The 60,948-nt window shown below is 28.9% G+C and overlaps 2 protein-coding genes across 3 annotated transcripts; one reads left to right on the top strand and one right to left on the bottom strand.

The window, feature by feature from the left end:
* Positions 1-1,201: 1,201 nt before the first annotated feature.
* On the bottom strand, positions 1,202-2,506 carry LOC107450260 (glutamate receptor-like). The gene has a single exon (XM_016066018.4). It carries the CDS (start codon positions 2,504-2,506, stop codon positions 1,202-1,204), a length of 1,305 nt encoding a protein of 434 aa, XP_015921504.3.
* A 20,004-nt stretch (positions 2,507-22,510) lies between these two features.
* On the top strand, positions 22,511-36,907 carry LOC107450261 (methionine-R-sulfoxide reductase B1-A-like). Of its 2 annotated transcripts, XM_071180157.2 has the most exons (5): positions 22,529-22,691; positions 24,483-24,634; positions 26,873-26,987; positions 30,372-30,518; positions 36,291-36,907. In XM_071180157.2, the coding sequence occupies exons 1-5, from the start codon at positions 22,637-22,639 to the stop codon at positions 36,299-36,301; spliced, it is 480 nt and encodes a 159-aa protein (XP_071036258.2). In that variant the 5' UTR covers positions 22,529-22,636; the 3' UTR covers positions 36,302-36,907. The 2 variants fall into 2 exon arrangements, with proteins under 2 accessions (XP_071036257.2, XP_071036258.2); XM_071180156.2 differs by lacking the exon at positions 36,291-36,907 and having other exon boundaries at positions 22,511-22,691; positions 30,372-32,867.
* Positions 36,908-60,948: the final 24,041 nt, after the last annotated feature.

The raw sequence follows: 60,948 nt of genomic DNA, 5'->3' as shown, positions 1-60,948 counted from the left end.
TTCTTTATCATTTATTTTAGTGTTGGCAGCATTTTCTTTCTGTGGAAACTAAGTAATAAAATTAATAATATGAAATACCTTTTTTTAATGCTTACTTTTTCAGTATCTTTTAATGGATGTTAATATATATTTTAGTGGTTTGGGAAATACAAGGCATAGCAATAGAGTGGAAAATACATGAAACAATAAATGCTAATAACATCAATACATTTTTACGGAGCATATTTAGTTTTATTGTAACATTCATAATATTTTAAAGCACCATATAGTTTACTACTAAGTGATGTTAGCTCTGTAGTTAATCATAAATATTATCGAATAAAATATTATTCAAATTCTTTTTCGATTTATAATAACAAGTAAATTACAAATGATACAAGTCTTAAAATAAAAATGAAATATTAAAAACGTTTAAAAAAGAGAGAAATGAGTCTTATATATTTTATTACTTCATATACAATTAGATTATTGATTACGTAATTTTTATTTCCTTCAATTTACCATACAATGTTTTTGCCAATCCAAAAACTTAGTTACTTCAATAACAACCTTCAATAATGCCAAAATGGTAGTAAAATAAAAGTTTTATAAATAAAATAAAATTTAAAACAAAGTTTTGTTTTTATAACAAAACTATTCTTAAGCCATGGAAGAAATATTTTGATCAATGTAAAACAAAAGACTTCAAATTGTAAAAGAAACTATTTTACAGGGTGTTCTGCAATGCCAACCCTTAACTTATATTTTGAGAATCCTGATTAGAAATAAAATAAAAGTATACATACTGGGGGACGAAAATTAGTAGTTATATTAGAAAGAAAAAAAAACAGAAATTGCATCGAAATAATACGAATTACAATTAATGAAGGCAAAATATCAAAACCTGTTTTGATTACTTACAGAAACTTGAAAAATATTTCAAAAATCGTGTTTCAAGTCTTTTCTGTTTACTCACGCAATGAAGCAAATCTTAATATTTTGTAAACCCGCCCTCATTTACTGTGATTTGTAAAATTTCGTTAAATTTCTTTTTTTTCTTGATTAAATATTAATTTGAATTAAGACCTAATGAGTCGTCGTTTTTATAAGGATTTTAAACATGTATAGGCTTTAAAAATATGCAGGAAGGTTTTTAGAGAAAAACCTATATTCAACAGTATTTAATTACTAGAAAATTCAAAGCATTTACTTACATTAATTTCTAACTGCCAATATTTAACATTTTCCTTAATAGCCGCATATACCTCAAACGATGTTTTAAAGAACGACCTCTTAGGAATATTTTGCTTCGTATAAATATTACAATATTATGAGTCACAATTTCAAAAATGAGACAAATTAATGATAAGGTTAAACCAATAAATAACAAGACAAAAACACTGCGTACATCATCCCAATTGAGCGCTTCACTTGCCTCATTTTCTTTTAAATTTGAATAATAGAGAATATCGGAATGAATTAGTTGATCAATTATAATTTTTTGATAAAGTCCTGCTCCATCTGATCTCAGTACAAATTTGTTCAAAATACTTTTACAGCAGAAATTCTTCCTCAGAGCAATGCCCACGTTCCATGAACCAAAGGAATCTTCAGAGATGTCTTTATTTTTGAATAAAACACCATTGAATCGCAGCCTTGGGCCAATTAAGACTGTTCCATCGGCAAAGTACTTAGTTATATTCTCTCGAACATCATAATACCATCTCTTTTCCTTAATAGCTTCTCCCAACTCTCTCATATGTTCTTGATCGCTATGCAACATCTGTTGGAGTAAGGCAGAACCCATAGGCACCAACGCCTTATAGGAACCGCTTTGAACAGCTTTATTTAATGCATCCGTAGTTCGAATGCCTTTGGCCTTCAGAGGAATCGTCAGAAATGACAATAAAACTGAACTGTAGCTTAGGGTCATAAACGTCACAAATATCCACCAAGAAATATAACTAATTCTATAATAAAAGTTATTATTTGTGACATAAAATGACTGTCGCAACAAACTCCCAAACATGACAGTCAACATATCAATTAACTTTCGACTTTTGAAATCCAGATAACGAAGTAGAAATGTCATTGAAAGGAAACACACTGAAATAGTAATCCAGACGCTGCCTTCAAATGGATAAGTGTACGTAGCCATTTGTGGAGAACGCAAAGATATGCTTGTAATAAAAACTTGTTTCTGGACAGTATAAGGATAGCTGAAGTCAACCGCTGTTTGTCTTTGTTGTGTTTGGGCCAAATAAGCAATAGCCATGTCAGCTTCCTGTCTGGAAAGCATTCCAATAATTCCGGTCCAATTGCCATTTTTTTCCTGAAAGCCAAATGCGCCATCAGGAGGAACCATAGGCACATATTTAAAATCTAGATGTTTAGAAATTAAATTTAAATATTCTAACTCTATTGCGGGAATGCTAATAATACCACTAAGAGCCTTATTAGTACCAGAAAGATGCTTTATAGGAGGTAGAACGACTCTAAGTTCTTTTGGAAATTGTTTCCTGTTCATTTGTATTGTTCATTTGGTTGTACGCTTTATCTAATTTTGAAAAAATGTTGGATATAATACGTTCAAAAATAGGGAAAGGATAACCAGATAAACGGAACACGGGTTAATTGCTTAATTTTTTTTCCTCCCTAAACAAAAATCTTGAAAATAAAATTAATTAGCCTTGAAAACAAACATGAGGGGGCGGGGGGCAATTCGAAATATTATTTCTACTTAAACATTTATATTTTTCCATGTAGAATATTTTCATACGCTAATTTAAACAAATTTCCATACGTTCAATTCAGACAAAATTGCGTTTTTCATTATCAGGACAAAAATATCATTTCTCTATTTATTTGTCTGTTATCAATAGCAGTACTTATAAAGATTAAATAATTCAAAAGTTAAAGTTAATGTATGAATAGTTAACTTTCATGCACGTTATTTTAAACTATCGAGTTTTCCGAAAGATAGAATAATTTATTGGTTATACCTTAAAGAATCCTTAAAAAGCTAAAATTTCTTTCAAACGATATAACGCACATCGCAACAACAATTTGGAATTAAACAGCCGATACTTTCAAATAACACTCACTGTTTTCAGACCTTGAACGTTCAAATAACTTAACGGTTTTCCGCACGAAGCACAAATATTTGATGTGAAACATTCTTTTCATTTAAATACATTCAATGAATAGTTAAACTATTTCACCACCAAAGTTTCATACACTCTAACTATGCTATAACATATAATATAAACACAACTCTCATAACCAACGTTAGTCAAGGTTCAGCCTGAATAACCACTATGTTTTCAGTGTTTATTTATATGTAACTTTTCTGCAATACTGTTATCAATATTTCAACGAAAATAAGTAGCGCATGTTGACGTTCGAAAACACCCTTCTGTCCAATAAGAGTATTAATATATTAATTATTTTATTGACAATCAGAAATGACGTTTTATGACAAGTATTAGAAAATATTCCGAATAATCATCAGTTTCATAGATGAATCGAATAACAATATGTCAATGTTGTGTATAAAAAACAATAAACATCACAATACAAAAATGGATTTTCTGTCATTCATTCTCAGTTGTAAATATTTTTCACGTTTGTTAAATGGACTTATATCACTTTCATCAATATCGTATATAAAAGTATTATTTTTTCAGAGGAATTGTATCAAATTTATATCTAATAATGTGTAATCCAATGCAATCCATTATGTTTTTGTATTTTTTTAGGTATGATAATATATATATGTATATATATATTTAATAAGGCTCGTAAGGAGTAAAAATTCTTCACAACTATGGCCCAAAGCAAAAACATAAATAAATAAATAAAAATAAATAAAAAAATCAAGCATAAAAGAAGTCTGATGTCTTATATTGTGACATTAGGTCACAGCCTAATTTATAAATATCCTTTTTTTTAATCAATAATACTAATTCTTTTAATTTTGTAATACATTCTTTTATTTCATCATCTTTCTTTAGCCCCTTAAGCGGTAGCGCATTTTGGACATTCTCCCCCTAAAATTCCTTACCAGCTCCTTAAAAGAGCCCCTTTATTTCGAGAAGTTTCCACCCTTTTTTTTCTGAGAATTCCACTGGTCGTCGGCACCTTTTCATCTCCGCGTGTTTGTTGTGTTTCTCAACCGTAACTTTTAACGCATAATCATTTTTTCATCTCAACTCGTGATTTTTAGGTAATTTAACTTTAACTTTTACAACATGCACTACAACTTCAATTTTAAGTTTTTGTATCTTATAAAAAGGATGAGCGCGAAAGACGATTAGCTTTCGATAATTTGATGTCATACAATTTGCTGCCCTCCGCTTAACGGAGTTTTTAACATTTTTGCTCCCACCCCCCTAAGGTGGAGAAGCGTTTTTTTTTTTCGAAGGATGGCCTCTCTGCGCCATCTTCTTTTGTGGGGCTTTGTTCACTGAAAATAACTCCCCGATCGCCATGATGTCCTTTTTCATTACCTCTGATGAATTGCTTACTAAAGAATTTTCCTTTTCCTGACAAATTGGATTAATGTTTCATAAAGAATTTTCCTGACAAATTGGATTAATGTTTCATAAAGAATTTTCCTGACAAATTGGATTAATGTTTCATAAAGAATTTTTCTGACAAATTGGATTAATGCTTCATAAAGAATTTTCCCGATAAATCGGTTTTTAGTGCCTACTAAAGAACTCTCCAGATAAAATCTCCAGTTTTTTTAAAGGATGATCCGCTGACCAACTACCGTCAGGGATGGAAATCCCCCGCAGTCATTTTGAACTCCTGTTCCAGTCATCACTAGTTCCACATCCTTGGCATGAGCCATTCCTAAAATGATGTAGTGCCTCAACGTAATGATTCGTCTAGTTTGTTTTTCCTCCAATAAAACAATAGTGATTTTTTTTCAAAAAAAGAACTGGACTGATTTTCTTTTTCCCTAGCCAAAAGTCTTTTGTTTGTTTCATCATAAACTCATCTCCGATCCAGGACTGGATATCTTTGTATGGATAAAAAAAGGTACGTGTTTTAAATATACTTGGTAGCTTCTAGAACTGTTTTTGAAGAAGAGGAATTGCTATTCGTCTGGGTTAGCCAAACTTCGTAAAATGTACAACTAACTATGTTTCACCCGGCCATTATTTTTTGGTTTTTTTTTCTCTTTTTCTAAATTGTTATTTTTTTGCAACTTTTTCATTCTTTCTATACCCAACCTTAATAGGGCATCTGGTGCCGTTCCGCTTTTCGGTTGGTGTATATAGTTTTTCATTATATTTATTTTGACCAGGGAATGTGTATTATTTCAAATTAAATTTTTTTACTATGAGTAAAGTAAGATATTATTATTCAATGTTTAATACATTTAATTTCAATAAATTTCTTTAAGTTTGGAGTAGGAAATGAATTGTTTATTTCAATAGTTTTTGATATTAGCCAAATAAACAATAATAAATTATGCAATGTAATCAAAATTTTTTTAATACACTTCATGTTTTGATTAGTTCATTAATATCTTGTTTTGGTTATTTACTAATTTGTTTCATACAATAACCAAATAGATAATTTTAAGTTGAGATAATAATAATTATTTGTCATAATTTCTGTAATTGAATATTACAATTGTTTTATAATAGTGATTAAAAATAACGATTTTGATTAGGATGATTAATATAAATATTTTTGATTAAATAATAAGTAGTAATTGGATAAGATTTGGTAAATAATTTTTCATATAACAATTTAAAAATAAGAATCCTTTTAATTTATAAAATTGATGTTTACATAAATTATTTGAAAAATAAAATTTTTTCACAGCAATTGGTTAAAATAATAATCATTACTTAATATTGGTAAATTCTATGTGTACTAAAAATTTTGCTTATTATGCTTTTGAATCAGGTCATGTTTAATAATTTAATTGATTATTTTGTTGAAAGGTTATTGAATTGATTTTTAATATGTATTGCCAATGTCTTACTCTCCTATATTGCTAAATTATTAGTGTTCTAATATATTATACTACAATTGATTGGTTTTTGAAAATGTTTGGGTATTTATTTGCACTTTGAAATAATTAATTACAATATTGTTTTTGTTCTAATGGTTGATATTTCTTGTTTATGCAAGCATATCGTTTTTGATTAACTGAAATTTGAAGGGTTACCTAATTTTTTTAATTGTGTTTTTCTTGATATTTAAATTTATTATATTTTAATGTGTACTTTATTTTCATGAGGTTACCAAATGGTTACAATTAGTAATAATACTTGTTTAATTGATACTATCATTTACTTTATATTTTTCATTAGATGACCCCAATTCAAACCCGTAATAGAACTTATTCTAATCCAATAATTATGCCTGACAACGTAAATAACATAGAGGCCAATAGGCAAACCCCTAAATTCAATTTCAATAGTCCAGAATTTTCTGGAAATTCTCAGAATGTAGAGTGGTTCCTGAACCAAATTAAAGATCTAGTAAAATTAAATCAATTTGTTAATTCGGCTGCTTTATACTTATTAAAATCAAAATTGTCTGGGGCTGCTCTCATTTTTTTTCAGAATTCACCTGAATGTAGGGTGGTCACAAAGTTCGAGGATGCATGTCAGCTGCTTCAAAATTTTTTCAAACAAGAAGATTCTTCCTCGGCTGACTTGGCAAAATTTCAGGCAATCAGCCTTTTGCCCTCTGAAACTATCAAAAATTTAGAATATAGGATAGATTCTCTTGCCCATAAGGCATATAACTTTATAAATGACCAAACTGCTTTGTCTCGGATAAAAGCCATGCAGTTCTTATCTGCAATCCCTTTGCACCTTAAGGAGACTATTCTCATTGAGGGAATACAAGATTACCGCGAGATGGTCAAAAGGGCCAATCATATTGTGACAATTCAACAATCATTAGCTGGATCGGCTACTCCTTTAGTCGCAGCTCATGCGGTGACTCAGTGTGCTTCTGCTGCACCTGATCAGCTCACCTTAATTTCAAAACAACTTGAAATGTTGACAACAAAAATTGAGACTATGCAGTCTAATTGTAATATATGTTCGAAACCCCACAGCACTAAATTATGTCCCCTTTTACTTCACCCTGTACAGAACCAGGATCGGGTTGAACATGAACAACCTCGCCCAACTCCAAACCTTCACTGTGTTTTCTGTAATAGGTCTGGGCATATCATGAGTGTGTGTCGAACGTATCTCAGACATTTAAGACAAAATTCATTCGGGCCATTGGCGATGCATTCTTTTCCGCCACAGTTCCCCATGGTTTCTCCCAGGTTCACTGCACCGCAGTATCCACCACCACCGATTCCTAGTCAAAATGAACAATTTAGACCGAGGGTTAATAATAATACTAATCATAGAGGTAACAATCCTTTAAACTCTCGCAGGAGGCAGTAGGGGATGGCCCTGTCTTCTCATCCACCAAACCATCCAAAATCTTTGATATAAATGAGTTTATGTCAAAATCGATGCATAATTCAAATGTTACTATTAGGGAATTTTTGACTAACTGTAACTATAAAGAAAACATTGAACACATAAATATTGTTTCACATGAAATTAATCTTCCTACAATTGCTTCTAACTTTAAAAATGTTAATGTAAATTTTCTACTCGATAGTGGGTCGTCAGTCTCATTATTGACATTAGATACTTTCAATGCAATCAGGGCTCATAATAAAGTAAAATTCTTATCAAGAAAAGTCCAAATAAGAACAGTTAATTCTCAGCTTCAATTTTCGGCGTGTGCGGAAATTTCCTTTAAAATCCATAATAATTTTTTTCGACATCAATTTTTTATTGCAGATATTAAGAGTGATACTTTTCAGGGAATTCTAAGTTTTGATTTTCTAAGAACACATAATGTTATTATTAAATTCCAAGACGAGTTGGTGCAATTTAGTAATTTTTGTATTCCTTTAAATAATTTTGATAAGTTAGCTTCTAATCATACCAATAATGAACAGATTGATGTAGTTTTAAAAAATAAACTCACAATTGAGCCAGGCGAGACTGCCATTGCCCATTTAAGGATTAATTCTTTTGCTAATCAGACAAATAAAGAAGTGTATTTCACACCTACTTATAATTCAAAAATTAATATTCATCCTTCTCTTAATGTTGTTGACAATAATGTGTTTAATACAATAATCCAAAATAATTCTGATAACACTGTTCATTTAAATAAAGGCTTGAATATAGGTTATATTATTGGTAATTTTGTTGTCCAAAATAGTAATGATGGTAATAATGTAGATTTAAATGATTGTACTAATCTAGAACAGTGTAATTTAATTACTGCTTCTCAGGATATTTTAAATTTAAGAAAAGATGAACTAAAATCTACTGATTTTGATTTAGCACATTTAGACACTGATCAAAAATTAATTCTTCAGAACATTTTATTGGAAAATTTTGCTGCATTTTCTAAAACCATAAAAACTTTAGGATGTACTGATCGTGTGGTTCCCTCTTTAACATTGAAAAATGACAATGCAATAAAAACCTTACCATTTGAAATTCCATATGCTTTAAGGGATGACATTAAACAAGAATTAGATGAATTAGTGGAAGCCGGGATTATTCATAGGCATGTTAGCCATTGGGCTGCTCCACTAGTCCTTGTCAAAAAGAAAAACTCAGAAAATAGTCAGGGAAAACCTAAGTATCGTTTAGCTTTGGACTTAAGATTACTTAATGCAGTGGTAGAAAGCTCCACTTACCCTTTGCCTAAAATAAGCACTATAATTAATGAAATTTCTTCATATAAATTTTTCACAAAGTGTGATATTCGAGAAGCCTATAGGCAGGTTATGCTTCCTGAACACCTACAGGACATACTAACTTTCACTACTCCTTTTGGATCCTTCGCTAATAGACGACTCGTTTTTGGCCTCAAAACGGCAGCGAGTACTTTCCAGGCTTTAGTAGACCTAATTATTGAGGAATTAAACACTGAGGGTATTAAAGGTATCCACGCTTATCAAGACGATTTCTTAATCGGAGCAAATTCCTTTGAGGAAATGACTAATAGAATATCAGCGTTACTTAAAATTTTAACTAAATACAACTTAACTTTAGCTCCTAATAAATGTTCTTTCTTTAAAGATTCTGTTGAATATCTTGGTTTTGTAATTTCCCATAAGTGTATAACCCCTACTTCATCCAATATAGCCAAAATTACTTCATTTGCTACCCCTCGTAATGCCAAACAGGTTAAAAAGTTTATAGGTGTGTGTGGCTTTTATCGCCATTTAATTCCAAATTTCGCCCAATTAATTGCTGTGTTGACTAAAGTTGCTACAAAGCAATCTAAATTTAAATGGAGTGACGAACAACAGCGGGCATTTGATGCATTACAGAATGCATTTTTTTCGAAACCTTTTGTTCAGTTACCCGATTTCAGTAAACCGTTTTTCCTAAATACTGATGCGAGCAAATTAGGCATTTCAGCAGTTTTGATGCAGGAGCATGAAGGATCTCTTCGCCCTGTCTCTTTTTTTAGTAAGGCTTTGTCCAAGTCTGAGAAAAACTATCCCGCCATCAAATTGGAGCTATATGCAATTTTTAAGGGTGTTACCGCATTTAAATCTTACCTCTATAATAGAAATTTTACAATTCTGAGTGATAGTAAACCCCTAAAACATTATCGCAAGGTTACATCACCTGCTGATATTATCACACGTTGGTTGCTTGCTTTGAGTGAATATACCTTTGAGTTTATACATATACCTGGTCATGAGAATGTGTTAGCCGACTGGTTTAGTCGTTCTCCTGATCCTAATTTTTGTCAACCTGCTTTAAATAGTAATGATTCTGAACTAATTTTACCTTTCACTGATATAAATGAAGACCATGTAATTCATGCTTTAACTAATAATGACTCCCCTCTTGAAATTTCTTTAGACACATTTAAATCGGAACAATATAAAGATCAAAATATTCAGGAAATTATTTCTTTTTTAAACAATCCCACGTTAATTAATCAATCTAAGACTGAACATTTCTTTTTAAATGATGGTATATTAATGTATGCCACTGAGGTTTTTCCTCATAAACACAGAATTGTAGTTCCAAATTCATTAAAATCTAAAGTGTTAAATATTTGTCATGTTTCCCATTCTGGTATTCAAAAGACGTATGAGCTTGTGTCTAAAAGATATTTTTGGAAAAGTTGTTACAGTGATACCTGTAATTATGTTAAGTCTTGTGAATTATGTATTAAACATAAACAGTCTGCGAGCAAGCCTGCTCCGTTAAAATCAATGTGGCTACCTCAGAGGCCTGGACAATTTGTCTCAATGGACATTGTAGGACCCATTAAGAATTGTGGATATATTTTAACTTTCATAGATCATTTCTCTAGACATTTAATTTTAAACCAACTAGTCAATTTAACCACTGAGACTGTTTCTAAACATTTAATGAATTATATTACTCATTATGGTAGAATGCTATACCTATTAACAGATCTAGGCACTCAGTTTAAAGCTGAGGTTTTTGAATTAATCAATAAGAAGTTAGGCATAAAATTAGCCCATAGCAGTGCTGCTCATCCTCAAAGTAATGGAATGAGTGAACGCATTAATCAAGCTATTAAGTCTTCTGTTTTAACTTTACATGAGAAAGGTGTTTCATTTGCAACCAGCTTATTAATTCACCAAAATATATACAATGGTTCAATTCACTCTTCAACTAAATTCACCCCTAACTTACTTCATTTTGGTCGTAATTTGGCCTTAATTTTTGATTGTTTTGAAACTAGTGTTGAACCAATACATTTGGATAAATCTCACTATTTATTGGAGACCTTAAATGAGCTCAATATTGCATATGAAAATGCTTACCATAATTCTGAACGAGCTCAAGTCAAACAAAATTCGAGACAAGGTGCGAAAGCAAAATTAAGATCACTAAATATTGGTGATATTGTCTACTTAAAACATACTAATGTGTTTAAACCAAAATTTGATGGTCCGTTTACTATTTTGTCAAAATTTAATGATGTGGATTATGTAATCCAACTGTTGGACAATACAAGGGCACCTAAACTAACTGTTCATATAGACCGTTTACGTCTATGTCCTCATAGGAGGCAAAATTTGCTTTTTCATCCCTCTTTGGATACCTCCCCTAGTGTAATTGATAGTGATATGACTCTCCCTAAGGCTTGTCCTTACAATTTAAGAAGTAAATAATTTTTCTAAATAAAATTTGTTTGAATGTAACATTGATATGTGTGATGGGTGTTATTTGGGTATCGGTGTATATGATGCTGGCCGTCATATCCGCGGAACATCGGGATCCTGTAGTACTTGTCAGGCAATACTAGTGATTTTTTTTGGTTAATTTTTTTGATATACAGTTCTTGTAACTAATTTTGTCAATAATTCTAACATTTTTTAATTGAATGAGGTATTCAAATTGTGATATGGTTTCTTATGGTAGATGATGAGCAGTGCCCTCCTTTTTGCGACTCTACAAACTTTATAGGTATGGGTTCGTGTTTGTGGTTGTTCATGTCTAACTGATTGCAATTTTTTTTAACAAATATTTCATGTTAATATTTGTATTTTTTTACATTACGTAAACACATAATTGTAATTAATTAATGACGTCTGATTATCGAATGCCAATTTTTTTGTTTTTCGACCCTGTAGTTCTGTACAGTATTTTTTTTTTCCTTTTCTAGTATGTCATAAGTCACTATTATTACATACAAAATTTTTTTTGGATTTTGCAGAGTGTGAGTTCTCTTTGCATTAGTAATGTATACAAGTACACCTCATTGTACATCTCAGGGTGTCACAACGGTTGTTATGATTTTTTATTGTTTTGTGTTATGTTGTTTTATACAAAATTGTTGATGCTGAGTTTGTTCATTGTATATTGTTCAGCAATTTTTGTTAGGTAATGCTTTTTGTAAGCAATGTGTCAAGGCCTTGTTTTGTGTTTGTTTTGTTTTTAGCAGTTTTTTTGGTCAAAGTTCTGTGAGTCAATTTGTTGTTTTTAAGTGTTAAAATTCCTTGCAGTTTTTGTTAAGTTTAATGTTTTGCCTAGGCTTTTCCTGTTACAACTAGTAAATTTAATTGCAAATTTTTTTAAAATTTTTTTTCAAGTCTAAAATTAATAATGTTAATGCACTTATTCCTCTCACTAATGACTTTGATTTGTTTCAGGTATACATTTTGATGTGTACTAATTTTTTGTCGTTTTAACTCGGATTACCACTTATCAATCTTGTTTGATTGGTTTCAATTTTTTTCTCAAAATTCACTTAATGGATTGATGTACAAAATGTTGTACAAAGTTTTTTTTTTCGTTTAAGCTCGGAATATTGTCAGTCTACAATGGTAGCCTGATTTTTTTTCGTTTGTTTGCAATTTCTCAATTTTTTTGTTCATACTAATTTCCAGCAAACAAATCAATTTCTTTTCAATTCCTTCTTACAAGGAATAATTTGAGTTAATGTCCTTTACCTCAAAACATTTGCTTTTCCACTATTACTAAGTGAGATTTTTTTTTTTTTGAATAATCAATTATCCATTTTACCTCCTTAATGTTATTTGATTTGAGGAAGATTTTCTCAGTCTACTTCATGTAGCCTGAATTTTTATACGGGTGTTATTGCACTTATAGGCATTCACATGCATCAAGGCATATGTTGTTTAAGTTTAATTTATAGTACATGTGTTGACGATTCTGTGTCAAAATGTTTGTTTTCATTTAGCAAACAATTAAGATTGTTTTGTGTTTTTTTTCGTCCATTTATCAAACAATTAACATTGTTTGCCTTTTCACTAATCAAGATGCAGCCATGTAAAGCTGCTTATATGTATGTGTTGTTATGTGTTACTAATTCTTTGTATGTCTTATGTTTGAGGCACAGCTTTTCTCATTTCAGACTCTTACTATCCGAAGTTTTGATATAGATTGTTATGTAAACATCTGACTATTTGTAAGTGGAGTAGTGGTGAACTGGAGTTGCAGGCTGTTAGAACTTAATTTCATTTATAAATTTTTTTGGATTAATATTTTTTTGGCAAAAACAAAAAAAAAAAAAAAAAATTTTCTTCAAAAATTTTTTTTCTGCAGTGGGGGGTATAATGTGACATTAGGTCACAGCCTAATTTATAAATATCCTTTTTTTTAATCAATAATACTAATTCTTTTAATTTTGTAATACATTCTTTTATTTCATCATCTTTCTTTAGCCCCTTAAGCGGTAGCGCATTTTGGACATTCTCCCCCTAAAATTCCTTACCAGCTCCTTAAAAGAGCCCCTTTATTTCGAGAAGTTTCCACCCTTTTTTTTCTGAGAATTCCACTGGTCGTCGGCACCTTTTCATCTCCGCGTGTTTGTTGTGTTTCTCAACCGTAACTTTTAACGCATAATCATTTTTTCATCTCAACTCGTGATTTTTAGGTAATTTAACTTTAACTTTTACAACATGCACTACAACTTCAATTTTAAGTTTTTGTATCTTATAAAAAGGATGAGCGCGAAAGACGATTAGCTTTCGATAATTTGATGTCATACAATTTGCTGCCCTCCGCTTAACGGAGTTTTTAACATTTTTGCTCCCACCCCCCTAAGGTGGAGAAGCGTTTTTTTTTTTCGAAGGATGGCCTCTCTGCGCCATCTTCTTTTGTGGGGCTTTGTTCACTGAAAATAACTCCCCGATCGCCATGATGTCCTTTTTCATTACCTCTGATGAATTGCTTACTAAAGAATTTTCCTTTTCCTGACAAATTGGATTAATGTTTCATAAAGAATTTTCCTGACAAATTGGATTAATGTTTCATAAAGAATTTTCCTGACAAATTGGATTAATGTTTCATAAAGAATTTTTCTGACAAATTGGATTAATGCTTCATAAAGAATTTTCCCGATAAATCGGTTTTTAGTGCCTACTAAAGAACTCTCCAGATAAAATCTCCAGTTTTTTTAAAGGATGATCCGCTGACCAACTACCGTCAGGGATGGAAATCCCCCGCAGTCATTTTGAACTCCTGTTCCAGTCATCACTAGTTCCACATCCTTGGCATGAGCCATTCCTAAAATGATGTAGTGCCTCAACGTAATGATTCGTCTAGTTTGTTTTTCCTCCAATAAAACAATAGTGATTTTTTTTCAAAAAAAGAACTGGACTGATTTTCTTTTTCCCTAGCCAAAAGTCTTTTGTTTGTTTCATCATAAACTCATCTCCGATCCAGGACTGGATATCTTTGTATGGATAAAAAAAGGTACGTGTTTTAAATATACTTGGTAGCTTCTAGAACTGTTTTTGAAGAAGAGGAATTGCTATTCGTCTGGGTTAGCCAAACTTCGTAAAATGTACAACTAACTATGTTTCACCCGGCCATTATTTTTTGGTTTTTTTTTCTCTTTTTCTAAATTGTTATTTTTTTGCAACTTTTTCATTCTTTCTATACCCAACCTTAATAGGGCATATATAATAACCTTCTATAATTGATTTGACTTACAAAATGACGTAAGTCTATTTGTTATTAATTAATCTTACAGTAATTTTTTACAAACAATTAATATTTGTTTTGTTTTTTGTTTGATTGATGATAACATGAATATTGAAAATAAGAATTATTGATTACCATCGTTCCGCACAATTTAGGTCCAAAATGGTGAGTCAATGGTGAAAAAAAAAGAAAAAGAAACTGATATCTAAAACAATAATGACCACTTGCAATTGATTTAACTAAATAAGGAAAAGCCATTTTTTTCTATAATTTCTATGATAATTAATTATAATTTGTTAAAATTTGCTTTGTTACCACGTTTATATCAACTTCCCTTCGTGTATGTCTGTTCAGATGGAATTTTTTAATCGATTTTAAACTAACTTCCCGACTAGTTACAGACTTAAAATTTGGCACATGGTTCAGAATTGCATGACAATGCATGAAAAGGAAGAGAGAAAAGACATAAAGACATACAAAGTAGAATAAAATTAAAGTTAAAGAAAAATTTACATTTTCGCGAACGATTGTCTTTTGTTGTCGATTCGATTATTTCAAATTAGTGTCACATGTCAGTTGAAAACTTTTGCGTACAGTGAGTGAAAAAATTGAGATTTTGGAAGTAAGAACAAAAAAAAAAATATTTAAAAAAATAGTATTTTTAAAAACCACGTTTTTGTAGTGGAGAGTAATAATTAAAAAACAAAAATTTGAAAAACGAAAAACATTGGGAAGCATGAAATATATAACAGTACATATACACATTTTCTTATTCATACACATGCACAACCACATCCACATATACATCCACATGCACATGCATATACACAAGCATATACACAAACATATTCCACATCCACATACAATTACAGATATACATACGCATATTCTCATGAGCACACATACTGTTACTGTTATGCATTTCTTGCGCCCCACGTTTTTCGTTTTTCAAATTTTTGTTTTTTAAATATTGTTCTCCACTAAAAAAACGTGGTTTTAAAAAATATTATTTTTATTTTTATTTTTTTTACGTTTCAAGTATAGAGCCTAGAGGTAAACTATAATGGGCCCGCACACATCACGATAATTTTAGTCATCATAATGAAACCACGTGGCTGTAAAGAGAATCGAGAGAGAGGGTAATGAAACGAATCAAACCTACATTAAAGAATCAGTTCTTTTTTTTATTTTTTAATTTTATAAAAACACATTTATTTGACAACCACACATAAACTAAACAAAATTAAATTAAAATACCCGTAACCGGATAGTAATAATCTTGTTCAAAATAATGAAAAAACCCGAAAAGGTTAGTATGAATCTTAAATTCAAAACGAAAACTATTCTCATCAAAAGTCAGCAATTCTCTGATATTTCATAAATAGTCCCGTTCTTTTATTTTTAATTTTTCTCGTTATATATGGTTTGTTTTTGTTAGTCAGATATTTTTTAAATGTTTTAAGACTTAATAGTATTTTTAACCTTCTGTATCCCCTTGTTGCTTCAATGAAAGAAAACCGATGATGGAATTTTGACTCTTAAAAGACGAAAAATGCGAGATGACCTGGGCTACTTAAGAGGATGCTACACCACGGGAGAAACTTTTCACTGCAAGCTCTTTTTCACCTCCACAAATAATTTCAATTAAGGATTTTAATTTAAATTATGGCTTTTAATTAATGACCTTAAAATAGTATAATAATTGTTAAACATCAAATGTACAGTGCACTAAATAATGGACAACCCTAAATTACTTTTGATCTAATGATCGAATCTTCAAGTTCTAGGACTCAATATAGATGGTTCGAGGAAGTGACCTTAAACATACTAATTACCAAGTACAGACGATATTTTAAGTTGCGAAATCAGGCACAAAAACCTACTTTCTCTGAATAAACATGCCTTCTTTCAAAGGATTCGGATTTCTGATCACCAAAATATAGGAGGTTGCCGTTATCTGAGAAATATGATCCCAATAGTTTGATCAGGAGAGTTTTCCAAAGTTCGGAAACCCCTTAATGTTAATTTCACTTTTTGCGTATTTCGCTACATCTCGAGAACTTTTTAAGAGAATTGAAAACTTTTTGTACACAATTATTAAATTCGTTGATCCAAAATAATTACATGCAAAATATAATTTTTAGTAAATATTTATTATTTTTTTATCTAATAATGTCCAAAAACTCTTGAATGGTAAGTGTCACATTTACACTTAATGTAATGTGACAATTTTATTTCTAATTTTACCTAAGCCTTTAATTTTTTCTTTAAACGTTATTCCTTTTTTTCAATTTAACAATTTTTTTTATTTTTAACTTTCTTGTTGATCTTTCTCATGGTCATTGCGGTCATCGCACTTCCTGTGGGGAAAGTCAACCAACCCCTCTATTCACGCCTTTCTTCTTCTTCTTTTAATTTTAGGGGGGTTAACTAACCAATCTCTTTCCTTTAAATTTCAGACTCTCCGCCTCTTTAAATTTAATTGGTTGTAATTTTTCTGGTCCTATACCAGTTAAGGAATTTTTAAGTCACTTTGAATACATTCTCTTTTTCTCGAGCCTTCTGGCAGGTTACTTTTTTTTAAATTCTCCGCGATGCGGACTTCGGTCCGTATCGAGAGACTTCTTTTTACATTTTTTCTTAGCAATTATTTTAAATTAAATCCATAGCTGTAATAAATTTCTGTAAAATTTAAAATCAACATTTTATACCTTTAATTTTCTTTAACATTAAAAGCCCTCTCAAATTTAAGTTTTCTTTTCATATTTATTTTAACGGTTAAATTACTCGTTCTTTTATATTTAACTTTATGCATGACGCCTTTGGTTTCTTTAAATTCTCTTGTCACCCATTTCCTTTTAAAAGATATTTTTTCTGTGCCACAAAATGTGTTGGAATCATATTGTTTGTTTGTTACGAAATAATCAAAATAAGTAGTTTTACAAAAATAAATGTTTAGTTGAACAGAAAGTTTTGCGTGATTGTTTTTTTAGCTTTACCTTTATAGCTATTAGTTATCACCTTTTTTCCTTCTGTATGTGATGAGTACCTTTTTTTATTGTCATGGGCATTTACTTTCTTTCTTTGGAAACATCACAAAAATTGCATTGAATATATATTTATGTTTGGATATAGCATGACTTTATCTTATTTATCTTTAATTACTTTAGCTTCACCTTTATTCTAAATTCGGTGATACCAATTAATCCAATTTGTTCAAACCTCACATTTTGTGACCCTTTGAACCTCTTGGGTTATTGTTATCCCACATTAGCATTGTACTACCACTCTCCTTAATGATCACATTCCCCTTTATTTAATCTAATTACCCTTTTATATATTTCGGCCTTAATTTTATTTATCACGACATTTCAATAATTTACCTATTTTTAATCATGGCTATATCCAGAGATACATCCAATTATGCAACCCATCCATTTTAGTAATAATACATGAATAACTTTACCTTATACGCACCAAAATAAATATTTCAATTTAACTGTTACAAGTAAGGTATAATTTTTTTTACATCATTTTAATTATATAATTTTACGAGGCAAAATACAAAGTTTGAGCAAAATTGGTTGATTAGTTCTTGAGGAATTGAATTTCAAAAAAGTCTGATATTTAAAATTCGATTTCTGAGGAACTATTTGACCGATTTTGCAGAAATTTTGCATTTTGCCATGTGAAATTATGTTCTTTAAAATGTAGTAAAAATTGCATATCTTATAATTAAAAAATTTTTTTCGGTCATTATTAAATAAAATAATACAAAATAATAAATGTTCGCTAAAAGTTATTTTTGAATGGAATTATCTTTGGCAAAACGAATTCAAAAACTGCTTTCAAAAAATTTTAAATTTTCTTAAGACCATGGGTCAAAAATTAATAATAATATCATTAAGGACTTTGCCAAACTTTGGAGTGCTCTCCTGACCAAACTATGGGTATCATATTTCCCATATCGCGACTATCCCCTATATTTTGTCAGAAATCCAAATCCGTCCGGAAAAAAATATGTTTATTCAGAGAAAGTAGGTTTTTATGTCTGATTTCGTAACTTAAAATATCGTCTGCACTTAGTATATTTGAATCCCGCAGTCCCGATCGTAAAGACATGGTTCCCAGTACAGCATCTAAGTCAAGCGTCACTGGCTGCAGTCAATAAACGGGTGGGTGACTTTGATCAGCCTGCTTGGGGACCGAGAGTGCGCGGCATCGGTCGTACTGTTCTACCGTAAAGTGCTCGTTTCTGCTTGCAGGGTGTCAGGCTACCAAAGAAGGGGAGCCACCCTCTCTGCAGAGGATCAAAATTGCGATGGCATTTCTTCGGATCATATTCTGGGATGTTTCCCAGACCGTCACCATTACCTTAGTGTGCAGCTCTAGTGTGACGTAAATAAAATACCTACCTACCAAGTATATTCGAGGTCACCTTCTTAAACCATGAATAATGAGTTCTAGTTCGTGAAGATCTGATCCTTAGATCAAAAGTTATTCAGGGTGGTCCATTTATATTTTTACACACTGTATATATACCCACAGTGATATTACCAATTATTTTTCTTTCTTTTTTAAATTTCTATGTTACACAATATACAAGTACTGATATAATTTTATTTATTATAAGGGTTCGCCAAAGTGGCAACTTAGGCGAATTCAGGCGGAATTTTTCTGGCGGACCCATGAAACCCATTTTTTTTAAAGGTGTTTTTTTTTCAATCTTTATTGCATTGTCAGTAAGTTTAACTTCAAAAACAAAATAATCGTAGCTTATTGTCCTTAAAACAAGACTTCAAAATAATTGAAGATAATTTAACTTGATTCATAAATTGAAATGAGTTCAACTTGTTTTAAGTTTATATTAATGTGCCTTAAATTATATGAAAAAGTAAAGTAATCTGTTCCTTATAGAAAATTGGGACTCCAAAAATCTTACAAATATTTTTTAATTTAAATGAAATTATTATTGTTTCTACTAATAGAATTTTCATTCAAGTACTTAACTTTAGAAACGATATTGATTTTGCATTTTTTCTTCCTTTCTTTTTTATATCCAGAGTGATTACAGTGATTTAAATTATATTTAAATCAAATTGCTTCTTTAATAAAAATAAACAGTTTGTATGAAATGAAATTATATATATACCTTGAAAATGTTATTGAGTTCTAAGATATATTTTATAAATAAAGTTTATACATCATTATAGACAGAGTTCTCCCAAGGAAAAAAAAAGTGGCAGGGCGCTTTTCTTCTGTAAAGGACACTTAGAGTATTGAAAGGGTGTTCAGTTAACATCGTAAATATTTATCAAAATGTGTAATATTTTGTAATAACTGAATTCTATGCTGAACAATTTTTAAATTATCCTCTCATACTATTTTATGAGTATATTTCTAAAGGTAATTAATTCTCTCTCATTATCAAAATAAGAGAAAATTTAAAGTTTAGAAAAATAATTAAAAGTATGGTAAAAGGCAATCTCTGTGCATATTTTTTTTCCGAACAAATACACTAGCAAAAAAATCATTAATTGAAAAACAACTTGAAAGATTTGTCCTATAATTTAAACTGAAAATTATGATAAAATAAACATTTAAAAATGCATTTTTTTTAAATAAAAGGTAATTATTTAAAAAAATAGTTTTAAATTCATTTAAGAAATTTATTAAACCCCCCTCTCCCTCTAAAAGGAAAAAATTCTTAACACATTTTTACCAGTTGAGAATGATCCTAACAAAGTAAGTAGACACTGATAATTTTACAATTGTGTAACTATTATTTAAAAACAATGAATAAATTTTTTTTAAAAAATGGAATCTGGGTAAAAATGCAGTGTTTTTGAGGGATTGCAGCTTTTTTTTACGAAAAGGGTGCATTTATCGGGATCAAAGGGCAAGTAGGGCGGGCTTCCTTTCAAAAAACGCTGATTGAATTGAATTGCTTTTATATAATTCAACTCTTATACCACTATATAAGCGGCATCACATTTTCATTTACTGTAAAAAAACAATAATAAAAAATAAAAAAACAATAATTTATTGTTGTCATATTTAAAATTGATTTAATTATAATTTTTTTGAAATAAATATTATATTGGTGGGAAGTAAACTTGAAATATTTCCAGATAGTTAAGAGTTTATAACATCTATAAAACTAATTCGTAAGTATATAGAACAAAAAATACAAATTGAAACAATGTAATTTATGAAGAAAACTCTTAATTTTTCCCTTAATAACATTTGTTTGGGTGAAAAAGCATTCCACTAAACGCAATACTGAAATAAATAAATAAGAAAAAACCTATGCTGTAAATATTGAAATTTAGATACATCAAAGCAAAACAAATGGATAAGTTCTACTTGTATTGTCAATAAATTATTTACTGTGAAGGAAAAAATAAGCAATTCTTTCTTTCCGCATGTCTACATGAAAAGCCAATCACATATTTTGACCCAATTGTATTTTGCTTGTTGAACAAACTTCAACTGAGAAAGCAAAATTAGATTCGAATGTTTCTTAAAAGAATTGTTAACAACACCACAGTTGAAGCCATCCCAGGAAGCATGTAACCTTACGGCCACCTTGTGTCGGAAATTTCCTTTTATTGTCACGGAAATGTTTGTGCTAAAAACCTTTTTTTTTTTCAAAAAACAAAAATATTGTAGTTTCAATCCTTTCACCCTAAAAGGATCAAAAATTATTTTTAAAGTTTTTTTAAAAAAGTATTGTGACGTAGGTGCGAAAAAAAAGTGAATGGTAAACCTTGTTATCATAGTTGTCAATGAAAGGTAAACAGATAAGAGAAATACAAACCTTTTTTTAAGGTTTTCACGTAATCACCAATTGAATTTAAAAAGTAAGGAAAATATTTCCTTTCGATGATATTTTTATACTGGATACTGCTCAAATTGCTTGTTTAAGAAAATGGACTCAGTTTTTATGAAAATCGACACATAAAGGGAATGGGAAAAGAAGAGAATTTTCAACGGAACTAAAATCTTAAATCTATAAAAAGTATAATATAAAACTAAAACTAGCAGAAGCGTGTAGAACCATGCGAACCATGAAAAGTGACGTCACGTCCATAATGACGTTTTAGCTGACGCCACACTAGCGATAGGTTCAAATTGCGTTGTTAATTAAAATTTCATGACAAGGTGGATTTTAGCTGAGCATGCAAGACGTTGCGAAAGCAAACCTCATAATTACCTAGATTTAAGATTATTTTCCTGCTTGCAGACAACCTCGATTAAAGGTTTTTATATAGAAGGTTGTTTTCCAAGGCTTTGAATTAGGGTAATGTGCGTAGAATAGAGCAGATTGCCACAGACCTCGTCTTAAGGTTAGAAGGTTTACACGTAAACCACATAAAAACATTTTTAGGTTTACATTCAAAAATGTTTTCTGAGTGAAAATAAACTTTATTTTGTTATCTTCCCAGTGACCTTTTCTTCATGGCTAACCATACAAGCATCTCAGTAGATTATTTTATGTAAACACATACATAACAAAAAACATTTCACTGGACATAATGTAAATAAAAAACACTCATCTTAAAAAAATACAACTTTAAACAAACTTTCAATTTATGTTCAACCCTTTCAGCTATGAGCCATATCAATAAATTGAAAAACAAAGTAAAGTAATTTCAATATTGCAAACTTCAACAATGTAATTTTTTTGGAAGTGCAATATATCAAAACATATGAAAGAATATTCATAAAAAATACAAACAAAAAATTATGATTAAAATATACTTACTTAGTTAAACACAACAGATAGCGTACATCACACGCTCCACACATCCTGCGAAAATTTTCAGTTATCGGCAGTCGGACAAAATTTAGCGTGAGAAGCCTTGGCGCTCCCCAATTTCAGATGTCACTGCGCCACCGATTTGTAGGGTTAATGTAGTAGAATCGCGGCTGCTGAGACAGTTCTTTTTAAGAAAACAATTTGAAATTTTAGAATAGCACTAAACATGTTGCAAACTTGAATGCGACAGAAATAAGCAGCCGGATGTTTAAATTTAAGCTGATCATTTATGACTAATAATAATTACTAATCGCAAATAAAACGTCAGAAAAGATTTGCATTTTTTCTATTCGGAATTTCATATTTAATAGTACAAAATATGGCGTTTTGTTCGTGGACAGCAGAAGAAAAATATCGAGACACATTTGTGCCAGGTAAAAGATTTTAGCATGAATAATTTGTTTTAAAATTGTATAATATTCCGGAAATTTGTTCTCAAATTTAATTATTGTAACTTTAAATAAATCCAAAATTCTAACAGTCTTTATCTAACTTTTATCTTAGTTTTTATCTAACTTTTTTTGGAAAATTTCCAAAATTAATCTTATGGACTTGAGAAAATGACTTTTCTGAAGAAGTTCAATTTTTCCTCTTAGACAAAATATGCAATTAATTATATTAAATAGTATTTTAATTATGTGTTAGAGTAATATTTTTGGGATGTGCGTTTACTTTAATGTTGATTAGTAAATTAATACATACTGTTGCTTCGTATAAATTTTTAGTTGTAAGTAATAATTGTTTTTTTGAGTTTTTTTTTATTTCTTAATAAAAAATTAATTGCTTAGCACAGTAAATATTTAAATACCTAAGTTATAAAAAAAATTAAATTGATTATCTCTTTTTATTAAAAAGATAAGTGGATTAGAGAGTACAGTATTTTGCAGTTTCAGTAATAAATATTGTTTCTAGTTTTTAGTAATTAGTTTAAGTTAAATCTTTTTTGCTTATAAGGGATTAATAAAAAATATTTTAAGCATATTCTCAAATATAAAGATACCATTAGTAGAGAATTACTGGGGATATTTCCGTATCATGATCTGTCGCGCCAACTACAATCGCTAAGGTGCCAAATAGATTTTAAACTTTCAAATTTTAAAGAAACAAAAAACATATAGATGTTTGCTGGGGGTGGCTAGAGTTATACCTTTCGTGTTGGACCCTTTCTATGATGTTTTTTTTTTTTTTTTAAAGTTTCTCCCGGGCCACTACACGGAAGGGTACAATTGGTAGCCACGCTTAGGCAAACCTGTACATGTTTTCTTTTTTTAAAATTTTTTCCATTTAAAAACAATTTGGTGTGGCAGATCACAATACGGAAATATACCCGGAAGTTGCCAAGACTTTGCTATTATTCTGCCACAGATCACAATACGGAAATCTACCCGATTTAATGAATAATAATGTTTGTAATCTTTATGTTTTTAAACTTATTCTCTAAATATATATTATTTTAAGTTGAATAAAAAGTAAGTCAACTACTAAATTGATTTAAATCAATGTTAATATTATTAGGATTATTATTAAATTTTATTGAGTTAATTCACTACCATCTAACAGCTAACAGACAGATCCAACACCCTTTTTTTATAATTTGTTTTATTTAATTACTTATGTCAATTATTAAATAGTATTTTAATGGTTATGTAGGTTGTGTTTAGTTACAAATTTTTGAGTGATTTGAATAAACCATATTTATTTTATACCTTGTATTATAAATTATTTTTTATGTGTTATGTCTATTTTGCTTTCTTTAGCACTAATCAGTTTATTTCAGTTTTTCAAAGAAATTGACGCATTTAGTATTCAAAAAATGTTTAATTAAAAGTTGATGAAATATTAAAAAAAAATAGCTTATCTCTAAAAAAATAGATTTTATAGATAAACACAGAAAATGTTGCTTTTGCCAGGAAGAAAATCGGGATTCATGAATTATTTTGTAAGAAAAAGAATATAAGATTGTGAAGATTCAGATATACTTAATTTCTTAGATTATTGTATTAAATTTAGTGAAGAAAATGTTGTTGACATAGTAACAAATCTAAATACCATTGAATCTAATACAATAATCTAAATACAATTTGTTTATTATGTGTTTTTATTGCAACTAAAATTACTGTAATTTATTTTATTTAGTATTTCTATAAACTTTGTTTTTATTGTAGGTGTATACGCATGTACAAAGTGTGGCTTTGAATTGTTTTCTAGTAGAACAAAATTCCAGCATTTTTCCCCATGGCCATCATTTACAGAAACCATTCATGATAACAGTGTCATTAAAGTGGAAGAAAAATTTAGGCCTTCTCTAACATATAAAGTAATTAATTTAATTTTTAATTTGAGTTATGTTACAAAATGTATATATATTTTTATCATTAAATTATGATCATGAAATTTCTTTTAAATGACCTCATCATTGTTAAAAATTGAAATACTTTAGGGAAGGAAAAAAAAAACCCAGTTGAATTTTATACACTCTGTGGTCTAAACTGTTTCAAATTAAGTACTTTTCAGAAAACTTTTTCACACATTTTCTGACGCAAGCATATTTTTCAAACTTGCACTAGTAATTGTATTTAAAAAATTAAATTTTGTTGGTAAAATTGTTAAAATCAATTTTTTCTTAAATCTTTGCATCATACTATTTATACTTGATCTGAAAAAAAAAAACTTTAATTCTAAGTTTTAGATATAGTGATATCGTTACTTCCAAAGTAAAAAAAAATATACAGATAACAAATATATGAGCGTACACTTTGAAACTTTTACATTCTGATATGGGTCTATAGTTATTTATAGCATATCCATTTTGGATCTTGAGACATTAAAGATTCATTCTCATATGGATAATAGTGATTAACAAAATTTCAAATGAATATTTTTAAACTTTCATTTTGTACATTGCTTGTTATTTTTGCCATCTAATAAAATCACTTTGTTTTACAAATTTAGTATAATGAAGAGTAGCTGATTTTAATTTCAAGTAATTTAAAGCTTTAAAAATATATAAAATTTCTAAGTTTAACTTTATGAATATGAATACACTTATGCATTTGTTGATTGAAGGGATATTGTTTTATTTCTTATTTTACCAGCCATTATTTTTACTTGTTATTTTATTAGAATACGAACTACATATTTAATTTAGGGAAAGGTTTAAAAACAAATTGTTGTATTCTTTAAGTTGTTGAAATTAAAAGTTTAACATTGTCCAAATATTTTATTTGTTATTATTATTATTATTATTATTATTTTTTTTAAGTTTGTTTAACTGTTGCTGCTGCTTTTTTCTTTTGTACAATAAAATTAATGCACTAGGAGATCAATATAATTGAATTTTGTAAACCACATTTCTCTGCAAACTGCTGTAAACAATGATAATTACAGTTAAGAAGTTTCTGTAACTGTAATGAACTGGAAAAATATTTGCAAGCAAAAATTATTTGCTAAGAGGTTATAATCTCTAAGGGAAATTGATAAATATTTTTTGTTCTTTCTTCTAATGCTATTGATAATTGTAATTTTTTGTGAAAATAAGAAATATTTAAGTGCATATTTTTGCTTTATAGGATTTGTATTTATATGTCATTTCAAAGCATTAAGAAAATTGAACTGATTCAGATGCATATTGCCCTATTTAGTAGGAATTGTATTGATATGGGAAATGATTTAACTAAAAATTCTGTGCTTAAAATTCTTATGTTTCATTTTATAAAGGTCTTTAATTGTTACAATATTAATAATGATTTTTGTGTTTTGATTTATCTCTATGTTAGAAGCATTGTATTCTTTTTAATACCAGTAATTTTTAAGCATTTAAATTCCTTGCCATCTTTTGCTTTGTGCTATATTCAGCACTAACAATTTCATCAATCTATCATTTTTTCTTCTTTTGCTCAAATGTATTATCAAGATTCTCTTATCTTTATGCAATATACACAAGACCTAAAAATAGTTAAAATTTTAAAAATAAAGGTGAGTGACTGAACAAAAAAAAAATAGAAAAAAAATGATTATCTTGTTTGTATGACTGTATGTATACTGGAAATTTAATAATTTGGGAAAAATTTTAATAATTTTACTAAAAAAATAGTTTTAACTTAATTTAATATTGCACTAACTAAACTTTTTTTTACAAATATAGTGACTGATTTCTTTGTTTTCCTAGTAATTTATAGTGTTATCACTACATATTAAAATTCTGCAAATACTAATTAGATGAGGTTTAAGGAATTGTTTTTAAACAGTAAAATATTTTTGCTTTATACTTTTAGAATGGTTTTAAGTAATTTTCTTATGAATTATTGCTAATTAGTTTCTAATGTGTTACTAAGCACCATAAAATCTGTTGCTCAATATCAAAATATTGAAAATTTCTGGTTTCAAAAGGGGCACTCCTATTCCTGATTGTTGATTACTTTAAAGTGCTGTTGCTATAATCTAATAATTAATGCTATAATCTGATAATATATAATCAAATATGTCTCTTATGTTTTTAACAAATAATTTAAAGTGCTATAATCAAGGCATTGAACATTTTATTTTGAATTTTTAGATTTCTTGTGGAAAATGTGGAAATGGCCTTGGTCATGAATTTGTAGGAGATGGGCCTGGTGGGAAGTCCAGGTTCTGAATATTCTCGGAGTCCCTCAAATTTGTTCATAAGAATGGTAATGATTTTTTTCATTGAATTAATTTATGAGCTTTAAATTAAATATAGGGTGACCCGGGGTAATTCACGATCACTCTGTTTCTGGGGTAAATAATGATCACCTAAGTTTTATTTTTAAAAAATTATTTTTTTTTTTAATTTGAGACATGGACAAGAAATCTTGAACACTTTACTAAAGTATAACTACATTTACTTAATAATAGTTTTTTGTTTAATCTAACAAAATAAGTATCTTTTAAACTGCTTTCTGTATTTTCCATTTCAAAGATGGGTTTCAAAATGTGCACATTTCTGCAAAGATCCCCTTCCTTCTCTTAATAATATATATTTTGAGTTATTTTCTTTTTCTTTGATATAAAAGTAGAATTAGCTTTTGTTTAATTGTTTCATATCTACTGTAAACATTATAATTGATTATAGGAAACAATATCAAATGTTGCCCCCTACAGATGGGGTAATTCCTGATCATTGTCATTTCTTCTTATAAATAGTGTATAAAATAGCTAATAAGTAGCTAATTGTATTTTCTTAAATAACAGTTCATATTTATTAAGTGGAACAACTATGAAATATATTTTAACTGTCATCACAAAATTTGTTTTTAACTGTATACAAGACTGTATTCTGATTTGCACCATCTCTGGTTTGTTTTACCATGCTTCGATCTTAATTTTATGTTCGTACATTGTTAGAATAATTTTTAAGTTTATAAATTAGCCTAGTATAAATATGGTGAGAAATTATTGACTTGAAAAGGATACTAAGCTAGAAAGCAAAATTAGTGAATTTCTTTTAATGATTGAAAAGGAAAATTTCAGTGTGAAAGCTGCTGCCAGAGCTGTTGAGTTGACATACCTTACTTAACTTTACACTTTCACTTAATGAAGTTAAAAAATCCAGCAAAAGTAACCCATGTGGGAACTCTCTTATATTTCAGCAGAACATGAGAATGAGTTGGCTGATTGCCTACAATGTATGGCATGATGCAAAGATTTTTAGGAAAATTTAAAGTGTTTATCTTGTAAAGTGTTTATCTTGCTTGCTTTTAAATAAATTGTTTTATTAGCTGCTTAAACATATCTTTTTTGTTTATTTGTTTGATCTTGATGTCTTATTTGTTAATTACCATTATATAATTATTTTTAAACAGCCCCTTTACAATAAAAACTGGTGATCAGTAATTACCCCAGAAGTGATCAGTAATTACCCCAGAAATGATCAAGACCAGGGGTAATTCCTGATCACTAAAAACTTAAAATCTTTTAAATTCTAATTAGATTTTCAAACAAAAGAAGGTGGCATAGGACTCATCTCATATAGCCTCAAACTTCCAATAAATATTAAAATTTTATCTTGAATAGTTTTTTCACAAAATAGATGTTTGCATTTTTTGATCAGGAATTACCCCAGGTAACCCTATGTTTTGTTTAATTGCAGAACACAAACATATTCAAGACATATTTTATTATATAAATGATCTGGAAAATATAAAAAAAAGAATATGTTGTTATAAGTATTGCCAATTTTTATTAACAATTTATCAATTATTAGGATTTCTGATTTGAAAGATTTTAATTTCTATTACAAAGCTTCTCTTTCAAGCTTTTTAGAATGAATGAAATGATACATTTTTATACATATATATTATTAAGTGGTACATTTTCAAAAATTCAAGTATAATTTTTTTTTGAACTTTTGCATATTTTTTTAAAATTTTGATGAGTTGCTGTATTAATATAATTTGATATATTTTGATTCTTTAAATAAATTTGGACTGAAAAGCTTTTTTTTGGACATCTAGCACTGCAATATCGTTAACTAATACTATAAATCAGTGATTTTCAATGTGTATGTTTAAACTGTAAAGGTGTCTCTCAGTTTCTGCTGAGGTGACTAGACTATAAATTAAAATTTATTGGTTGTAAAAATAATATAAAAAACTAGTTGCATGCAAAAGTTATTATCTTCCATTTATAACTTTTTTTATTTATCACATATTTAAATTATCCAAAATTAATTCTCAAGGTATTTTACGAATACTTTATCATCCAATTTCGTGTAAAGAGTATTTGTCACCTCTTTGTCTTCTTTATATGCGTACAATTTTATATAAACCTTGATGAACTCTGTTTCAAAGTAAGAAGTAAATCTTTATTTATACTTTAAATATATCTTCATGCTCATTTTGTAATGCTATAGAAGTTCTATATTAAAATTACCGATTATTGTTAGATTTAAAATGCAAAATAACGACTTGAATATTACAACTTGACAAATAACAACTTGAAAACAAACTAATGACAATTTAAAAGCAAACCAATGATAACTTGGAAAGAAGTACAAGGTTAGAGTTCGTTACATATCAAAAAATTTTCTTTGAGTACATTTTAATCCTGACTATATTTTGTTATCTTTACTAAGATTTCATATGCAGCCTTGTATTTACGCATTTAGTTGAAAATTTCAGGGTAGAGTAATTAGTTATATTTACATTATTTTATTTGGGTATTAGAAAAGACACTTGCATAAGAAGTATACAAAAAAAAGTGGATGCTAGGTATATTGAAGTTTGAATTTATTTTTATTTATCATATTTACCACTAAAACATTACTTTTAAATTATTTTAGTGTTATCTTAATTTAGTGTGATGCATTTTAATTCATTACACAAAGCCACTTGACTAATATTTTATTTATTAGAAATTCGAATATATAGAAAATAAATTATTACTATTAAAAAACTTTGATTATTTGGCAATTAAAGAAATAAGCTTTAAAAAAAAATAGTCTTCTTACATTTTTATTTTTGTATTTTACTTTGATATACACAAAATGCCTAACTTTCTGTAAACCAATTTCAAGTTGTTCACTGTGTAAGTTATTGCTGTATACTGAATAAAGTTGTGTGCCACTATCCAATCTCAAGTAAAGTCAGTTTTATTTTCAAAAGATGGATATTTTGTTTGATTACATTTCCCTTATTTAAAAAGCTTGATCAGTTGTTTTAAAAATTAAAAGTAAATGTGCTAATAAAATTTCAGTTGCCAAATAGGTAAATGACTGTAAAATGTATATTTCTTGCCCTTTAAGAGTGCAGTTTTTAGCAATACTTATTAAAAAAATATAAAATAAAATAAAATTAAGATTATTTGATTTATTGGTTCAAATGTGCACAAACAGCCAGTCTATAATTCGCAAGTGCCTGTTGCAGCACTTGATGTCAGTTTTCGGCTCATATGCTGGTTTGGAATTCTGAATCTTTACGATTTGCTCCCTCCGAGCTGTGTAGAATCATTGTCTAAATGAAATACTCTTGAAGTATTCCTAATTTAAATTCTGTACAATTTTTTTTATACAATATTTAAATTGCTTTATGTTGCAGAGTCGGAAGTCAAAGATGGGGGACTCCAAGAGACAGATCGTAAAGTAGGAAAGAATGAAAATGAATTTGAAGAAGCTGAAGTGGAAAATGGCAGTGCAAAAGATGCCAGTCAGGATGCAGCTTGTAATAGCAATGAAATGGGAAATAGTAATAGAAATTGCAATTTATTTTAAGACAACTGTACCCGAGTCTCTGATTACTCAGTAGTCTAATTTCATTTTATATTATTTTACGCTATTAAAATTAAATACTTTTTTCATCTTTTATTTAAATGAGAAATTGGCCACAATATTAGCTTGTTTTTCATCAAACTTATAAACTATCAAATAGTTGATATAAAATATTTTTAATAATAATTTTGTTGCATTATTTTCTTCTAATTATCAATACAGAAAGAGTGAACTATGTTATGGTGCAAATTTGGATATATCAAAACCAATTTGTATGTAGTAAAATAAATCAGGCAAATCTTTGGATAGGGAGGGTTTAAAGTTGTATCTAAATCAAGTCAAATCAGATCAAATAAATCAAAATGTTAATTAATACATGTCAATCCATATTTCGTTTCTGTTATAAAAAAGATATTTTAAGTTATTTTTGAAGTAACATAGACATTACTTCATCTAATGAATTTGCCTTAATGATTCATTTTTAGAATTCAATTGTCTTTTAATTCATAGAAATTTCTTTCTGTTTTTTTTGGGTCTTGATTTGTGTTAAGTCTCAATTCTAAAGTCATAAAACTAGTCAATTATGCTATTCTGTCCTTGGCTAAATTGCAAAAAATGTTTATTTATCTATTGTTAGTCTTGCTACCAAATTAAGATGTATTAACTGTGATATTGATGAATGCTCAAGGTTAAAGTGCAATTATTGCTGATGTTGAAAGTTGACATATTTTTGTTTTTTAATATTTGCAAGTTAAGACAGGTATTTTTGCATAGAATTATTTTTATATTTCTTAATTTTTTGTTTTTTTTAAATTTATGAATGTTAGAAAAATTATATATCTTTGTATTTATTTTGAATAGGATTAATAATGAGGCAAAAATATTTTACTTTTAAATATTCATGTATTATATTTATTTTGAAGTATTTTTTTTAATCTGTATGGACAACTTTTTCTCAATATTACACATGAAAATTTTAAAAATATTTAAAAAATATCTATTTTATAGCCTTGGTCACCAGTTTCATTTCTTCTGCGTGACAGTTTCCTCTCATATTTTAAGATTCTTTCAAATAAAAAAAAAAGAATACGAATATGCTTCCTGGAACATATAGAAAAACTATTTCTTACACTTCTGATATATTTTCAGCTTGTTTTGTCAGCAATTGCATAATTTGCTTAAAAAGGATTGGACATCCTAAATTAGTTTTATGTTTGAAATGTAAATGGTACCACAATTTTGGGGCATTTTATAAGACAATATAGCATTTCAGTCATAAAAAGTATCAAAATGATATGTGTAAAATTCTGAAAAAGTTTTATGTGTGTGACAACTATCACTAGAAATTAATTTATTAGTTCTACGTAGAGAATGGTCAAACCAATATTCTTTTTTCAGTTTATAGCATAGCAATGTTAATTGCTGACCAATTTTAAAGCGAAACATAAATATTTGCCCAAATGTAAATATTCGCCTCACTCTCTTTCTTGATTTAAGTGCAATTTTTTTTAAAGATATAAAAGTGTAATAATGTTACCTACCAATATATTTTTTTTGAATACATTGTTTGCTATTATGCTATACATTGTTTGCTATATAACTGCCACTGCAGTTTTATAAAATTTTTTTTACAGAACTGAGGCAACATTTGTAGATTAAATTAGTTTAACGTGGGAAAGAAATTCAATGTATGTCAAAAGGTTTTTCATTCTTTCAGTCAATGTATCTAAATTCCTATGGTACAAATGGAAAAAAAGTTTTATTTTTTCATTCTTTAACTTGTTGAATTTTTATGCATATCTGAATTTTTTAATATTGGCATTCAATGTATATAAATACCCAGTGAGGACAGATATAATGATTCTGTATATTTCAATGCAATGTTATAATATATATTTTTATTTACATGTTACATTATTATCTATATTTACTTCTTATGTTGTAGAAGAGAGTGTAGACATGAGCTTTTTGTTTTGGCTCAATATACTAATTATAGTACAAAGTTTAATCTATCTTAAATTGCTCTCTGTAGGTATTTAAATATATCTTGATCTTTTTTTTTTAAAAATATTTGTATTAACATTTTTCATGTGCCAAAACAATTTGATAGCTTTATTTATTGAAATATATCCTTAAATTAAATCCAATAGTGTAACTTTACGCAGTCCATACTCAATGTAATGACCCTTTGCCATTCACACAAAAATTGATGTTATAACATGAATAAAGAAAAATACCATACTCATACCTAAAAATGCTAATTTTGGATAAATATTGCTATGCTTTAATGAGAATTGTAAAGCTAATAAAATAATGCTCAACCTTATTTATGTTTATATATGTATAAAAATCCCATTTGAAATAATGCATGATTGATAAATTAAATACATTTTTTTTTCACTTGGCGGCCGCTCTCTATAAATAACATACGTTCAAAGTTTAAAACAATTTTAATCCAGCAGATGAGATGTTAGTAACACATGTTTTAACTAAAAAAAAATCTCCCAAAGGGACTAAAATTACTCAAAAAGAGAGAAAGTTATGTTTGATCAATTTATTGTACCTTTTCGAAAAGAAATTAACAATGGTTTTAAAAGCAACCTCCTAGTGATTGTAAATGGGATTTAACCCAATGGTGGTTACATCCGCAGAAAGTCATAATTAATTTATTCTCCCAAATGCTTGTGTACGTGAAAAATCTAACCCCATTTTCTGTTTTCTAACAGTCCTGTACATAGAAGAAGCCTCAAATTATTTTTATGCTGAAACACCCATTTATCTAGAACAGGGTTTCTTAACCTGTGGTTCATGAACCCCTTAGGGGTCCATGGGTCATATTTTGGGGGTCCACCGACAACTCCTAATTTTTAAAACGTTTGGATCAATAATATTGAAATAACATTGATCTTTTTTTCTTTCTAAAGGTGATAATACATACATATTTGAAACTAGGTGATCGAGATACCTCAAATTCAGTACGGACTGCACACAGCCCTCTAATATCCCTGTCTTTTTTAACATCCTCCACTAACCGGCTTTCAGTTTGCACCATCAGGGCCAACCCCCTGATGACGTCAGCTACACTATTTTTACTATCCCCTTTCAAGCTACGTATATTTGACACCTTGTTACTAGATCTACTCACCACTCAGGTTACTAGATCTAGAACTTTTTACTAAGAAGAAAGCTCAGTTTTTGAAATCTGGAACATTAGACAAACTTGGATTTGGTATTCCACAAAAGCCTCTGGTTGAGACATCTCTCAAAGTTGCATATCATATTGCTAAAAGCAAGAAACAGCATACTATTGGAGGGACGTTAATTAAGCCAAGTGCGCTGGAGATTGTTGAATTAGTTTGTAGATTGGAACAGATAAAAAAAACTTGAGGCAATTCCATTTTCAAATGATGTGACACATTCAAGAATAGTTGAAATTTCTTGCAATATCTTGAAAAAGATCATCGATGAATTGAAAGTTTCGCCATTTCCCTTTAGTATGCAACTGGATGAAACTACAGATATCTCGAATTATAGTCAACTTTTTGTTTTTGTTCGTTACGTCTCTCTTGATACTATCAAAGAAGAATTCTTATTTTTTGAGTCTCAATTGCAAACTACAAAGACAGTTGATGTTTTAGCAATGTTAAATGTTTTCTTTACCGAACAAGACTTCGGCTGGAAAGAAAAACTTCATTCACTTCGTACAGATGGAGCACATGTGAAGCTTGGCAGTAAATCTGGTTTTGCCCTGTTGGTAAAAAAAGTCTCCTAATGTTCTTGTTACTCATTGGCTTTTACATAAACATGCGCTGGCAACAAAAACTCTTCCAACCAGCTTAAGAGAAGCATTATCAAAAGTTATTAAAACTGTACATTTTATTAGACGTAGAGCTCTTAATCATCGTCTCTTTAAAACGATGTGTTAAGAAATGGACGCAGAACATGAGGTACTTCTGTAATACACGGAATTGCGCTGGCTGTCACGAGGGCAGGTTTTGAAACAATTTTTCATGTTGAAGATCGAATTATCACTTGCTCTAGAAGAGAAAGATAACTCATTCTTCGAATATTTAAACAAAAAAGATTTTACCTATAAATTGGCTTACCTGGCAGATAATTTTAACCACAAGAACAATATAAGTCTTTTAATTCAATGACCCGATGGATGCAACTATTATGGATGCAACTGAGAAATTACAAGCATTCTAATTGAAGATGCCACTTTGAAAAAAATAGAATTCAAAATGAGATATATGCAAACTTTTAAATGCTGGACGAAGTGCTTTCTCAAAATGGATCTTGGCAAGATAATTTGTTACTGAATAACTTAAAAATAAAATCTGTGAACACCTGAAAGTACTTCAAGTTACATTGAAAAAATATTTTAATTTGGATGAGATAAAGATAAAAGATGAGTTGTGGATTTGTCATCCTTTTCTTTGTGATATTGACTGTATCGATGATATGAACCTTGCCAAAGATGAGCTTATTGATCTTAGAACAAAGTCCTTGCTAAAAATGAATTTCGATTCAAAAACACTCGGAGAGTTCTGGTCTTCTGTGAAAGAAGCCTACCCATTGCTTGTAAAGCGAGCTATTTCAGCTATAATTCCGTTAGCTACAGTGTATCTTAACGAAGCCGGACTTTCCACAGTTGTGACAATAAAAACAAAAAATCGTTATCGATTGAATGTTGAACATGTTATGCGCATAGCTTTGTCGAAAACCATCCCTCAATTCAATTTATTAAGGAAAAGCAGCAACAACCTTCAGACTAAAAAATTTAATTTTAAATATTTTGTATACTATTGAAATCATAAAATTAAAAGCTAAAATAAATTAAATACTAAAAATTGATGTTTTTTGCAATTTTTTTCTCAGGGGGGTAGTCCGTGACTTCTTAAAAAAATTTAAAAGGGGTCCATTGTATCAAAAAGGTTAAGAAACACTGATCTAGAATAATATAGGAGAAAAAATTTACTATTTTCTCAATTTCGATAATGGAGAATTTGCCTGAGCCAAAGTTGTATAAAAAAGTGTAAACAGTGGAACAAAGCGGAGTAATTAAAAATTTCAAAACCACCAATCTGTTAAATCTAATTGTCGTGTGACGTTGCAATATACGCTTTAGTTTATCAATGGGAAGTAATTTAGATTTCACTAACGTTTGTGATTAAAGATCATGACCACCTAGAATGAGAATTTAGGGGCTCATGTCACTTTTCCTTCGTTTAAAGGGATTTTAAAATGTTTCTAACTTAATGTGAGATATTTAAAAATGAATAGCTAATCCATATCGAAACTATTGCTAAATCATATGATCCATTATTAATGGAAGCCTTTGGTTTTGGGAGCGCAAAAATTTTTGATATTTAGTTTTTGATGGGATTATCATGGGTATTAAAGAAATGAAACTTAATTTCTATATTTATATTGGAATTTCTCTCGTATATCACTCACTACTTACTTTCTAATCAGCATTAAAATAACATTGAATTACAATAAATTTGAATTTATGTGTATTTCTTTATAATAAAGAGTGGCTATAATGAGAGGTCATATAAAGGAGTGTTGACTGTATATGTCTTATAAAGCTTCATTTATTTATTTTTTGTTTTAGTTGCAATAAATTTAGCTTAATTTTGATGTGAAGTAGTTAATTCTATTTAGTTATTGGTTACAAGTTTAAATTTGTTAGTATTTATTTTTTTTGAAATATATTAAATAAAGGTTTTTTTTTTCTTTCTAGTAATGAAATGAATTAGAATGGCTTAATCAAGAGGTGGCACAATCATAATGTTTAGTACTCATTATCTAGATATGCTTAGACCTGAAACATGACGTTTTATATTGTTATTAATAATCAAAAATTTTAATAATCAAATTCAAATAAATAATATTTGATTTTTGTTATTTATAAATAGTTTCATTAAAATTCTGATATTTTATGTTTAAAATTTATATGGTTACCTTTAAAAAACATATAAAATCTTAACTTTTTTGTAATTAAGTCAATGTTTTATGTCAGTAGAAATTATTTGAGTTCAATTGAGTAAGTTTAAGTAAAATTTAAATGTTTTGGAAAATATCAATTTGATATAAAAGTTATTTAAGTATCTGAAAATTGTTTTTCTTCTAAAATCACACCTCTTTACATGCATGTTGAATTTTTAGTTATTGAAATTTTACCCTTGTTAAAAAAATGATTATTGACATATTGTGAAAAATTTTTTTAAAAAACTATGCTGACATAAATTGTTTTCTTGATGTATGACATCCTTTTTGGAAAATGTTTGCACCAAGAGTGATTGATGTAATAAGAAAACAAATTATTTCTGTGATGTTAATAAATAATTTTTTACTTTGCTTGTTTGTCCTTATTCCTTATATTAAAATTCTTTGACTTTTATGAGATTTTCCTTGGATACGCAATTTTCCTTTTATTGATGCTGTACCATGAACCTTTTTTACATATGCTACACACCAAAAAGAATTTTAGAAAATTTCTCTTTAAGTTTCCAGTTCCTATGAAGACTGAAATCATCAATCACAAAGATAGGTTTTTCGATTTGATCAAATTAAATGAAATAAACAAATGAAAAAAATATCAACTTTCAAATTTTTACTTCCAAGGACAGAGCCAATTCAAATTCGAAGAATTTCTTCTTGTGTAAAGCAATTCGATGGAAAACTGCCTCCGGATTGATTTCTACTTTTTCATCATGGATTCTGACAGAGCACATAAGACTTTATTGGAATTACACAATTACTACTTTTAAATTTAACATTGCCGAAATCACAACCAATAGTATTTTTACAAATTATATCTGCAAGTAGACAATTCATTTTCTTGTCTTCAATCATTCCTGTTGTTTAGCGTATGACTTATCACCTAAGGAAAAAATGTTCTCATTTGTACTTAATTGTTTTTCCTGCTATTTATTTTTCTTTTTAAATCAATGTTAACATGCATTTTTCCTTGTCGTTAATTCTTTTTCCATTTTGATATTAATACTGTTACCTGGAGCAGTAGTTTTTGTAAAAATGAGTCGATTTTTAAGTTATTCTGTTATAAAAACAAAGGATTTAATATTTTAAAAAAAAAAGTTAGAAAAATGACTATACTTTTATTTTAATATAAATGCTTATTTTTTAAATAATACAATATTTCAAGGTAGACAATCTATCCAGAATTTTAAATAATTTTTTTGTTATCACTCACTAGATACAGAGTAACTAACTTGGAACCATTTCGTTAAGAGGCAAGCAATGTGATTAAAACAATATACTGTCTTAAATAAATTTTTTCTAGATTAATTTAACTTGCTTCAACTTTAATACATAGTTTGAAATTAAACCATACTCTGTTAGAAAAAAATAATTTTATTTCGGTGCTTCGAATAATAAGAACTTTGATTTTTAACTCACTCAACTAGGTTTTAAGTTCTACTTTACGTTACACTTAACTTTTTTTTGTGAACAAGAGAACTTGAGTTGAACGCTTTCTAATATGAGTGTTAATTATGCATTTAAAAGTGGTTTACATTGCACTGTAATGGAATTGCAACAAATTTGCTCTTTATATTTCTTCGTACACAAATATTTTTAGGCGGTATTGGTATCAAAGATAAAATGTATCGAAATTAAAGTAAAATAAGTAATTTTTTTGATGCTTTATTTGTCTACTTAATTAGAAATCAAAAAAGAAAAGAAAAATTGTACATATTGTAGTTTTTTTTAAATTAAAAAAAAATAATTGAAATAATTTCACAATTTTTGTATTTTTAACGAGCTTATATTATTGCGTATTTTTGTGTTTAGACAATGTTGTGGTAGAGACATTTTCTTCACGTTCCTGGAATTATTTCAATTATTTTTTTTTTAACCAATATAAAATGAAAGAACTTAGAAATGTTTGTTTTGCTGCGTTCTACCTAGGAAACCAGATTTTTATTCTCGCTACGTTTCAGAGTGCTGACTTTAGAGTAGTGAGAGTATAAGGTGCTTTTTCTACTTTAAGGAGCTGAAGAGTAGCTAATGATAAAAAAAGCTTCCATAAGCACCACCACTTGTGGGGGCATTATTGCGCAGTCTGAGGACAAACCTAGCACAAAAATTTCAAGTTGGACTGGTTCGACATGCAACAGAAAATATTGTCGTACAGTTTATCATAGTCTGCAGCGCCATCTGTTGTAGAACTTTGTAACGAATTTTTAAACTTGTAGCGATAAAGCACTCCTTTACTGAGCAAAATGCTGCAAGTTATTTTAATAACTTATTTTAAAATTTAGTGATTTCTAAGTTTTAATTTTTAGTATGCCTGGTATTTAATTAACAGCAATAAAAACTGATACTCTAAATGTGTTAATTTAAGCAGTGATCTTGTTGATGTTTTTTTTGCTATTTATTGTATTTTTTAGATAGATCCCTTTTTAAATTGCCTTAAAATTAAAACCGAAATGAAATTTGGAAACTGAACATAAACATTACCTTTTCTCTGATGAATAGAAGTATGGTTCATTTTAACACTTTAATGAGGTTGACGCAATATCGAACGATTTTATTTAACTATTTTAACAGAAGAAAAAAAATCTGTAAGTCATCCTAATAAAGTAAATAGTTTACCAAATCCTGATGAGGAAAAATGTGGTTTTCTATGCTTAAAGTGGAAGTTTTCCCTCAGGCAAACATTGAATATAGTTCCTTTTTATTCCTTTGTTCTAAAGCTTTTGAGAAAAGGTTTCACAATTTTTATCCAGTTTTTAGATGAAAGCAATTTGCAAACCCGATGTTCTCAAAAAGAAAAGAAAAAAAAGAAGAAGAAATTTTTGTATGCATAAAACCAGCAGCCCAAGCTTATTGAATTGTATGACATTTTCTTTCCGCTCTTAGCCATTTTTATCTTTTTTTTTTTTAAACCTAAAGTTTTGAATGTCTTTATGCAAAAGAATTTTTCGCTTATACGTATAACAAGCGAATTATATTATACAAAAACATGCATCACAAATACCTAAGATGATTGTTTTAGTTTCTGCGAATACTTAACGTAATATTAGATTACTTAATGAATAAATAATTTTTTTCATATTTTTGAAAAGAAGTAAAGAAAAAAGTCAAATGATGCTGTCTATGTTATTTTAAACTCGCAGAATGCACTGAAATTCATCTCGATTGCACATTTTTGGGCAAAGTTTAATACCAAGTATTTTTTTTATCGCGATTTATTGAAAACTCATTTTGGAATGAGTAAAGGGTCCTTGGTCATAAAAATCTTTGGAAATCAAAAATATATTTTTTCTGCATAATTCTCTAGACACTCAAAAACGGCACAGAGTTCTATTTTTTAGCATTTTATAGCACAATAAAGGTCAACTTACTAACCAGGTTTGAATCCAATAGATTTTTCTGCTTGGATCATCTTGGCAAGGGTTTGTGTTAAACCTTAGGTTTACACAACAATTTGCAACAATTGCATTTATTAGGGCTCTAAGAAAGTCCTGTTGCAAGACAGTTAACAAGTTGTGACCCATCTCAGAATATAACACATTTACGGTTTTTCACGAAGGTCAAAGATGGTCACTTAGAGATATTTTATTTTACTTTATAACTGTCGACTCAAGTTTAAATTTACGACTACTAATTTTCAACTTTGTAATTACGTAGCTTTGTAATTTTGAACTCTATCCAGAAGACAAGAGGACTCCTTGATCAAGTATTAAGCGAAATTTATCTTTTTGGAAGACTTTTCGATGTAACTAACCCCTATTAGCGTTACACGGCGAGAAAAACCACGAATAACTTCCAAACTTCCACGGGTAGCGTGACGGCAAGGGGACTCTAACCCATGTACCACTGAGGATATTTTTCGTCTGCACTGCTGTCGGGGCGTACCGGATAATATTTTCATGTTAATTTAAAATTTCGTTTGCGTTAAAATTAAATGTAAAAATGAGTATTTTGCGCCTTATCTTGTCCATAGAGTTGGAATAGAAGTCAATCAATCCCACTGTTATACTTCTCCATCTCTCTTTATCTGAAGCATCAGAGTCCCCTCTGTCACGTGCTCCCACTCCTTCGGCTATTTTGGCTGAGAAAGCAGGACGTCGTGTAACAGTTGAGATGAGTTCTTTTTTAAAAATTTTTTTATATGGTAGATTCGTGTTTTGTATTTATAAAGGCAATGGAGGAATGTCAAAAGCGTTTAGATTAGCGAAATTACTGAGGACGATTTGCGAAACAGTTAAATGCTGGCTCATTTTTTAAACAAGACTTTGCTAGAGTAAAAATTGCTTCAGAAATTTATTATTTTTATTTTGTATAAACTGTAACAAATTGTTACATTTTAACAAAATTACGAAAATTTTAATTTTTGAATGACTTTAAAAATGGTAAGAATGCATTTTTCGATAAAATTTTGAAACTAAACTCAATTTGATCCAACTCAACTTTATTAATCAATTTGATGCAGTGATTTTGAGAACATCATTTTGTAACAGCCCTGCATAATAATTTTTTTAAATCGATTTATTATATTGAGTTACATAAAAAACGTATTTAAATTTTAATCTAACATAGATTTTAAAATAGTACTGCATCTTATATAATCTTATATAAATTATTGATTTATATTTTGCAGGTATTTGAAATTTTGGAAAACATTTATACGAATTGACTTTACACAAGTCAAGAAATCGAAACATGAAATAGAATTTTGTAATAAACAAAAGCTGCATCGCTTTTGAAAAAAATCTGCTCTACTATTTTGAACTTTCCGATTTTATTTAAGCTTTACATTTCCGATGATAAGGTTAACCAACTTTAATGCCAGTGCTAATATTTTAAATTTTGCTAATTAAAAATTACCAGACGGTTTCAACTTAAAAAGATCAGAATGATTTCATTAAAAAATGTATAATTAAGTGTTAAAATACTTTGCCATATTTATCGAATAGTTTTGTAATAATCTTTCATAACCCCTCTTCTCTCTGAGCAAATGTATTTTATTAACTAATCCAATTCAAAGCAAACTTCTAAATTTAAAAAATATTGAATAAGTGATTATTTCAAAAACAATATTGAGAGTAAAAAGAAAAAAAAAATGCAACTTAAATAAGCAACGGAGGAAAGTAAGAACAATGTTCCAAACAACTTCGCCATGTACAAAATGTCACTTGGCTACTACATTTTACCCTTAAAATGAAAAAAAAAGTTGTATTAATCACGAATTATTCTATATAAGCATTACTTTATGCTTAAGTTCTGTTCTCATATTCGTTTATATGTACTTGTAAGATAGCTTTAAAAGTATAATTTTGGATTTTAGAATAAATAAACTGGAATAATAGGGATTCATATGACGTTTTAAGTAAAAGCAGAACACACTAAAAGTTCATCCAGCAAATTAAACAATTGTAATTTATAAAAATTGTAAGATATTAAATAAATAAAAAGTGATAAATTAAGTTATCTATGAAATGTATAAAGTCCTTTTTAAATAAATTTTTTAATGCAACCAAATTCAGTACAGGTAACAAAGATACTTTCAGATTTCTGATTTTAAAATTGCTTTATTGATTTTCTTCCTTTAAAATAACAAGGAGAAACGGTAGGTAAGAAATTCTCTCTCGACTCGCCCTCCAGTCACGTGTTGTATCCTAAGGACAAAAATTATATTGATACGCATGCCCCTATTTTCATTCAATGTCTATGGTTTTTTCACCCTGTAAATTACCTACACAAATTAAATAACGATTTTCTTATTGAATTCATTCACTTGTTTACTATCGTTGGGTTAAATTAGCGAAAATCGAAATTCTGCTCCCGATTGATGAATATGTGTAGGTCGTTAATCGAAAAAGTGCCAGGCTGCCACTCAAATTGAAAAGCCTTTTCACAGAGTTATTTTACGCTAAAAAATCTTTGCAAATTTGCTTCATATTTAGATCTATATATCTGAAAATGATATAATTTTGAAAAAAAAAAATAGTCAGTTCAAAAACGTAAGGTGCTCACTAAAAGATGTGAGAAAATTTTCAGTTTTCTTAGAAGTTTAGTATGAAAGTATGACTCTCTACGTTTTTCGTTTTTGGCCTGACACTAAATTAATTATTTTCAACTTTAAAGTCCTTTAAGAAAAAAACATAGTTTTACAATTTTATTATTATTCTTTTCTTTTTAGTTTTAGGTTTGAAATATGAACAATTTAGCTACTTTAAAAATGCTTAAAAATTCAATCGAAGAAAATTTTTGTTTATTGATAAATTATGATTGTGATTGTCAGGAAACCATTGAAACTTGTATTGTCATCAAGCACTTTGCTCTAGCTAAAAGTAAGCATACGTAACTTGTCGGAAAGTGGTCAAAGTTGATGATAATCTCTCACTGGTGAATATATAGTGATAAATTTTGTTTGTTACAGGCTGGAAGCAATTGAAACTTGTATTATTATTTAGCATAGAGCTCTAGTTAAAATAATCTTAAAGCTAGTCAGAATGTTTATTGACGACGCATTCTTTTTGGTGATAATGTGGCAACAAATTTTGTTCATCGAACAGGAAACGATTGATTTATTGTTATAGGGCATGGAGCCTCAGTTAAATTTAAATGCTCTAGTTGACAAGAAAGTAGTCAAAATTTTGAATGCAAGATTTTATGGTCAAAAACATAAACGTCATAAAAACATAGTCACAAGCATATCGTAAAAACATAGTAACACTTATTTACCATTCGTATTATTAGCTGTATTTTTGAAATTGAGTAAAGAAAAGATAAAACTCTTTGAAACTAATGGACATCTGTGTGTGCTAAAGGATGTATTTTAAGTTACAAAAATTCCTGTATTACTTTTTTTCAGCAAAAGTATAAATAAATATCTTGAAATTATATGCATTATATTGTTTTAATTCTAGTATTTTGATGCGTTACTATTTTAATTGATTTTAAGTACAATTTAATTATTTATTTGCTGAAAAGATCATTCTTTATATATTTCCTCTTCACCAAAAACTGTATAATGTCTTAACTTTATTATTTTAAATATTTTTTTTTGAAAAGAACATTCTTTAAAGCCACAAGATTTCCTGCTTTTTCAATTACCATCACTAGTTAAATATTTAAGTTTTTTACTATGTTAGACTACTTGTCTAGACTCATTATTTGCGTTTCTGCCAAACCTTTTTTTTCCGTTTAACTAAGCAAACTTAAACATGCTGACGAAAGCAACATAAAATATGGGAATTTAACTCACAATGTTTCTATGAGGCAAACATTGGCACTAATGCGAATAGTAGTTAACCTGATTGTAATATGTTTTGTGTTATTTTCACGATTAAAAATACATTTTGTGAATTATCACAGTAAAATGTATTTTATAATCTCTGAAAAATAAGTCTTTTGACATCTTAATAGTTAAAAGTTTTGAAAGGCAAGCTGTTTTTTTAATATTTACACAATTTGTGGAATTGGTTGAAAAATAAAATTTCAAATGCATGTTTCTAAGGAGAAAAACAAAAGTTTTATACAATTATAATTTATCTAAAAAATTAAACGTTCAAATTTTGATAGTCATGCTGTTGTAAATATTAAGAATTCTTAATGTTCGTATGTCCACATATGAAGCTGTAATGTCCATGCTTTATTTTTGACCCAACTAAAAGTACTATTGAAGTAGTTATTAGTCATGTGATGTTATTAGACAAAAGAGAGCTTTCGATGAATAATATATCGTTTTTGATGGATTTAAATTTAGCAACCTATAATAGGAAGGTAAATAGGACTAAATTTCGTACGATAAAATCTCAATTATAGACGCCAATTATAGGATAAAAGGCGCAATTGAATTATCTCTCTTTCTCTCTTGCAGTATTATCTCTTCTTTAAAGGGAGGAAGAGGCTAGAAATAAATCTGTCATGTATACGCTGTAATTTAAAAGGTCAATAAAAATCCCCATCAAACCTTCAAATCAATTTGTAATTATTATTACATGTAGGATATTTACTAGGCTTCAAAGTGACTACTTTTAGTCTAAAAGCAGAGGTGAAGTAAGTCGCTAAATATTTTTGCTATGGGCCGCAATTCAACAATTGATATTCTGTCCCATTCTTTGCACTAAGATTTTATTAAGCATGCTCAAGTCTAAACTCTAATCTCCAAGGTAATCTCAAGTCTAAACTCTAATCTCCTAAACTCTAATCTCCAAACACAAAAATCTACAAATTAAATACGCTAATTTATCTACAAATTAATTAGCGTATTTCGGATTATCCTTCGGAATAATTATATATATTCATTTTAATTCATAGAAATCAAATCATCACATCAAAAGGTATAAAGTATTTCGTTTTTCTTGTTAGGCATAACTCACAATTACGTAAAACAGCACTTAAAAAGAAAACTTAATTTTATTAGAAAAATAAATATTTTTTATGGAATCAGTATAAAGAAAATTATCAAAAAATGTTTGATTTTCAATGAAAGAAAATGTCATAATGTTGACATTTTTCGAAAAAGTTGAAATTTTGCATTGCTTATCAAGTTTAAAATGCTTGTAGTTAAAAGTATAAGAAAAATTTTATAGTAAATCAGGTGGGTGAATTGCAATATCCATTCCCCTTTATTTCACTGAGCGTTCCATAAAAACACCGTTTAGTTTCGTTGTTTTTGAAATAGAATAAAATAAAGGTTTTTCCCCCACTCTATTGGAAAACCTTTTTTGTACGAAGTAAAAGACGATATAGATGAAGAAAATGAAGGAAAAATAAATTTTTCTTCCTTAAAGTTACTATTTTTTTTTTAATAAATTGGTAACTTTTAAAGCAATTTATAGCCATTAGGGTAATCTTCTAGACGTATATTGCATTTAAATGAAATAAGATTTTATCATTATGAATACTATATGCAAATAAGTTAGCGTTAACGAAGAAACAATTTATTTTATTAGTTTTGACATTTTTCTGCTGTAAGTAGCAGAAATTGAAAATAGTAGAAAAATCATTTTAAATTAGCATATTCTCTAAGGCTTTAGAAGTTTTATGCATTTTTTAAAATTGTTTTTTCACCGTTCAAAGATGATTATTCAAAATATGTATTTTCAATAAATTAACTTCGAACTTTTACCTTTCAGATCTTTAAAGAAGATGAGACAAGTTTGCATAAATTATTCTACTAATTCCTCTCTCTAGAGACTTAATATTTTCTTTAAAACAGCTTGTAACAGCTGAGTAAGTCTATACTTTCAGACGTTTTGAATGTTTCTTTTTGTCTGAAGAATAGGATGTTGAAATTTTCACTTTCTTTAAATTGATAAAATATCATGAACTTACTACAATAAGTGCGGTAATTAGTTCCTTAGATTTTATATTATTTTATTTTATAACCGCCGTTGAACAGCAGACCCAATTTAGGGTTTACGACTACTAATGTTCAACTCTGTAGACTTGTAATTTTGAACCCAATCCAGAAGACAAGATAACTCCAGGGTCAAGTATTGGGAGAAATTTGTCTTGTAAGGAATGAAATGAATTGAGAAATTTGTCGCATAAAAGTCCCCACACCCGAAATAATATTTTATTTTACAACCGTAGTTGAGCAGCTGACCCAATCTTGGGTTTACGACTACTAATGTTCAATTCCGTAGACTTGTAATTTTGAACCCAATCCAGAAGACAAGATAACTCCAGGATTAAGTATTGGGAGAAATTTGTCTTTGTGGAGGACTTTTTGAAGGAACTAACCCTCATTTGCGTTACATTTAGAGGAAAACCACGAAGACCACACACGGTTAGCTTAACGGCAAGGGGACTCTAACCCAAAATCCGTCCACCACTGATAAAATTTTACGTCAGCACTGTGGTCGGTGCGAGCCGGGTGCAGAATTCGAATCTACCAGGGATTCGAACCCGGGGCACCTCATTAGGAGACGAGCGCTCTATCCCCTAAGCCACCACGGCTCTAGTTCCTTAGATTAGAATAATTCTTAGAGCATGATAGATATGTCCGTTATCAAAGAATACGAGAAATTATTAATTGCTTTCTTGGAAATTTGTTTTATTCATATAAATGATGACTTCCTTGTTAACGATATTAGCTCCTCACCACTTTGACATATAGCTTGGAAATACATTTTACCTTGATTTTCCCTTCTCTGCCTCTGTGGTTTCTCTTGGTTTCCACTTAATCTCTTTCTCTCTCGGCTACTGGATTTTTCTACTTTTGCTTCTCACCTTTATTTTCCTAAGACAACTTTACGTTTTTAATTTTAAATCAATTTTGGTTCTTCTCATTCACGTCTGTCTAGTCTTGAAAATGGCACCCGTTTTTATACACTTAAAACATGTCGACTGTTTTACTTGTATACAAAGCGAATGAAGTTTTTAATCTAGCAATTAAGAATCTGTGCGAAAAGAAGTAACATAGAACGAACTATAAAACTAAATATTTTTGTAAGGTAGGTATTATGTATCTGGGTTTAAAAATTTATTTTTACCCGGGAATGAATAATCGACCTGTGTTCTACTTTTGAACACTGAGCAAAAATCATTAAAAATGGTGACTATCACAGTTTCCTCTTCTTTTTTTTTTTTTACACTGCAAAAGAGTTTCCATAAAATGCACGGTTATAAATTAGAAGCTGGGTTGCCAGTTTAAAACTGACTTAACTACAATAAATTTCCATCTATATCTATATTTCTCTTACACGGCGACAAAAAAAAGCCTCATTACAACTCCCCGAATGGCAACGCTAGATAACCGACCAATGATTGCCGCTAAAAATGTCACATGCCAAATCTAGCTGAGATGGCTCAACATATAGCGCTTCTAAAAACGGAAACTGAAATAACCAGAGAGAGCATAGGCTAGGCAGAAGTGAGTAGTCTTTGTCGATAGATCTCTATTTTAGTATTTTGTCGAAAGCTCTTTTTTTTCACGAATGTGTATATTATGAATTTATTTGACGATTTTTGATTCATATCACGAATTTATTTGTTTTACTAGAATTTATTTGTTTATTCAGGTTTTTCCATTGCAATTCACTTATTTCAATTTTTAATAGACTTAATTATAGCCAAAATTTTAACCTTTTTAAAGAGATATCAGTTTTAGAAATTTTATCTTAAGATTTTATATTATAACACATTTCTAATAGGTTTAACGAATTACATGCCATTTATTTGAATTCAAATTTATTTTAATGACTTAGTATTTGCTAAAAAGATGTATTTTTTTTTAAAAAAAAAGTTGTTATATGGATTTGAATGTTTGTTTTGAATTCTTAGAATTTTGTGCATTAACAATGGACCTAAGTTAGTAGCGAGCGAAGCAAACCATATAAGATTGCACAGCAATTTTCGGGGGTTGGCGAGCGTTAGCGAGCAGGGGGCGCAGCCCACTAGTGTTATAAACAATTTAAATTCATACTTGAAAAGTCCTGAACCATAAATAATATACTTCTAAATCGTAATGTAGTCTGAGCAGTACCGTAATAACAACAGGTACTTCTAGGCTTATGAGCAGAATGGAACCGTAATTGGAACGGCGGGAATACCGTAATATAAACAGTTCAATCCCTCCATATTTTGAGGAACAGAAATCTGACTGTGTCGAAACAAAGGTATGTTTATTAAGAAAAAGTACGTTTTTGTATCTGATTTTATTTCTTGAAATTTTGTGTTCACTAATCAGTTAGCATATTTAATGTTAGGGCATCAAATCCTAAATTTTTTGTTTCATTTTGCGCACTGTTCATTAGAGACACGATTGAATAAAAGTTTTGTCTTCATAATTATTTCAGAAATTCTTTAAAGCATTTCCTTTCTTAATTTTTGCTCTTTTATTCCATAAAGTTCTTTCCTATTCCAAATGCTGTTAAGAGATGTAATGTCCACTAAATGGATTCATAAGATTACATTCTTAGTTAAAGAAACCGATAACATTTTGGCCTTGTTCCAAAAAAAAAAATCTTCAGAAATTTATTCTAATACTCGATATACTCTTAATGATGTGTGAAGTTTCTTTTTGTAACTATACATGTTTCAAAAAAGATATTATGGAGTTGTTTACGAAAGGTTAAACATTAAGGTTATTGATCCTAGCAGGAGCAAAATGAAAAGGCTCTTAAGTTTTCTCTTCTTTGTTTCGTGATAAATATTTGTTTTCGGATAATTACTCAGAAAATCCGAATAAATCATAGCAAATTTAACGAGTCGGTGAAGAGTTCAATTTCTTACCATTTTTCTTTCAATACTAATTACTAAAGCATTAATTTTGAAAAAAAAAATTGCTTCACTTTAACTTTATTTTATTTGAATTATTTTAATAAGTATATCTGGTATATAAATTATGTGCTACAAACTACAGGGGATGAAAAAAATAATGGAAGCTCTTCTATGCTTATACATTTTTTTATATTTCTCAAAAAATACTGAAAGAATCATTTTAAGACTTCAGAAGTATTTACATCATGCGATTTCTCATACTTATCAATGAAGTTTAAAGCTTTTAGAGGCCTGAGGGACAGACAATAAATTACAAACGGAAAATAGTGTGTTTGAACACCCTATGTCAAAAAATGTCGCAAAAAACTTGTAACAATTATTTTAATTATTGCGTATATGCAATAATTGCACAAAATCTCGTAAGCCTAGCGTAAATGTTTATGGAAATATGGACATTTTTACAAAAAACACATTTTTTTATCCTCCGTTTTTTTTATATAAAATTACGTTTTTTTTCTTTTATATTACGTTTACGTTTTTTACGTTTATTTCGTTTTTTTTAATAATATTAGACAAATTCTCAAAACAACTCGTTACAAACTCATTACAAACTGGTTAACTATTCAATAAAATTAGACAAAATTTTCAGAGCTATTTAAAAAATTTTTCCTTAAAGTTTGAAAAAAATCGTTGAAAACTGTGCAGTTTATAAATAATTACAGTAGGTCTTTTATACTGCGCATGCGTGAAAAAAATTTTTTTTTCCCTTCATTTTGTAGTTAATCGTACTTGGCAACAAATAAAAAAAAGTCCAATTTCGATATCTTAAAATTTTTTAAAGTTGCAAGTAATTTTCTAAGTAGTTTCCATATTTTCTAAGAGAAACTCAAAGCTATAAAGCTTTTTCAACAAATATTATTTTGTATCATGAGACAAAATTAAATGACAAGTGATAATGCCTTACACTTACAATAAAGGTTCATACATCGAAATATAATTGTGTAAGGAAGGAAAACATGCGCAAGAACAGGTTGTTTAATGGGGGATGATCCCCAACAATGATGGTGTCATTTTTAATAAATCTTGTTGAATAGTAGAAAATGAAATTTGCGGAAAACCCCTTATCAATTTACACTTTCTATTAAAAAGTACGAAAACTGCTTAGAAAGTTGCTGGAAACATTTTAAATTTTTATGATATTCAAATCGAATTTTATTTATTAGTTGCCAAATACGATTCACTACAAAATTAAGAAAAACTTAAAAACAAATAAAAAATTTTTCAGCACAAGCGCAGTATAAAGGAGATACTTTAATTACTCTTATCTTTAAAAGTTTCAAACTTTAAAAATAAAATTTAAAAGTTTGAGAAAATTTTAAAAAAATTTAAAATTTTTTTTAAATTGTTTATAATCTATAATTATCAATTAATTCAATCCTTATGATTGCTAATTATTTGTAATAAATAAACTTTGTTTCTTTTATTTTTGCAAGATAAAAACTTCCTTCAATTTTTAATTTCCACGAAGTAACTTCCACAAAATTTTTAAAACAATTCGAGATTAAATATTAATATGATATGAATACATACCAGTATTATAATTAAATAAAGCTTTACAATGATATTTTTTCACGGTATTCATTAATTGATATTAAAATTAATTAAGCATCCATGAGTAGATGTTAAGAACCAACTTTTTAATTAGAGTAAAGGAAAAGGAAAAATGTAAACACGAAAGAATATGGAAAGAGTTTTTATAAAACAATAATTAAGGTTTAACATTTTTAATTGAATTAAACCATTATGATACGATTATTCGTAACAATAAGCTTGTAAATTAATTTAGATACTGATTCCAAATAACTAGTTATAATAGTTTAAAAAAACATATTTTATATTTATGGCTTGAATTAGTAATGACTTGTGGTTTGTTTGTTTTTAGTAAAAAAAAAAGAAAAGAAAAAAGAAGAAGAAGGAGAAAAAATAAATAATTACGTTAGTATTTTGCTTAGATCACACAACAAAAGATTAAAATAACTTCTCTTAACAGAATAAATATCTTTGTCTTACTTTATGCTGACTCACAAATGTAAATAAAATTTTAATTGGATGGAAAAGCATTTTGAATTTCTTTTTTGATGGCTCTAGAGACATTCGAGTATAAATATAATACCTTTAATTGGAGCAAATTGTGCATTTCTTTTCAATGCTATTGTTTTAAGTAGTAATTGTATACAATAAGCTCTGATGCTCGTTAACGTAAATATGAATTAAAAGTTAATTGAAGCATGTTTTTTTTAAATTAATTTCATAAACTCATTGAATTAAATCATTATGATACGATTACTCATGAAAATAAGCTTGTAAATTATTTTAGATTCTGATTCCAAATAACTAGTTATAATAGTTTAAAAAGAAGCATATTTTATATTTATGACTTGAATTAGTAATGACAATGTGAGTAAAAAATATTGATTGCTTTCATTAGCAAAGCGTTACTACGAATATAAATAACGGTAATATATTTACAAATTGCTAATATTTATAATGAGAAAGAATGTTTGGTCAAAACTACCAGAATCTGTTAAAAATTACCGTGTTTCTGGCTCTAGTTGAACACTAAAAAGCTCAGTAATTTTTACCGAAGAGCTTTGGTAATGATTTATGTAAAATTAGCAACAGAATATGATTTTACAATTTGTGATAAAATTTGATAAATGCGATAATATTATATTTCGCAATTTTGTTATGATACCTTAAAACATGGTACAAAAACCATTTATTCGGTTAAATGTACTCTTCAGTTTAGTATTTTTTACTTAATTTGTGTGGTAATAAGAACTATAATTTTGAAAACTGGAAGTTCTGGTAAACCATTATTATATGAACAAAAAAATTACCAAATGAATGGTTTAAATACCTTACATTTTAGTTTTATTAACCAGACTTTTTTTTAATCAGGAATGTCATTACCATGCAGTACGGTTACCATGCAGTATTTATAGCCTTCAGATTAGTTTTGATATTGAGAGAGTGTTTGCAATGTTTCTCAGGACAAATATGAGTAAAATAGTAAACTGTATAGAAGTTTGTATTGCAAATAAATTAAAGGAAAAATCCAGATTAATTAAGCTTTAGGGTGCACAACGTTCACTTTTTTTAAAAAATAAATTTCACTAAGCAAAGAAAAGCATTCCTGCAATGGCTCGTAGTGGTGCAAGGGGGTCATGGCTCCGTAACGTCCCTTCCAATGACATGTGGCAATTTGGTCAGTGTTATATACGGGTTGCCTTTATTTCCCAAACTGACATGTTTTCGTCTATTCGAAATTTGGGGATGGAGGGGGGGGTACCACAAGCCGTGACTGAGGATCGAACTTCAGACCTTTACAAAAACAGCTCAGCGTCTTTAACCACTGAGCCATCACAGCTTTGTTTTAGGTAAGAATTGAAGCAATTATTCATTGCATGTTCTTAACTGGAAATAAAGGAATAAGGGCGGATATTAAATAAAACATAACCACATTAATAATGAGTAAAATATAGATCATAGAGTATAGAGAACAGTATTGATTATCATTAACATGTAAAACTTGAAACACAGTCATGTAAATGTTTCACTAAAGGCATAAAAATAGTTCAATGCAGTTATAAAATTATGAATAGAAACAATGATTAATTTAAAAAAAAAAAAGAAATAGTGCCCAAACCCATTCAAATTTTATACTGTAAAAGGGTTTCTTAAAATTGAGCAAGAAGCTCCACCACAAATTAGAAAACCTTATGTATTCGTTATTGAATGTAGTGATATGAAAATTAAGACAGCATATACTTATTTTTGAGCAAAATGCGTTGTCTCAAAAGTGATGTGAAGGGGAAAATGCAAGAGAGAGATGTTCGGTGGGTGCGACAAGATTCGAGTCAAGGATTTACAATCTCATTGTAGCATGCTCAAACCACCATACTTCTACAAGTAGAGTTAGGAAGCTTTATACAATGGCCTCAACAACGACGCTTCATGGCATACTATTTCCCATTTCAATGGTACAAAGGGTAGGAATGTGGAAACTATGGTACCAAAAGCTTGGTCAGGAGATCAGTAATTTTACTTTCAATCTTTGCTTATTTTTCTATCTTGAAAACTTTTACTTAAAACTTAAAAACTTTTTTCATGATGTGACATGTACTATGTAAAGCTTCCTAACACTTCCTGGATTTGAGCGCACAATCTTGGTAGTTGGAGCATCCTACTATATATATGATCCCGGAGGTCCTTGGTTCCAATCCTGTCGGCAGATATTTCTCTCATACATTTCATCCTCTGCATTTCGTTTGAGACAATGTATTTTGCTCAAATGTATATGCTACCATGGGAAAAGGCCACGACCATAACTAATTTAACAAAACATTTATTAAACAAATACAGGACAGAACAATTAATACAAATGAGGAGGCCAATGGCCTCGTAAGCGTCCATCTTACCTCTTTGCTGCGGAGGTATACATGAAAATCTGACAGCTGTTTTAGTTAGTGATTAACGGGTTAGGAGGTGCTTTATGGTGTGTGTGCGCATAAGGTGGGAATGTACATTTCCTACACTACTCTGTTTCATTTTTGAATATATCGGGTTTTCAAATTCGACTGTATTTGTTTCGGAGCTATTTTGATACATTCTTACTCAATTTTAAAAATCCCTTTTATGTAGTGAATTTCATGGTATCAGATTATTAAAATATAAAGGTAGTGATATACTTCTGATATCCATATACGATTACAAACTGAAAATGATAAGAATTTTCAACATTTTAAAGGGGGGTTGTAACGGGAGAAACATTCACTTTACTTTAACGAGTTTTATTGTGCCGAAGCATTTTTGTTGTTGTTTTCTTTGTATCGCGCCTTTTCATGTAAGGCGCCACCTCTTCTTAATTTAAGATGATCTATCATTTTAAAAGCTTTTTTAATTATTTTTCTTTCCTTTTAAAAACTTTGTATAAAATTATCGTTCTTATTGGAAAGGGCCTTATATGTGGTTTAAGACCATTTATTTCGAAAAAAATGGCAGCACTTTAAAATGAAGGTTCAATTTTTTAAAAACTTATGTTCCGAAAGAAATTAAATTTCTTGTTCATTTTCTAATAATTACGCAAGAAAAATTTTTTTTAATCAAAAAAAGGGTGACAAAAGTTTTTCAGGATAGAATTAAATTAAAGGGAAAAATAAGAATTTAAGTAATTAGACTTAAAAGGCTTCGTCTCGATGTTTTCTATTAATTCAAAGCATTAAGTTCTTACAATATAATTACTAATATTTAAATACATAATTGCTCGTAATTTAGCTAAAATATTTCAAAAAATACTGTTCTATATTTAATTTGAAAGGAACTTTTTTGTGTTTAATTGTATCACCAAAAGATGTTTTAGTAAATAAATAAATAAAATGCTGCAAAAAGTTAAGTATTATAATAACGTGAGGCAAACAATTGAATGTCAGGATAACAGGATATAAAAAGTTAAATTTCATAGTAACAGTACGTAAAAAGTAAAATATCAGAAAAGTAAATGTCAGAAACAAAAACTGGAAAATGTTTAATGCTAGAATAACTGAATGAAAAAAGTTACCAGAAAGAAAAACATGATGTAAAAATTTTCATAATTTGAAACTAGTAAATAATTTCGAACTTCATTACATTGAATTACAAAGAAATGACCTGGGTAAAATGCCTCGGTGAATGAATACGTTACCTGTAAACTTCTGAGAGTTTTCTAATGTATAAATAGTTTTTTTTTTTTACATTTTCTTCCATTTATTTTCATTGTTCCATTCATTAAAAGCTAACAAAACTGGTTGGTAGTTCGACCGGAGATTTTAAGAACAATTCTATTCAAATTTGGACAAGAAAAAATAATGATACAAATCTTGATTCCTTCACCCTTTCGGAATTTTTTTTTGTAAAAAGGTGACTTCTTAATTTGCTTTTCTCTCCCCTAAGTTTTTTAAAAAAAATATTTAAAAGTTAAACTTGCAATTCATCCTACACAGTATATTAATTAAGGATCAAAAAGCTATAATGTAGTACTCTCATTATCGAAAAATAAAAAATCTCTAAAAATATTTTTTTATTCTAGTGTGTTATCATTTAAAAGAATTTTCTCTGAATTGCTGTATCAGAGGCATTACTTATTATTGCACAGTAAGATTAAAATGAAAAGTTTTTTTTAGTCTCTTTTGTATTAAGTTTTTTTTTATTTTTAGAAAATTTCAATTGAAATGTTAAGATTTATATCTGACAACATCTAAATTTTCCATTTCTTTTTACTTTTGTTCGACTTTTGATTTTCATTGACTTTTTTACTCAAGCGCTGGCTAGGAACATTACATAAAGATAAAAAGGTACGAAATAAAAGTACATACCATTTTTTAAAATAAAGATCTCGAGCGAGAAAAGTTACTTTTACGCAACAGCGGATGATTTGTCTATATTTAAACAAAATAACTGAGAAAAAAAATTCACGAAAGCACTTAATGCTACAGCTTTCGAAAAATCAAAGTTTCAAGGCAGAAAAAGAAAAGCTCATACTGTGTTACAAATAAAAATTGTCTTGTTTGCTCATCAAACTTCAATTACTTAGTTACATTTTTGAGAGCTGATTGCATATTTTACAAGTTTCTCAGTTATTAATTTTCGAACTAACAAAAGTAACTTTTTTTAAAAATTTCATCATGCTTCCTCTCCATTTTTCAAGTTTCAAAGTATGATCGTTTTGGGCATCAAAACAAAATTTAACGTTAAGTTAAACATTCAAAACTGTGACAATGGCTCTTACAATTTCTAATTGTAGAGCGATGAATTTGACAAAAGAACAGTTAGTACTTCAATTTTTCTTTTAAATACATTAAAGTTTTTTCCCACTTTTCTTTACTTTAGATACTTAGTACAATTTTTTGAGACGAGCATATTTTAAGTGTCAAAAAAAATAACAATAAACCATGAATACTAAAATTATAATCTCAAGACTTTCTTCATTTTAACTTAACTTAATCTTTATTCTATATGTTAAACATAAATGAATGTATTAAAAAATAAATGAGCGTATTATAAGTGTCATTTTACAATAACAATATTCATGAGAAGAAAACTTTTGTTCCTCTTGCAACAAAAAACAACTTAAAAGAAAATATTTCAAAAAAATATAAGCAGCAAAAAGAATGAAAATCTCCCAAAAAAGTGTTTAATTAATTTCCCAGTGTTTATGTTTCGTGTTTATCTTGAGTTAATTAGGTATGTAAACAAAAGTGTTTTTTTTACTCTTTGTCTTTTTGAAACAAATTTATCTTTACATTATAATAAAATGAAGAGTTTGTCTGTGTGTGTGTCTCTCTCTTTTATAACTCCAGAACCGTTTGTTTTATCATCCTGAAATTTGGACCAGTTGTAAGGGGAAAATTAAGCCCCCTTCTTGTCTGAAATTTTCAATTAGTTCTTTCTTTAAAGTCATATTAAAAATGGAATTTTCTCATTGGCTTATAACTCACCATTGATAAAAATGAGAATGCAGGCGATTTTCTTTCTTTTAAATATTTTGAAGATGACGTCAATGATATTTGCTAGTTCATTAAAAAAAAAGAAGTTTTTGCATGTTTCCAAAATATTGAATTATTTTCTATTCGTTATGTCAGATAAATTTAATGAACAGCATGAATATGATAGCATTGGTGAATTACGTCACCAAATCAATATTTCTAAAATAGTTTTTAGAAGTACTAATGAAACCACTTGTTTATTTAATTTTAGTTATGCTCTTAAATCGTGTTTCTGAAAAACTCAATAATTTAAAATTAAGAGTAATTGGGTACTTGCAACTCGAGAAGAAGAATACGCGATTAGACCCCAACTATGCGAATTAAATCAGATTTAATTGGATACCTGCAGGCGATGTCAGGCTTGTGTTTCGAATCTGATGTTTTTCCACGAATGCCACGAATTATACACTCTGACGTCACTTACAGGGGTTCAACTGAAATAATAAGTTACGTATGCATCATAAAAACATGACCGCTCCCAATAATACAAAAAAAAAAAAAAAAGACACATAAGAATATACAACACAGAATATACATACGTTTTTGTTTTTTCATTGTGTTTGTTTTGTTATTCAGTATTTTGTGTATGTAATAAGAACATACATACACAAAATTAAAGCAAAAATAGTACTATTTCGTATAAGAGAAACTCAAAAATCGCGAAACTCTTATTGATGTCATTGAGGTTTGATTAAATTTATTATTAGGTAATAATTTAATTTAAAAAAAATAGCTATTTTCTAGGAAGCAAAAATAAAGGAGAAAAGGCACTTATTCTTTTAGAAGAACCGAGGAAAATCGCCATTAATTCCAAAGAGGCTTCATTAATATGTATAAAAAGTAAAATGTAATCTGTGTTTGAAAAAGAAAATTTAATGGAGATATGGTACTTAGTCATTTAAGAGAAACATAAAAAATAAAACTATTACAGGCGCCAATGATGTTTTATTAATTTTGGTTAAATGAAGAAAAATATGCCATGTACTATAAAGAAAAATTAATGGAGAAATGGCTTTAAATCGTTTAAGAAAAGTGAAAGAAAGTGGCATTTTATTATTGACGCTATTGATTAATTTTGGTAGTATGCATTACTGGTATTAGGATGATTTGTGTAGTTTTAATAGGTACGAAATGAGCAAATATAGGTACAATGCATATTAATATATTTGATGCCTATTAAAACTCCATCAATACTGGGAAGCATTTCATATAGATAGCATGAAAAGATGTTTTCTACGGTCGGTCCCCCTAAAGCTAAGGTTACTGACTCATTTTAGATGACTGCCTACTTTGCTAGTCGAAAAATTTCTATTCCCCATATATTAAATTTCTTAAACAAAAGTTTATTCAAAATTTAAAAAAAATAAATTATTTAACATTATTAGCAAGATTTTTTAGGAAATCTTCAACATGTACTTATTGCAACTCACAACAAGACATCCAACACTTAATTTTTCAATGTCCTAAATTTCAAACACGACGAGGCAACAATTTTCACAACAAAACAGAACACCAGATTTACTCTAACCTGACCTGCAGATCAATCATCAAGGGCATTATCAAAACAACTTTGGAAGATACATTAAACCCAGTGTAAATTTTTACTTACTCTGGCCGTCCAACTACCGTATGGATCAGCGTTTCCATATCCCCAGAGTCAACTCTAATTTTTTTGCTTTAATTACCTCATCACCGGAGACTCTGGTTCGGCGATTTTGATTTTCAGCCAGGATGACTATCCTTTAAACTGGACTTTTAGTGACTTTAAAATTTTTGAAATCTCATGGTGTTCTTAGGTTGGATTTGAACTGTCCTCGTCATTCACACCATTTTTATCTACTTTTACTATTTCAACACTATTTTTGGTGATTTTACTATTTGTAACTCGTTTAATTGTTTCCTTAAGAGGCCATTTGCCCTATGATTAATTTTTAAATTTTATACTATTTGATTGCCTTAATATAAGGGTCTGTTGACCTAGAATGGCAATATATATTTTATTTTGCTTCTAATATTGCTGGTGTTTTAAATTTAATTGTGCTTTTAATCCATATTTTAGGGTCTGTTGACCTGGACTTTTTATGACATACATGCCAGATATATTTGTCATGTTTTCTTAAATATTCTGATATATATTCCGATATAATATTCTGACTAATTGTAGATAGCTAATTTTGTTCAACAGTATTGCTCGCCCGCAAAGTTTACGGGCTGTTGCTATATGACTTTTGTATTTTATGTATTTTATGCACGTAATGTATTTTATGTTCTTTAATGTTTTTACTTGGTTTTAATAAACATTTACCCGTATGCCCTGAAATGGGGCAGGTCGGGGTAAATATTTTCATTAACATTATTGATATGCTATTTTAATTAATATTGCTTTTTAATTGAAAATTCCTGCAGGCCAATGAATCTATATTTCAACTTTTATTTAGCCAGTTTTTTATTAAAGTAACTATCACGTAAAAATTATAAGCATTCGCATGGAAATGAATTCAATTCAATGTATTTCAATTAAAGTTAAGCAAACAATTAAATTTTATCAATTTGAAAATTAAACAACGTGTTTTTCACCTATCTGGGAAAAATGTACCCCATGTTTATATGGAAGTAGAATAGAAATCATTTTAATTTCATAAGAATATCACAGAATCCTTAAACATAAAGTAAATACTACACAATTTTGTAAATATTTAATCTCGAATAACTGAATTTGAAATATAATTGCTTCTGCCATATTTCACCGACAAAAATTGATCTTAATTGTAAAACGTTCAAATTTAGTTCGTTTAGAATTCTTGAAAGAATAGAGAGAAACACAATAGTGAAAATTAGAAGGAAGAAATGTGCACAGGCATAAAATTGTTTAGATGTTCCAAATTATTATTGAGTTGTCACTGTCTGTAATTTATATGCAGCGCTTATTGAAACTATGCAAATACGTATACGCTTATCGTTATGTGTTAAAAATTATTCAGTTATGGACAATTTTGCCTAATTTTAAATTTGATCATGATGATATATCTGTAAACAACTTATTGAAACTACGCAAATATGTATACGCTTATTGTTATGTGTTGAAAATTATTCAGTTATTGAAATTTTTTCCCAATTATAAATTTGATCATGATGATACATATACGAACAACGTTTTGAGAGAAGTACAGTGAAATTTGACGTTCATAAAATATGGAGTTATAGGCAGTGGGCTTTGACATGTAAAGTTTTTAATCAATCATAATTTATTTACAAGGCATCTATACTTTATCTAAAGGCACTGTGCAATGGCAAATAATTGTTGCTAACTTCAAAGTAGAGTTCAAAACATTTTTTAAACAGATTCTTTTAAAAATCCAAAACTATTTTAACATTATGGTCATAAATGAATGAAAAAAATATCAAAATAATTAGCTAAAAATTAAAAAGAAAAAAATAAACAATCCGAAAGTTAAAAAAAAATAATTGAATTTTCTAGTGTTTAAATTTTTCTGGGTAGAACAGCAAGCAAAGTGTTGTCTTTACTATAATTGGCTACTAATCCTTTTTAATTGCTAAATTAGAAACTGCTTAATAACATACAATGTATGCAGAGTTATATATGTATTAGTTTTTAGATACAATACAAGCGAAAGAATTAATATTGATGTGCACTCGATGTTTCAAATAATTTTTTTCTGAATGGTGTGCAAATTTAATAGAAATTCTTAACGCCCCGCTTAGAAATTTCTAACAGCCCCCCAGGTGGTGGTAGCATCTGCACTGGAAATGTATGCTCTAAAGGAATAAGTGCCGGAGAAAATCGAGTTGTTGTGGTAACTTTTGGCTATAATGAGTTGGCCTCGAGCAAACAACATCATGTGAAATGATTCGGAATTCAGTTAATTTTTATTTTGATGAAATGAACAACTGAAGCGTGTTTTGCTTAATAGAATAATAGGTGTCCTCCACGAAGGCAAATTTCTCCCAATACTTGATCCAGGATTTCTCTTGTCTTCTGGATTGGGTTCAAAATTTGAACATTAATAGTCGTAAACCCAAAAATTGGGTCGGCTGTTCAACGATGGTTATAAAATAAAAATAAAATAGAATAATGGAGAGCTGTGATGGCTCAGGGGATAGAGCGTTCGCCTTCCAATTAGACGGACCGGGTTCGAATCCCATTCGATACGAATTCCGCATCCGGCTTGAGCCGACCATAGTGCTGACGTGAAATATCCTCATTGGTAGACGGTTCATGGGTTAGAATCCCCTTGCCCTCAGGCTAACGGTGGAAGTTTCTCGTGATCTTCCTCTCCATGTAACGCAAATGCGAGTTAACTCCATCAAAAAGTCCACCACGAAGGCAAAATTTCTCCCAATACTCGATCCAGGAGTTCCCTTGTCTTCTGGATTGGGTTCAAAATTGCAAGGCTACAGAGTTGAGCATTAGTCGTAAACCCATAAAATTGTGTCGGCTGTTCAACGACGGTTATAAAATAATAGAATAATGGAAAGCCACCGGGAAGGACAAAACAAAATAATACATTTAAAAAATGTACTTATTTTAGCTTTATTAATTGTGTCGGTATATGTCTTTCAATTATGTACAGGATTTCGTAGAATTTGTTC

Source organism: Parasteatoda tepidariorum, chromosome 1, assembly GCF_982258835.1.
Source record: "Parasteatoda tepidariorum strain Cologne lab strain chromosome 1, Ptep-v5.0, whole genome shotgun sequence".
NCBI lineage: Eukaryota > Metazoa > Arthropoda > Arachnida > Araneae > Theridiidae > Parasteatoda > Parasteatoda tepidariorum.
This window is presented reverse-complemented; position numbering and strand designations above follow the sequence as displayed.

Coding starts and splice junctions, on each gene's coding strand:
- LOC107450260 (XM_016066018.4), bottom strand. CDS start 2,506: ATGAACAGGAAACAATTTCCAAAAGAACTTAGAGTCGTTCTACCTCCT.